This window comes from Vigna angularis, chromosome 5, assembly GCF_016808095.1.
Source record: "Vigna angularis cultivar LongXiaoDou No.4 chromosome 5, ASM1680809v1, whole genome shotgun sequence".
NCBI lineage: Eukaryota > Viridiplantae > Streptophyta > Magnoliopsida > Fabales > Fabaceae > Vigna > Vigna angularis.
Window position 1 is genome coordinate 11665563 of NC_068974.1, and position 72089 is coordinate 11737651.

At 36.7% G+C, this 72089-nt stretch overlaps 4 protein-coding genes across 4 annotated transcripts; all 4 read right to left on the bottom strand.

The window, feature by feature from the left end:
* Positions 1–12625: 12625 nt before the first annotated feature.
* Positions 12626–13591, bottom strand: LOC108340107 (MLP-like protein 28). The gene is made up of 2 exons (XM_017577333.2): positions 13305–13591; positions 12626–13104 (listed from the first exon to the last, which is right to left on the bottom strand). The coding sequence occupies exons 1-2, from the start codon at positions 13489–13491 to the stop codon at positions 12833–12835; spliced, it is 459 nt and encodes a 152-aa protein (XP_017432822.1). The 5' UTR covers positions 13492–13591; the 3' UTR covers positions 12626–12832.
* An 8557-nt stretch (positions 13592–22148) lies between these two features.
* Positions 22149–23183, bottom strand: LOC128196630 (uncharacterized). The gene has a single exon (XM_052878119.1). It carries the CDS (start codon positions 23181–23183, stop codon positions 22149–22151), a length of 1035 nt encoding a protein of 344 aa, XP_052734079.1.
* Positions 23184–55055: 31872 nt separating this feature from the next.
* On the bottom strand, positions 55056–55908 carry LOC128196631 (protein BMH2-like). Its single transcript, XM_052878120.1, has 3 exons — positions 55888–55908; positions 55165–55545; positions 55056–55094 (listed from the first exon to the last, which is right to left on the bottom strand). Exons 1-3 carry the CDS (start codon positions 55906–55908, stop codon positions 55083–55085), a joined length of 414 nt encoding a protein of 137 aa, XP_052734080.1. The 3' UTR covers positions 55056–55082.
* A 2725-nt stretch (positions 55909–58633) lies between these two features.
* LOC108340040 (MLP-like protein 43) lies at positions 58634–59616 on the bottom strand. Its single transcript, XM_017577268.2, has 2 exons — positions 59361–59616; positions 58634–59120 (listed from the first exon to the last, which is right to left on the bottom strand). The coding sequence occupies exons 1-2, from the start codon at positions 59545–59547 to the stop codon at positions 58849–58851; spliced, it is 459 nt and encodes a 152-aa protein (XP_017432757.1). The 5' UTR covers positions 59548–59616; the 3' UTR covers positions 58634–58848.
* Positions 59617–72089: the final 12473 nt, after the last annotated feature.

Genomic DNA, 72089 nt, shown 5'->3' on the forward strand with positions numbered 1-72089 from the left:
TAATCGTATAAATTAAAAATTAGTTTAAAACATTACTTATTGAAGAAACATAATTAGTGACATAATAATATCAGTTTAGCTAACATTAGGGCTGGGCAAAGTTAACTTAAAATACTTAAACTATAGTTAATCCATACTTTTTTAAACTTAAAAAACTGATAATGCAGTTAACTAAAAACTAATTAAACTAATTAATAATACAGTTTAAAAATACTAAACTATTTTATGTTCAGTGCAGTTAACTGCAGTTTAAGTTTATATTTGTTTTGCAGGTTTCATTTGCTTTTTGCCTTACATCCCGTTCATTCCACTCACTCGGTGCTACTCCCGTTCATTCCACTCACTCGGTGCTTCTGTTGAAGGTTGCCGCCGAGGTTACCTTGTTGAAGGTTCGCTGTCGTCGAGGTTACCGTTGTCGAAGGTTCGCCGTCGTCGAAGGCTCGCCGCTATCGAAGAGTCGCCGCTACCGAAGACTCGCCGCTATCGAAGGCTTTGCCGCACTCTGCCGTCACCGAACTGTCGAAAGTTCTACCTCCATCGTCGAAGATTTTGAGAACAGTTCTCCTTTAACTGGAAAAGAGAAGCAAATCTGGAACCCTAAGGTACGAATGTTTTTCCTATTTTTCAAACATTTTTTAAATGTATTCTTAGTTGTTCAAACATTTTTGAAATGTATTCTTAGTTGTTCAAACATTTTGTTAGACATCTTGTAACGATTGCTTGTACGTGGAGAGGGCATTTGGGGTTCTTCCATCATAAGTGGCCAAGGTACTTTATTATTATAATAAGGGTTTTAAATTACCATCTGGGGTTCTTCCATCATCGTTAAACACTACACCATGCTTTGCCAGTAGTTGTCCTGTTTATTGTGTATGAAGATTATTGTGTAGTTAGAAAAGTTAAAATTGTTTGCCAATCAAAGTTTCCTTAGTGGTATATTTCATCTTAGTAATTAAAATTGGTGTACTTTGTGTGGCCAATTTTTGTTGAAAAGCAGTGCCACAGTATTATGGTACTGTATTTTCATTTTATCCCAATTGTATTGTCAATGTCAACAACACTACTAAGTTCAAAGTTTTCACTAAAATCTTAGTCCTACAGTAAAGAGATGGATAAATGATTGGGCACTGCCATTGGCCTGACACTGACTAGTATCTGTAACCCTTTGAGAACCCTATGATTTTGTGTAAAAGCTTTTTGCTACAAGAGAAATGGTGCTTAAGTAAGGGTTGTGATCACCTTTTCTGATATCTTTCTTTCTCATTCTCTTTGTAGTATCAAGAGGACCCCCAATACCCTTTAACATAACACATGCACAACCAGAATCAATTGCTTAATGAAAAGAAAGAAATTATAAAAGAAAAATGAGAAGAGAAAAAGGAGCAATGATTATGTATATTAGCTACTCTTTCTGAGTTTGTTTTTCCTCCTAGCTCTGCTTCTGGATGGCTCCACTTTTGGAAGTTGTATCTCCTCTTGTTTTTCAACCATCATGCATGCTGTTGATGATGTTCCTTCTTCCTCGTTGGTTGTAACTTTTTCCATTGAAATTTCTGTGCCTTGTGCTGATAAAGAACCTCCTCTATGTTGTTCAATCACTTGTGCCTTCTCCTCTTCACTTTCTTCCCCATCATCAATACTCACTATTTCTTATTTCCAAATTTTCAATTCAAAGAGATCACGAAAGCTATACCATCAATACCAAATCTCCCAACCCTTAACCCTTAAATTCGTTCACTGGATATGATAGGAAGAAAAAGATGATTCTGTTTCTAATGCAAAATACACACACATACCCTTTTCTTAATTTTTATTTTGCAATATGTTAAAAGCAAGAAGACCAATATCTTTGACCAGAATCCTTGTTCTGGAAACTCTATAAAAGCAAGGCCTTTGTAAACTATAGTGACATAAAAAAAACAAAGGATTATAAGTCTTCGTTCGGGTGCCAATTAAATAAACCATTCATAGCATCATCTTTCACTTTCCTTTTTTGTCCATTCATTCCGTCTAGTGTCATTCCAATTTATTTACATGTTATTTTCTTCCTACCACAGCAGAAAAAAGAAAGAAAGAAGTAGCAAAAAAAGTAGCTATGTTAATTGCTTATGCTACTAGAAGAAAGTAGAAAGTAGAGTAGTAGTAGTAGAAGACAGTGTGTGCAGAAGGGTAAACAAAAATGAGAAATGAAGAAGCTTTCTCCTTGAATGCTGAATAAACTAACCCAGAAGAAAGTGTGGTGAGTGGAAAAGTAATAACAGGAATAACCATGGTTAAGGGTGTGGACCAAAGAGGTGATGGGAAAAGGGCATGTGGGGTTTTTACGAGGGGTAAGATAGCCAGATTTGGTGTGTGTGTGTGTGTGTTGTACTACTCACACACAGTGATGAGTGATGAGACTTGAATTCAGTATGGAATGTAAAAAGTTTCCTGAGAAAGCACAAAAACCAGACTTTGAAACTTTACCTTTCAGCTCTTCATTCAAGGAGAAGCTCACTTGGCTGAAAACAAAAATATTAATAATATTTATTCTTATTATGAATATGTAATAAATGTGATCCTAGCTCTTGTCCTTGCAGGTAGAAATTTTCAATCAAATAAATAAATGTCCATTTATTTGATTAATTCTTTTTGTTTACTATTTTTTTTTCGAATTTGTTGCCATTAGTTGTCTATTTTTGTTTTGAATTTTTGTTTACTATTTTAATATTTATAAACTCTGAATTTGTTTTCAGAGTTTAGCACAACACTTTCATCAATGTAGTGATGTGATTTCTGAATTTTTTTCAGACCCTATATCATCATCATCATCATTTAGATAAATTTGCCTTTTGTTTGATTGAACTCTTAATTAATGTAGTGACGTGAATGTCATATATTAAGTTTAATTGTGAAGGCTTAAAAGAAATCAAAGATTCAATTTCAAAAATCTGAAGCGTAGTTAAAAATGTGAAATCTTCTCCTGCTAGATTTGCTAGATTCAAGGCATGTGTTGAACAAGAGGGAATTTCTTACAACGGTATTGTTTGTCTTGATGTTGAAACAGGGTGGAATTCAACTTACTTAATGTTAGAGGCAAGCTTGAAGTACAAAGATGCCTTTATCTTGCTAGATATGCAAGATAAGAAATTTAGTGTTGAAATGGCCAAAAGTAATGGTGGTGTGCCATTAGAAGAGGATTGGGAATATGCGAGGTCTATTCTACCCTTTTTAAAGATGTTTTATGACTCTACCCTACGCATTTCTGGTTCTTCTTATGTCACCAGTCATATGTATATGAAGGAGGTGTTTGGAATTGGTAAAAGGATTCAACAATATTCTGAGAGTAGTGATTTGAGCATAAAATTGATGGCAATGAGGATGAAGGGCAAGTATGAAAAATATTGGGGAAATCCTAATGGAATTAATATCTTATTATTGATTGCTGTTGTGCTTGACCCTAGGAGTAAGTTGGATTTTGTTAATTACTTCATTGACTACCTCTTTGAATCTAGTATGGCCAATGAATTGAAATCAAAATTATTGTCATCTTTAAAAACACTTTATGAACAATATCAAGGTATTGAGGAGGGTTCTCAAAGTAGCCAACAAGAATCTCAACTAGATGATGATGATGATGATCCTCATGGCATGAGTTTCTACTTAAGAGCTACAGGACGTAGATTTGATTATATATCAGAGCTTGATAAATATTTGAGAGAGGATCATGAACCTTATATGAAGTCAGTTGAGCTTGATATTTTACATTGGTGGAAAGTCAACTCGATTAGATTTCCTATCCTTGCGAACATGGCTCGAGAGGTGTTAGCCATTCCTATCTCTACCGTAGCATCAGAGTGTGCATTCAGTACAGGAGGAAGAGTGGTTAGTCCTTATCGTAGTTGCCTAACGCCTAAAATAGTGGAAGTGCTTGTTTGCACACAAGATTGGTTAAAAGGAACACCTTTCTCTATACTTTTTGACGAGGATCCTAAAGAACTTGATAAATTTGAGCAAGGTGGATTATATGACAAATTTATATATTTTTTAATTTATATTTTACATGTTAAAAAATGATTAAATATTTTATTTTATTTTTGTAGAGATAACATCTCAAGATGAAGTGGGACCTTCAAGTGCTGCTATTAATTTGGATGATTGAAAATCAAGAAAGAAGCATTGATGTAAGTCCTCGACCTTAATGTAAGGCTATTGAAGATGTTATTCTTGAGCTTGAACTTAATGACTACCAAATCCTCCTTTCATTGCCACACTAATATGACTGATTCAATTTTACAGATGAGAAAAGATACTTGCACAAGTTATGTGAGATTCTTAATCTGGAACACAATATTTTTCATGTAAAAAACTTATGTGAAGTTGAACAGGATGAATCATCCAACTGATTTATGATGGCTTTACTATATTTGTTGACTGAGGCAACAAAACTCATCGGTGTTTCTAGTATTTTTTTTTTCTTTTTCCTATTCACATAGATTAATAGTTCTGCCTAAAAGTCCACCTGCTTTTTTTTTTCTTATTCTTTTGTTTCTCTTACCAGATTATAGTCATCCTAGTTCAACAAGATTACATCACTGAGCAACTCTGCCTGCTGTATTATTTCTCAAGGTGTGTAAGGAAAAATATATATATTTATAGTTCTTATTTACTACAGATTTCAAAGAATTTTACTAGCTCATTATTTATGTTTCTATAAGCCTAAAACTCTGCTTGAATTGTATAACAGGCGAATCATGTCATTAGTTAGGTCTGCTGATGTTAGACCAGGCTTGTCCTCTCAAATTTTTGGTCCTGATGAGCATAGGAGCTAATGTTCTTGAATAGGTCCTGATGGAGAATTTATAATAAACTTCAGTGGATGAAAAGAAAAAATAATGAGAAAGGAAAATCCTACTAAAAGTGATGTTAATAAAGCTAAGGTTCTTGAATAGAAATTAGTCTTTTGATAACACTCCATGTGAAGATTATGTACACATAATGTTATTCAAGAAATAGAATAAGTTTTTGAAAGGAGTAAATTATTGTTCAGTTCTTACATATTTCTCTAAGTATAGAAGTACAAGAATTAAGACCAGTCAATAGTCCTTTAGCAATTATGCAAGGTTGATATGACAGTCAATACTGAGTTATGCTTTATTCCGAAACTTCTTTTGCTGTAGATATGTATGGAAGCTTTAATGGATACAAATTTGGTGTCTCTGGTCTCCTTGTTACCATAAAAACTCTGCTTTTACACATAAAAGTGAATGGGTGGAAGGCTTTGTGATTTTATTCTCCATGACAGAATCAAATGGATGACAGTGTTTTATACTTGTTTTTCCCAAACAAGTATAACAAAGAGATAAAGTGTTTGAAGATGGAGGTGGAGACTCTGCTAATGGAGATCATACAAAGCAGAAAAGACTCTGTGGAGATAGGAAGAAAAGTGTTTTCAGTATCATTTAGCTTTAATTCTGAACTGTTTTCACAAAACAGTTTACTGAACTGTATTGCAGTTAACTGAACTAAAAAATAATTTAGTTCAGTTTTTTTGAACTATTTTTTAGTTCAGTTTTTTTGAACTATTTTTTAGTTCAGTTCAGTTTTTTTAAACTATTTTATAGTTAATTGTAATGAATTTATAGTGTAGTGCAAATAGTGCAGTTTGTCCACCCTAGCTAACATTACTTATCGTTATCTTCAATGACACTATATAAAAACCTAATGATTCTAAATTTTGTTACATAATAATCATTGTCGGCTTTTAGTCATGTTAAACGTCTATTTTGATGAGTGAAAAGTTTGGCTAAATTAATGGAAATAAAATGAGTGGAAAATTTAAATCTGGCCAAAAGATTTGCGTAATATATCGTGGATCCACTTCAGCTATAATGGAGACAATTTCATGTTAAACATGTCACAGTTAAGAAGTCCCCAATTTTGAATGGTGTTTCTTTTTTTCTTCTTCTACTACTTTTACTTCTTTTACAGCTTATTGATTTCCTTTCTTCCACTACTAGAGATTAATTAGACATATTTGGATTTTCCTATCTCAATAATTGTTTTCTGCAGAACGTACTAGCCTTTTTCTTTCAAGACAAAATTTGAAAGGTCTACGTATGGTGTTAACTAATTGAACACTAAAATCCGTCACTCCTCGTAATTATCACATCTCAAGAGTAGTGACCTTTTTAAAATTTGATTCGCGACAATGTTCGTATATGGTATCCAATGCAAATGAATATAAGGGTAAACTTTATGTACCCAATATAAAAAAAAATCATTTTAGGGAATTCTTAATTAAGGAGAAAAAATAATCTACCCAATAAACTCCTTAGTGGATTACGATTAGGATTAAAATGATTTTGACTTACAAGACAGATCGACTTAGTTCAAAGTTTAACGGGATGTTTCATATTGAAATTTGAAACGGTTTCTCTTGGATCAAAGGTTGGAAAAAGGGTCAACTCAAGTTGAAGTTTGAGACAAATTGGCCAAGGTCAAAAGTCGAGACCAATCGGCTCAGGTCGTAGCACGAGACGGGTTAGCTTTAGTCGAAAATAGAGATGGCTAACCCGGGCTAAAGGTTGAGACACTATTCAGTCTTAATATCAAGAATGACCGACTTAGACTGATGGTCAAAACGAGTTGGCCCTTAACCAATGTAGAGATGGGCTCGGCCTAATCAATCTAGCCACCCTAGCTAAAGTTCGGCTGAATTCAATCGAGTAATCTACGACCGAATTTCGGTTAAGACGACCCCTACCCAAATTTGACGTAATTCGATAGAGTCATTCCTAATTGAAATTTGGCCCAATTTGGCAATGTTGGCCTTGGGGAAATTTTGGTTGATTGTGTCGCAATTGAATTTCGGTTGGATTAAACCTTGTTAAATTTGATCAAGTTTGTTGTGGCACAAATTTGATAAAATTTGATCGAGTCTATCCTATTTGAAAATGGATAAAGTCAGCCCCGACAAACATTTGGTCGAATTTGATCGTTCCTGTCTCAACCAAAATTTGGCTAAATTATGCAGAGTTGGCCTTAACCAAAATTTAGTAGAATTTTGCAGAGGTGGCATTGACTTCGGCTGAGTCAACCTTGGCCAAAAAGTTTGCCAAATTCAACTGTGTTGACCCCGACTGAAATTCTACTAATTTTGTCCCAGCTAAATTTCGACCATGTCAGTCCTAACCAAATTTCGACCTAGATGGCGCTGACTGATTTCACTCGTGTCAACTTTAGCGGAAGTCACCAAGTCAACTCTAATTGAAATTTGGCCGAACTTCACCAAGTCTGTCTTGCTCGAAATTGGGCTAGTTTGGACAAGTCAACCTTGACCGAATTCGTGCAAGGCATCCCCGATCAAGATTTGGTCGAATTTAACTAAGTCTGTCCAAACCTAAATTTTTGAAATATTCTGTCGAGTTGGCCTCGCTAGAAATTCAACTAAGTTGTTCCTAACCCAAATTTCACCCGATCTTACCAAAGATTGAGATAGATTTGCTCAGATCAAATGTTAAGACCGAATCAATCGAATTAAAGTTCGAGACTGGTCAATTCGACTGAAAGTCAACTCAAAACAATCCGTGTTCAAGTTAGAGATAGATTGATAGACGAAACCGAATATCAATGTTGACTATGACTTATGATTGGGATAGATGACCTAAACCAAATATTTAATTATATATCTAAAAAATTAATATTTTTTATATATTTGAAAAGAGATGATCCTGGACTCATAGAATTTTTGTGAGATTTTTTATCCTATAAACTTTTTTTGAGAGCGATAAACTTTTTTTGGCCTCAACCAACTTTGGTCAAGTCTTTGGACGACGCCAAATTCACGTCTCTACAAATTACGAAGATTGAATTTAACTTGAACAATACAATTGTTAGTCACTTTAAATCTACCAACATTTCACCGTTACTATTACCATAAAGTCGAAGATTATATGGTCGCTAAATAAGTAAAATTTAACACAATGTGTGGGTAATTTTTCAATTGAAAATAACTATGATAACATATGTAAGGATGAAAAGCAATCTTTTTGTGAGTATAATTTAAATTTATGTTGATTTAATGAGAAATTTCTAAATTATCTATATATATATATATATATATATATATATATATATATGAATATAGATAATAATCGAAATTCTAAATTGGATATAACACGAGGATATGTCATTATATTTGGTTTATCACTATTCCTATATACTTTATTTATATTCATTTTAAATTACTAAATCATCTATGTTTATGTTAACTTTTATTTTATTTTTACTTTTGTAACATAATTATAAGACACACACTTGATCCATTTATCTATTTTCTATAATTATTTAATTTTTATATAATTGTTAAATTCTTATTTTGGTGCTTAAATCATTACAATTCTTTCGTGATAATTGATATTAGATAAATAAAAATGTATATCCTTTTAGATGGGATACAATTATATTTGTTATTACAATTTTTATTTTTTTAAAAGAGTTATTTAATTATTTTTTAGAATAATAAAGATACGGATATATGTATATTTGTTCTTCAACGAGAATATGAATGTGAAACGTAAGAAAATGAAAATGTATAAATTTTTACTTTGAAAATGGAGATAAAAGTATGTATGAATTTTAATTTAAGGATACGAAAGTCAAACTAATTCTTATCATTCCTAATAAAATATGATTTTTGATACACGTGATTATTTTTAGTAGGGAAATTATTTGAAGATGATATATAACAAATAATGAAGAAGTAAATTATGTTGTGAACCATATACGCCTTTCTGACTTGGTTATGGTCACAACTGTGACTACTGATTTTTTTAAAGCAAGTTTGTTTATGTAACAATCCTAAATACAGAAATAAACCTGCATATATTCAAGATAACAGAAAAGTCTAGATACATATTTTCAATGGAAATTATAATCATCACTAGTGGAAAATATACTTTTTATAGCGATTTTTATACCTATTAAAATTTAGCAACTACAGAAAGTGGTGTGGTGACAGCTTTGTAAATATGAAAAACTTGTTTACACTGGTTACAATGAAAGCAAGTATGAAAAGTTGTATGATGCCAGTATTGTAATAAAATACAATAGAAAATCTTTTTTTTGTACCTGCTAACATTAGAGAAGGTATAGATTATTGATCTATAGCGGTTAAATGTTATAATAGGTATGAATGATTTTACATATTCATTTGTTTTTCCCGCAATACTTTCTAAAAAATTCGTTCGATCGTATTGAGGTGGTTGGGAAAAGCTCCTGTTCGCGTTTGAAGTTGTTCCTCACATATTCTATCTCACATTCACTCAGTGTGCGTTTATCATCTTCTTTTTCGCGTTTGAAGTTGTTCGCGTTTGGGTAAAGCAACATTCACATCTTCTTTTTCTCTCTCGCACATCAGAGAGCATTCCTCATTGTGTGTGTCGTCTTCCTCAAGATTTTAGTGGCTCGAGAGCTTATCCTTCACCATCATAGAGCATCTTCCTCACTTTCAGGTTAGGGTTTTTCCCGCATTTCCTCATTTTCCCATCTTTGACCGATTGAAACTTCATTTAAACACAATTTCACCTTCAATATACATCTTCCACTTATTATAATCACATTCTATCGATTATAATTCATTATTGTTAAAAATTTTATATTGATTAAAAATAAGATAAATTTATAATATAAAAGCACTAGTAAAAAAAGCGGATTTTGACGCCCCATATACGCTTCAGTTATTGAGAAACTGAAGCGTACAAGGTTATATACCTCGGTCCCCATTCAACCCGAGATTCAAATGCTATATTGCTTCGGTTAACACAAAACCGGTGCCTATACACCTCTCTAAAAAGTCTGACACGTAACTACTACCTCGGTTTGCTACGAAACCGGTGCCTAAACTCCTTCCTATTGCTTCGTTTGGAATGAGACCGAAGCCTATACACCTCTGTTGGTCACTGAAAAGTCTGAACCCCTCTCTATTGACTCGGTTAAAAGTAGAACCGAGGCCTATTACCCGGTCAAATCACTCACACCACACCTGACCAGCTTTTTCATTTTTTCCTCTTCTTTCCTCTGACACTCTCATCTCACTCTTATCTCCCCTCTCTTTCCTCGTCTCACTCTCATCTCACTCTCATCTCCCCTCTGCCCTCTCGCACTCTCGCCCTATGCCCTATGCCCTCTGCCCTCTCGCCCTTTGCCCTCTCGCCCTCTTGCCTCCAATTTCTCTTCTCCACCAAACCCCAACATCAGGGCACGCCGCAAGTCGCCGTTCAACCCTTGGCGCAAGTCGCGTTCATCCCTTGCCGCAAGCCGCCGTTCAACCACGCCGTCGGCCGCTGCCGTTCCACGGTGCTCGAGAGAGGGATCTCCTCATCGCAAGCCTTTCATCGTCACGGTAAGCTTTCTATACTCACAAAATCATCTCCATTTCTTATATCCTCCATTTTCCACCGAAACATTCATAGATCTAAACCCTCCGTTAGGGTTTCTTCTCCTTTTCACCATTTCCCTTCGATTCCACAGATTAAAAGCTTGTTTTCACCGTTAGAAACTTTTTCCACCGATTAAACTTTGATTCACACCGATCAATCGGTCCATAATAAGTTTCCTTTTTCTTCTAGGGTTTCTAGGGCGGAAGAGGGCTTTAAGGGCGGCGACGGCGGCAGTGGATGGAGGTTTGCGAGTAGTGGCGAGGCTGTGGTTGTTGTTGGGGTCAACGAGGACGAGACGTTTGCAGAGGCATGTGGGACAGAAGCCAGTGAAGGCTTCGTCGGGGTGGCGGGGCAGGAGGTGGAGGGACGGCGGGCCTACGGCGGTTGGGGTTTAGAGGAGCAAAAGCTCACACGGTAAATCTCAGGCTTTTGTATTTTACAAACCTTTGGACCTCTGACCACGCCGTCGGGGGAAGAATAGAGAAACTTGGCTTTCTGTTTGACCATGTGCGAAGAGGAAGAAATTTGGCTTCTCTAGCTTTCTGTTTCATCTCTGAGTTTCTTCTGTTGTTGTAATATTGCTTCTGAGTATGTAATTTTGCTGCTTCTATAGAGAGAATTTTGACATTGGATGTTGTAATATTGTGTCTTCTAATATTGTTGTTTCATGTGAGTATGTAATATTGTTGTTTCATCTGAGTATGTAATTTGCTGTTTCATCTCTGAGTATGTAATTTTTAACGTTTTTCAGTTTGGGGTTCTGGAGTTTGAAATTAGAAACAGAAAAAACAAATCCTACTACCTCGGTTTAGGTTCTAACCGAGGCCATAGAGACAGACAAACTCGGTTTGGAACCGAGGCAAAAAGGCTACCACTTTTTGCCTCGCCTGAAAATGCTTTGGTTCAAAAACCGATGCCTATAAGTGAAATTAACCGGTGCCGTATCCTCTTCCTACACTAGTGAAGTAGTTTAAATTTTACAAATTGATTTTGTATAAGATAGAATTAAATTTGAAACTTACTTTTTTTTAAGATGGTATTGGCATTAAAATCATCTAAAACATAAATTGATGTGGTGAATATCGCAGATCAATGAGAGCTATTGATAATATAAAGCAATTGCCATATCAGTATAAATAGTCAATCTTCATCTGTAGTCCTCTTCAAACTTTATTAAAATGAAATTAATGCATCTTTTTGCATCTAATACTATTTTCCTAATGTACGGCTATAGAAAACCTGAAAATTCATAGCGAGCTAAGTGTATTGAATAAATTTTGGAAGACAGTATTGTTTAGTTGAGCAAGAAATGTAGCACAGATTAATTAATTAAAAGAAATTTAATATTGGCTTAACCGACGCTAATAATTCTACTATTTGAAATCTGATTTTATGTTTTATAAAATATTTTATCAAATGCTTTTATTATTTATGATTTTTTATTTTAATTAGTCATAATATATAATAAAGATAAATTATCACATTCAATATCATTTTCTATTTTCAAAGTTTGCACTAACTTTAACATAGCTTTTAAAAGTCTTCAAATAAATCATTCTTACAAAATCATAATCTAGTCCTGTTATAATTAACTATATATCTTTTATCTCTTTGTCCTATAACCGGACGACAAAAATGAAAAAGACCTCCATTAAAATTGAAGATAAGATATGAGATAACACTATTTCATATCCCCCCTTACTTTAAAACACAAGTCTATAATGGTTTTATAAAATAATTAAATAACTTTAATTACTAGAATCTTATTTACAACATTATTGCTTCTTCTAAGTCCAGTTAAAAAAGAGGCTGGATGTCTTAAACGGTTATGTATTTCAGAGTGAAATATATATGTTTGGATAATAAATATACGTAGTTCTTATAATTTAATTATGTTAATATTTTTTTTGTTAAATAATTTAAATAATTTATATTATTTGACACGTTTTAATTTAAATACAATTTAAAATATCGTATAATATAATAAGTAAAAAAAATTAATATTAAAATTATATCTATGTATTTTATAAATTTATAAAGTATAATATACCAAGAAAACTGAATTCTAATTTCGTATTTAAAGAAAACAAACATATAATCCTTTCTTTGTTTTATATATATCTTATTCATGTACTATTCTTACCTTTCCATCTGTTGTGAAGATTTGGTAAATCAACTTTATTTAATTCAAAAAACTATAAAAGAGAGCACAAAAATATATACATTTTATTTGAAATCATACATGTGCATTATGTGGATGACAATACGAAATTTAAAAAACTTGAAAACATCACTGATTACATGAATATAAAAATTTATTTAATACAAAGGAAGGATCTATTTGACCATCCTTCTGGTAAAATTCCAAATCCATTGTTTCCTTTTTTCTTTCATTCACAACTTTTTTGGAGCTATGCCTTCAGAAGATGAACATCAATGTCGGCAGTGCATTTATGCTGGAACTCGATGTAGCTGTATGGAGGATCAACTTCCTCACTAACCCTCTCATATTCAATGGTCCATTTTACAATAGCACCACCATTCTCCTTATCAATCGCTTGAAATATGACCTTAAACACCTTAAACTTCTGCTCGATCTCTTCCCCGAATACCTTGAAGGAGATTGTTTTGTTTGCTTCATCAACAGATTCAATACTCTCATGACATGTTGAAACCTTACCATCTGTTCTTTCACAAACAATTAACATCAGTATAAGGAATCATAGTATAGCAATTATACCGAGAAGAAGAATCTATCTATCTATCTATCTATCTATCTATCTATCTATCTATATATATATATATATATATATATATATATATACTTACCGAGAAGATTTTCACATGCATCTTTGAAAGATATTTAATCCGAAGTTTAATTACCTATGACATAAGTCCATTGCTTGATGGACTCATTGTGATGCCAGTCTTCACCATGGTGCAGCTTGGTTCCATGAACTCTGTCAGCAAGGTTTTGAACATGATGGAGTTGCGTTGCCAAGAGCTTGAACCACTTTTCAGCAGTTGCATGAACTCCAATTTCAGTGCTGATTTTACCAAAAAGTGTCATGGTGATGAAGAACGAAGCAAGTGATAGAAGCAAGAAATGGAAAGAACAAGATAAGGGATGGTGAAGTATAATGCGACCATGTCCCACTTATATAGAACATAATTTACCCACCCCTCACAACTATAATTCAATTGTGGGCTCTTTATATACCCTACAAGGGTAAGTGGCCAATATTTTCTCTTTAAGAAATAAATTCAATTTAGTTACTAAAATTTTATTTTTCTTATTTATCAACTAGCCTGAATTTTTAATATGAAATGAGTTACAATATTCTCTATTTAAAACATCGTAATTTTTGGAAGTCAGATGAGGGGATTAGCCACAAGTTCAATGTATTTGTGGATAATTTTTGTAGCTTTATGTAAAAAATACTGTCACAACCAACCACACACTTTCAATGGAATAACCACTTACTAGAGGAAGAAACAAGACCGCTTAAAATTACCACTTTGTTATTGTGCATAATACCAGTCTAACTTATCACCTAACGTGATGCACATTATCTGCTTACAGAACTATTGATATCAAAGCATTTGAAATTAAGTTCATCAATTTATTGTTGTACAAAATTAGTATAATAACTAACCACATAAAGTTTATTGTATAACCACTTAGTGAACCAATAGATTTGACCAATTGTATGGTAACCATTTTGTTGTAAAACAATCTGACCATTTCTATGTGATCCATTTTGTTTTAAAACATGAATAATAATTTAGGCATACCAATGATTTATTTCATTGTGTTATGAATATCAAGTGTTCTACAACACTCACTTTAAAGCTTTTTAAGTTATTGATTATCTGTTATGAAGCACATGATTACGTTAGATCGACATTCTGGACAAAAACAAAATAAAAAATAAATTATTCCCAAACCAAATTGATTAACCTGGAAAATGAACAACTCAATAACAATTACAAATGGATAAAATATGAACAGTTAAGATCATTCAAATTACAATTGTGTTTCCTAACACAACATATTAATTCATACATATATTCAAAGACAAACAACTTCATAAACTATTCAATGCGCCTTCGGTTTTTTCTATCCAATCTTGTCCAAGGGGTTTTCAAAGCAACATTTTTCACACGCTTCATAGGTTGTGCTTTTAAACGCGTGTACATGTCAGAATTTTGAATATCCATCTTTTCATCACCTAAAACATCACCAACTTTTTCATTGTAAATTTTCGAAACAACATCACGTATTATGTCAGAAGCCTTCTCTGAATTGGACTTCCCAACACCTTCCATGTCAAATAATACATGATCATGTGCATTCAAACCTCTTTTTCCATAACGACTCTTCCAAGTATCTGTATGCTTTGGCTGCATGTTCATAAAATAAAACAGTTAAAGTTGAAGCCATAAAAGGTTCAAATCGAAGACATATCTAGATAGATCTCTCACAACAAAATCATATTCGAAAACCAGATTTAATAATTAAATTTATCCAAAATAGTTTTAGTAGGACATCATACAAGTTTTCATTCAATCTTCCTTTGCTTCATTCCTATTATGTTCATTGGACTGACACATTATAATTTAATCTCCTTCTTAGTGTCCATAAAAATAACAATGTATATTTAATATATTAAATATATTAAATATAATTTTATAAATGTAAGTATAGTTACATGATAACGGTTGAAAATAAGGTTATTTGTGAGGTAATTTTGATACCAAATGCATCCTTTTCTACTTAAAAACTTCCTTGGAATCATATTTTTGCTTTAGTTTTGTGAATAAGAGAGTTGAGGTTATACTTAATGATTTTATCACTAAATTCCCTTGCTTTTGTAGGCTATTGGAATGATTTGAAGGAAGAGTTAAAGTACCAAATAGTTGGAATGCAGAAAAGTCCACCAGAGTGTAGAAAAGTCAACCAGAGTGCAGAAAAGTCAACTAGAGTGCAAAAAAGTCAACCTGCGAGGCTTGGGCGCCTTGTTTGGAGGCTTGAGCGCCAAAAATCGCCATCCACAGCTCGGGCACCCTAATGGAGCTCCCGAGCGTCATGCGTCGTGGAATAGGCCTAGTTTTTGCTTTGTTTTGACTCTTTTAGACCGGGCCCTGTTTCTACTCTTTTTCGACTTTATTTAAAGGACACAGGCGCTCTAGGTTTTGCATCTCTGGCTGGAGTAACACAACAACACACTCTTCTACTCTCTAAAGGCGGATCTGGAGGTAGGAGCTTCCTCTTCTAGTTTTAGAGTTTCACTATCTCATGCTTTTCCATCACTCATCTAGTTTCTCCATGTCTATGGGGAACTAAACTCTATTTGTTGTTAGAGAATTATATAACCTTGTGAACTCCCATGTATTTGAATTGATTCTTAATTTATATGCTTTTTCATTAATTATTAGTGAATTCATCTGTTTCATTGTTTGCTCTATTTAACTCATTTAATAGCATAATTTATGAATTGCATGAGTGTCGGGAGGTTCCTTAAAATTCAGGTTCTTGTTGAATTCTCCTAAGGGTAATATTTCTTAGGGATGAGGGTATGAGTACTTGATCGTCTTAAACTCTTGATCTTCATACTTTATTTTCTAGGAACGTTAGGAATTGCACGAACTAGGAATTAAGGCAGGCTTATTGTGCCGAGGGATCAGATTCTAAGAATTTAGTGAGTGACATTAATATTAATGTAAAAAGAAGAATTCTTATATACATGAGATTAAACTTGGTGAAATCAAATCCTAACAACATAATCATGTCATTTTATAAACAATCTCTGTTCATCCTTGTGTTACTCTACTATTGATCAATTTGCATTCATATTTAATTTTATGTCTTTGCATTTGAAACCAACAATCTTGTTTTATTTAAGTCTTAATTAATTGAGTTATCACACAACTATTTAGTGTCGAGAGTCCTCTGGATATGATACTTGGTCTTACAATTTTATATTACTTGTGCGATTTGGTACACTTGCCAATCACTAGTAAAAAATCGCGTACAACGTCAAATATTTTGGGCTTTTAACGACTAATTCGTATCAGAAGACGTTAAATTTACGTCATTTTTTTTTAAATTCGACGTCAAATTAACGTCGAATATTGTAAATATACGACGTTAACTTAACGTCAAATTTTGTTAATATACGACATTAATCAAGGTTTTTTTTAATTAATTGTGATCCTTTTTCGCAACTCTACGATACTTAAAAAGCAGAAAAACAACAAATTTCATTTTTTGGTATTTTATAAAGCAAGAACTATGAACGTAGTATCAACAAAAGACAACAATAATCAACAACAAACAAGTTCAATCAAATCACATGAACAAACAAGTTCAACCAAACAACAACAAACAAGTTCAACAAAAACAATTTCAACAAATAAGTTATTCAAAACGAAAACAAACACTAACCTTCAAAAGGTTTGTTTTTGTCGGAATAAAGTGTCGTTACCGGTGACAGAGAAAGAAGAATGCGCCTATGAAGAACAAAAGCACGAAAATAATCGGTCAAAACAAACGAAAATCATAAACAAAATGCATTTGTATCAAATGAAAGAAAGATTACATGTGAATGGTCATCAAACTTCGTTCAAGAAAAGTTTGAGAAGAGAGAAGAGGGTCTCGCGCGCTGAGATAAAGTGAATGAATTTTCAATCTCCCGCTCAAATTTTTATTAAATTCACAAACCTTTTGACGTCTAACGATGAGACATTCGATGTTTTATATTCTTTTACGTCGAATTACAATTCTAAACGACGTTTAATAATTGCATTTATTTACAAAAATGCTACCAATCATTTTTAACGTTGGCTATTCAGTGGTTAGACGTTAAATGCGTGACGTTATACGCTACTTTTGTACTAGTGAATCCATCAACATTACATGCATGCAATACACATATTATGATAACATAAAAAAGTTAAAAGACAAAAACTATTTTTTCTACGTTAAGACCTTATATTTTTATATAATTTATTTATTTATTTTCAATTGTGTTAGTAGAATAAGAGTAGAAATATTTTAAGATATTAAAATTACTGTTTGTTTATTTTCTTCAACTACATTTATTGGACCAAACAAATGTTGAAGTAAAAATAATTGGGGCATGTTTTCATGGTCTACTTAGAGTCGTTATTAGCATAAATAAACACACAAGATTACGATTATCAGAATTTTTAACAAAATAGCAGAGTGATGCACGAATGCACAAGGACTTGGAGACCAATCTTCATTCTAGTTCATAGAACAAAACCAAAATTTACATTTAGATCTTCCTAGAAACAAAACAAATAGAAAAAGATAGTAAATGAACACAAATATACACACTACATGTGCCCTATTCCAGGAACACAGATGCCCTTCTTCTTACTTTCAACAAACTCATAAGGTGTAAGATTTTGCAACAAGAAAATGTGTGGTATCGCATGTTAAAACAATAACTAGATAGCTAGCTTCACGGAAAAAGCCTATTAATCATACCCTGTCATAAGCATCCTTAAAATGCCGTGCAGCATCATCAATGGCACCCCAAATCGAGGACCAATTGTAAGCAAGCCTGTTAGGAACCAAGAATGCCAAATGAAAAATATTAAAGGAAATATTAGTGCAAATACACGGTTGCTTTAAAAACAAACATACTTCAGCAGTAGAAAGACTAGAGGCCAGTATTTACCCGATACAAGATAGGAGACAAGGTCTTTTCTAGCCCTTGTTGTTACTGTAGAATTATGAACACCAGAGACACAAGGACCGTCGTCAGCACACAACATGATACTTATCTGATATCACCTAAAGCATCACAAAAATATAAGCTAGAAGATGATATCAATATTTTACTCAAAAATCAATACCTTTATCAAATGCGAATAGTACAATTAATAAACTTAAAAAAGAGTATGAGCATAGACAATTTCACATGCCTAAGGAACGCATAAAAAGAAAGGGAGAACTATATTTTGGGAAAGCTCAGTAAACTGGAATGTGAATATTTACCTCAATAAATTGAGTACAGTAACGGGGAAGGCTACGTTTGAACCACAAAAGAGAGATAAAATCCCCCACACCATAACCATTTTCAATAATGGTACACTTGGGTACACCAGCATAGCAGGGCTCCTCACCTTTGGAAAATAATGGAAGAGAAGTTTGATTTACCTATAAAATATGTCCTTGGGACACCTCATTTCCATGTTACAATTGACAAACTTGATGGATCCCAACATACCTCTGTCATCAGATATGATGGAAATAATGTGAGTTGGAGAACGTACTTTTCCACTCTTAATTGCAATGTTAAGGTCCTCAGGAATTGGTGGAGGAGTAAACTCTTTAATAGGTGCGATCTTCCCTTCTCCAACCTAGCAAAAGAAAAACCAACCACGATAGTCAAGCTAATCTAGAAAACTGACAAAACTTCTTTAAAGCATTGGTCCTTATGGGAGATGGAAACAGGGAAAAAAACTGTTATTGGAGATAAATTTTCAAGATAAACTAACCAATTTGTCAAATGTTTCCTTTATAAATTTGCCAATGGACATCAGGAATTTGCCTCCCATGTTATAAATGTTAAATTCCAGATGAAGATCACAACTTTGATGACAGAATAATGAGAGAGAAAAAGAGAGAGTTTAACTGCCTTCTTATTTTGTAAATGCTGAACAATACAATATTTAAATATAAAGGAAACTTGGCTAACACTCTCCACTAACCAGGTCTAACAATCCTACGTTAGTGGTGTTAAAAATAACTTAAAAACAGAAACTCAAAATTGGTCCTAACAACTAGCCGAAAAACCAGCAACAAACTTTTTTTGACTTACGTGCACATATGAGCTTGAATTATGTTGCAACACCTCCCCTTAATTCAAACTCATACATACCAATTTTCTCCATAAGGAATTTATGTTTGGCTTGAGCTAAAGCCTTGGTAAACAGATCTGCATTTTGGACGTTTGTATTGCAGAATCTTAGAGCGATTGTTTCCTCTGACATAAGCTTCCTTATGAAGTGATGTTGTACTTCAATATGCTTGGTTCTTGCGTGAAACGCTGGGTTTCTTGTCATAGCAATTGCAGACCTGTTATCACACCGTATCTTAGTTGCTCCTTCCTGCTCACATCATAAATCTTTTAACAACTTTCTAAGGCAAACAGCTTGTCTTGCTGCTGCACCAGTAGCTACATATTCTGCTTCAGATGATGACAGAGCCACAATATCCTGCTTCTTTGAGCTCCAAGTAATAGCTCCTGAGCCCAAACTGAAAACTGACCCTGATGTACTTTTCCTGTCATCCAAACTGCGTACCCAGTCACTGTCTGTGTAGCCAACTAACTTGAACTTACTGACATGTTCATACAAGATTCCATAACGAGTTGATCCTGCAACATACTTCAGAATCCTTTTTGTTGCACCTAGTTGTTGCTTTGTTGGAGAAGGCATGTATCTTGATACCACACTTACACTTTGAGCAATGTCAGGACGTGTGTGAGTGAGATAATTCATACCTCCTACAAGACTTCTAAACAACCTTTCATCGGCTTTTCCTATGCCATCCTCCCTTTGCAGCTTCTCATTAGAATTTATAGGACTTTTGACAGTTTCACATTTTTCCATTGAAATTTTTTTTAGCAAATCCTCTGCATACTTCCTCTGGCACAAAAATATTCCATCTTCTCCTTGCTTTACTTTTAGTCCCAAGAAATACTGAAGCAGTCTCAAGTCAGTCATCTCAAATTGCTTCATCATTGATGCTTTGAACTCATTTAGCAGCTTCTAAGAGGAGCTAAAGTAGATGATGTCGTCCACATAAAGATAGACAACAATGAATCCATTCAAGCCTTCCTTTTTTACATAGAGAGTTGGCTCATTCTCACTTCTCTCAAACTAATTTTGACGAAAGAATGAGTCAATCTTGGTGTACCAGGCTCTTGGAGCCTGTTTTAGTCCATAAAGTGCCTTTTGCAGCTTTTAAACCTTGCCTTCTTCACCATCTTTGACAAAGCCGAGTGGTTGCTCAACAAAAACTTCTTCTTGTAAGTCTCCATTGAGAAATGCAGATTTTACATCCAGTTGAAACACATCCAATTTCCATTAGGCAACCAAAGCTAATATTACACTTATAGTTTCAAATCTTGCCACTGGTGAAAATGTCTCCTCAACCACCAACCTGGCTTTGTGCGTTTGAATACTCCCATATGAATTTAACTTAGTTCTGAATACCCATTTAAGTCCAATAACATTCTTCTCTTCAGGAAGATCAACCAATTTCCAAGTCTCATTCTTTTGAATGGACTTGATTTCCTCATTCATTGCATCTTTCCATTCAACATCATCTTTAGCTTCATCAAAACTGGTTGGATCTGCTGCCATTAGTGCAAAGTCGCAGTTTGCATACAAGTCAGCAAGAGTCCTGTATCTTCTTGGTGCAGAATTATTCGATGAACTTGATGATGAAGGACTTGAAGAAGATGATGAGCTGTGATTTGAAGATGATGGTGTTGTAGGAGGACTTGGAGACTAACGATCATTTGCTGGCATAATTAAGTCCATCCCTGAACTATCAGTCCCTACTGTTTTCTACTGAGTACTGTCACAACTTTCTCTTTGCTCCCAATTCCAGCCTACATTCTCATCAAACAAAATGTTCCTACTGACCATAACCTTGCTAGTAAGAGGGTTATACAGTCTATATGCTTTGGATTGAGTAGAATAGCCAATGAATACGCATTTCAAAGATTTATCATATAGTTTAGATCTCAAATCAACCAAAGCATAAGATGTACAACCGAAAACTCTTAAATGACTTACTGATGGTTTTTTTCCTCTCCATGCTTAAAATGGTGTCATATTCATGACTACCTTTGTAGGAGATATATTGGGGATGTACACTGCAGTAGCTACAACTTCACTCGATAAGTTGTTTGGTACACCTTTAGCTTTGAGCATGCTTCTTGCCATCTCTACTACTATCCTGTTCTTTCTCTCAGCTACTCCGTTTTGCTCTGGAGTATATGGTGCAGTCAATTCTCTTCTTATTCCTTGCTCCTCACAAAATGTGATGAATTCATTTGACAAAAATTCACCACCACGATCTGTTCTTAAGGCTTTCACACATAAACCCGATTGTTTCTCAACCATAGCCTTAAAAATTTTAAATTTTTCAAAGGCTTCAAACTTAGCCTTTAGAAAGTAGACCCAACTCATTCTACTGTAGTCATTAGTTATAAGCAAGAAATACTTACTTCCACCAAGAGAAACTGTTTGCATTGGTCCACAGAGATCAGCATGCAATAGCTCCAAACTTTCACTTGCTCTCCAAGCTCTGCCACTAGAAAATGGTCCTTTTGACTGCTTTCCATATAAGCATCCTTCACACAACTCAAGCTCACCAATTTTAGGCAGCCCTTGCACCATGTCTTTGGAACTCAGAAGCTTCAATCCTTGCACATTCAAATGACCATACCTCAAATGCCACAACTTTGCATCATTATCTTCTTTAACTATCAACACTTTGCTCACATTTCCAGATAAATCAAGAGGGAACATTCTATTTCTCCCCATAATAATTTTTACTACAACTTCTTTGGATTTCTTATCACAGATCAAACAAAAATCATTATCAAACAGTACTGAATATTTAGAATTGAGTAATTGACCCACACTAAGCAAATTATGAGCCAAATTGGGCACATACTACACATCATATAAGAGCTTAGTGTTTCCTTGCTCGGTTTTTATTTCAATCGTGCCTCTTCCTTCCACTTCAAGTTGTTTTCCATCTCCAAGCCTCACCTTTCTCTTTAAAGATTCATTCAGCTCTCTGAACATAGACTTGGCACTTGACATATGGTTGGAGCACCCACTGTCAACATACCACACGCCACCTCCTGCATCATTTCCAGCTGCACTTTGTGCTAAGAACAACTTTTGCTCATTCTCCACAAAATTGGATTTTTGATCACCCTTTTGTTCATCCTCCTCTTTCTTCCAATAGCTAGCTTCTTTGTGGACTGGCTTCTTGCAATAGTAACATTTAAGTGGACCCTTATATGATTGCTCTTTTCCTTCCTTATTAGGTCCTTTTCCACGGCCCCTTCCTCTTGAGCCAACTCTACCTCTACCTCTTCCACTGAATTGCCCTGTTTTTTCCTTATTTGAGGATTCTCCTTTCACATGGAATGCCTTCTCTTCCTTCTTCTCACCATTTCTATTGAGCCTCTCCTCATGAGCTTGTAAGGATCCCATGAGTTCATCAAAGGTGTAATCAGCCATGTCCTTTGACTCTTCAATAGCCGCTACAACATGATCATATTTGCTTGTAAGACTTCTTAGAACTTTTCCAACCACATGCTCATTGGTCATTGTTTCTCCATATGACCTCATTTGTTGTACCACAGTGGATACACGTGACAAGTATTCTTGGACAAATTCTTTGTCCGTCATTAGAGCTGTTTCAAACTCTCTCTTTAGTGATTGCAGCCTCATTGTAATCACCTTCTTATCACCTAAATACTCTTGCTTTAGAGTATCCCACGCCATCTTAGATGTGGTTGCTAAGGCAATTCTGGGAAAGATTTCATCATCCAAGGCCTGTTGTATCATAAACAATGCCTTGGAATCTTTCTTTCTCTTCTCTCTCAATTGCTGATCAGGTTCTGGAGGTTGAGCATCTTCAAATCCTTCTTCAACAAAACCCCACAGTTCTTGAGACTTGAATAATGTTTTCATTTTCAAGCTCAAAAACTGATAATTTATGCCTTTAAAAATAGGCAATTGTGAACTGGCTATTCCTGATCCGTTGTTCTACATTATGAACAACCTTTTCACTCTCTAAAACCCGTGTTGAGTGCTCTCTCCTCTCACCCAACAATTCCCTGGATATGAACCCGGATAATTAGTTGCTCTGAAACCAAATGTTAAATTCTAGATGAAGAAGATCACAAAACTTTGATGACAGAATAATGAGAGAGAGAAAGAGAGAGTTTAACTGTCTTCTTATTTTTTAAATGCTGAACAATACAATATTTAAATATAAAGGAAACTTGGCTAACACTCTCCACTAACCACGTCTAACAATTCTACGTTAGTGGTGTTAAAAATAACTTAAAAAGAGAAACTCAAAATTGCTCCTAACAACTAGCCGAAAAATGTACAACAGACTTCTTTTGACTTACGTGCACATATGAGCTTGAATTATGTTGCAACAATAAACAGAACTTAGAATTAATAAAAAATAATGAGCTGACATACAACATGACTAAATTGTACTTCAGATTTGAAGAGTCTAGCACATGTTCCGCTAACCCAAGCAACAATTGGCTTTGTCACTTTCCCTTGTTTTAGGGCTTCCACTAGAGAATACTCATCTCGCCCACCAAACTCACCAAGTACTACTATCATTTTAACCTAAGGTTTGATCTAAATACAGACTGATCATCCACAGGACCCATCACGGGTTAGTGGGTTAAACGGATTGGCTCACTGTCTCATTTAATTATAAGTTTGGTTTAATCCTTTTCGACATCCCTATTTGTGTACGAATGTCTGAGATAGGTCCTCGTATTCTAAAGTGTATCAAAATGGTCCTTAATTTTGAAAATTGATATCAATTGAGTCCTTCCCGTTAAGTTGGCTGGACGACGTTAAATTTATTGAGTCGTGGCACGCTGACGAAGCAAATTTTAATGACGTGGATCAAATTCATTTGCACGTGGACCTACAGCACCGTCGAGTACTCTCCTTCTCTCCCCTCCTCTTCTCTCCCTCCCCCTCCCCCCGCCTTCGTCTTTCTCATCGATCTTTCCTCTCCCGACGACCAACTGCTCTGCCTCAAGAAGGACCTCCTCCTCCTCCACCACCACTTCCCCGATCACGCCCTCGTCGCTCTCCTCACCTTCGATGTTGTTTGCGATGGTGCTGTGGCGAAGATGATGGTGGTTCGAGATTGCCAAACTCGCGAAGAGAGACGCGATGAGGATCGCGATTCTGGGTGGCTGTTCTCGTGGTTTTGACGGAGGCTGGTGGCACTGTTTGAAGGTTGACGGTGGTCCGGGGTTGTGCGACGATCAGGCAAGGGCTCGCGTGAAGGAGATGGTGGCGAAATAAATTGAAATTCTGGCTTGGAGTTTGATTTCGGCGTTTAGGGTTCGAAGGATTTTTCAGATCGGATTGGGTTTTTGGATATGCAGGTCTGAGATGATGATTGGGAAAATGAATGGTGGCACGGTGATGATGACTTGTGGCTGGCGGTGCGGTGGCACGATGTTGTTTGCGGTGGTGCTGTGGCGAAGATGATGGTAGTGAGAAGACCGATCGTCCTAGAGAGGAGACGATCGGTAGTGAGAAGACAATTGAATCTATCGAGCGGTAAGACCGATCGTCCAAGAGTAGATGTCGAGCGGTACGAGCGACAGAGCAGATAACGAGCGTACCTGTCGAGCGACAGGCTCGATGACGAGCGTACCTGTCGAGCGGTACGAGCGACAGGCGTTAAGGATGAGCGGCAACAATAAGATCTCAATCATCCGAGCGTTAAGGACGAGCAGCAACAATAAGATCTCTGTCAGAAGACATCCATTCCACATTCTACTCCACCTCCGCCACTCGCCCTCCAAGGTGCACCGGCACTGCCATTTCCGTCGCCCTCGGACTTCTAGAGTCTTGCCTTGTCACCACAGGCTCCAGGATCATGCTCTTCACCTCCGGACCTGCCACTATCGGACCTGGAATCGTTGTTGATTCTTATCTCCGCCAACCCATCAGAACCCACCATCATGCTCTTCACTCCCATTCATTCTTTGCTTCCTGCAATTCCTTCTTTTCTCTCTCAAAAACCCTAATTCCCAATTTCCCCAATCGCTTCTTCCTTCTCGCCCCGTCGCTAGGGTTTGTCTCCTTTCCTCTCTTGATTTCTCCAATTCCCCTTTCTCCGTCTCTTCTCTCTTTGAATTGAACTTTGCGCGTAGTGCTTTAGGGTTCCGATTCGCCGGGGAAGATGAGCACGCAGAAGAAGCGCGCGTTCCAGATAAAGGCATTTCGTCAATTAAGCCAGGTCAATGCCACGTCAGTAACATTTCGTCATCTCAGCATCCCACTCATCAATTTATTTAACGTCGTCCAGCCAACTTAACGGGAAGGACTCAGATGATATCAATTTTCAAAATTAAGGACCATTTTGATACACTTTAGAAAACGAGGACCTATCTCAGACATTCGTACACAAATAGGGATGTCGAAAAGGATTAAACCTATAAGTTTTTTTACAATAAAAAATTACAATTTTCTCTTAATTCAAATCTAAATAAACCTCACTATAAAATGATGTTAAACTTCAAAGACAATTCAAAATAAAATAAAAAATATCATACAATCCCACGTAATCCAAAAACATGTATAAAAGACGAACAAATAAGTTTTTAATATTGATAAATTTTGTTTCACTTGCCCAAATGATAGGTTGTCGTTGAAGCTATCAAATTAATACTACTTTTCAAGGCAACTTTAGTATTACCAAGTAGTATCTAAGAAAGTAGATAGGGCTAAAGTAACCCTGATCTAACAAAATTTAAATATTTAAGAAAGATATAATATTTTATAGAGGATTTGGCCTCGGTTGGGCGGTGAGCTGAGGAAAAAAGGTTGAAAAAAATTTCAAAATTGTCATTTCAAATTAATTTTGAATTTTCTTTTTGAGAGAACATGTCTCGGTTGTGTGGGAAACTAAGGCCATATCTCCCTTATTCCATCAATTTTATGTGGAACCGGGGTAATAACCTTTTGTAGGTTAGAAAAAAAGAAAACAAAAGAGGAACAATGTCGTCTTCCTCGCGATTTCATAGTTTCTGCATTCCCTCTCGAGAGAAGATTGTATCGTGCGCCTTCTTTGCCATTTTCTTGCATTTTCCCCTTTTAATCTTTATTTTGCTTATTGTCATGGCCATTGTCAATGTTTAGGAAACTTTTTAACCGATCAAAATCGTTTCAAACGTCTTTTTGATTTGCTTTTTTTATTCTCTTCTTTAAAGGTAAATTTTTGATTTTTTTTTGCATTTTGATGTTTTTTTTCTTACTAAAACTAATATTGTTTGTATGTTTGTGTAGGTTTAAATTTTTCAAAGTTGAAATTTCTACCGTTTTGATCGTGTGTTGTCCGGTTTTATTGCTTTGACATTATCAGGTTCTTATATTCATGTTTAAAGTTTACTTTTTAATAAGATCATATAATTTTGTATGATTGTATGATTGAATATGTGATTGGATGATCATATAATATAATATATGTATAATTTGGTGGAATTGAAAACTTTTGTATGATTGTATAATTTTAGTATGATGTTATGATTTTAATGTTTAACTTTTGAATTTTACAATGTTATTTTTTAAAAACATTTAAGTTGAAAGTGTGATTACTTCAATGCTTATTAATTTTATGATTGTATTATTGAATTGAATTAACCTTAATTTGTCGTTAAATGATCAATACTAAATTATTTTTTGTATTATAATTTTGTAAAATATTTCAGAATATCTACGTATGGACCGTATGGATCAAAATGAGATTAATTTACCACACATTAGTGCTGAGTACGAGAGAGAGGTAGAGGAATTTATACAATTTGCACAACATAATGAGGGTAGAAGTGATGATGAAATGAAGTTTAGATGTCCTTGTGTGAACTGTTTGAATGAGATAAAGTTGAACGCAACTCAAATTAGGGAACATCTTATCTATGATGATTTCGTACGATGTTATACAACATGGATATGGCAAAACAAAGAAATAAACTTTCTAAATGTCTCCTAAACTCAGAATGTTATTTATTCCACCATGGAAGAAGATCGACCAAATGAAGACAAATTAGAGGACATCATCCGCGATGTTGGTACTGAAAAATTTGCCAAAGCTCATGTGTTTGAGACAATGTCGACTGATGCAGAAACAACTGTGTATATCAGTTCAACTAAGCTCACACGGTTGTCAGCGGTTTTAAGGCTCATGAATTTAAAGGTGAACAATGGATGGACTGATAAGAGTTTCACATAATTGTTGACGTTGTTGAATGAAATGTTGCTAGATGGAAATACACTACTGATACGCTGTCGTTGAGGCTATTAAATTAATACTACTTTTCAAGGCAACTTCAGTATTGCCAAGTAGTATTTAAGAAAGTAGATAGGGTTAACGTAACCCTGAGTCGTCTCCCAACGAACTCGAAATTGCTTTCGAATATCTGACTCTTATGAATGTTATGCAATGCTTAAAAGTAATGGTTGAAGAATGTTTAAAGAACAAATAAGAAACTTAAAAACAGTTACGATGAAATAGGCTAATTCCACTTCTTTTCCAAGATAGATTCATCATCGATTATTCACGGATAATTGTTCAATTGATTATTATTTAAGTTTCAAATTAATTAAAGTACATTCTTAATTAATTTGAGGGCGATCATGCACTTAACCAAAGTAAATTCTCAATCAAATACAAAACCTTACTACATTATTCACAATAAATTCAACCAAAGTACATTCTCAATCAAATTTATTGTGTTTAATCATGTCTATTCTTAAATCTCCTAACCAAATTAAAAGCTAATCAATCAAAGTAAATTCTCAATTGATTATAGTTGAAATTATTACTAATCAATCAAAGTACATTCTCAATTGATAGTAAAAACCATTTAATCATATAAAAGTTCCTAAATTAAATCAAAGTAGATTCTCAATTAAACCTAGAAATCCTAGAACTCATATAATCAATATGCATGTAGATTCAAACACATTAGGATGCAAAAATCTTTGTTTTTAATTTGATAGAGAGATGAAAGACATAGAGAGAGAACAACTTAAATCAATAATCAAAATAAACAATTGCATAAACTCAATCTAACCTGAAAATCCATAATGGAATTACAGCACAATAGCCCTAGATGCTTAGCTCTCCATGAATGGAGTTGAATACAAGATGAAATAAGAGAGAGAGAAGTGGTGAATGAATGAAGTGAAGTCCTCCCTGGGTCTCTTTATGTACGGCTTGATTGGGCTTGGACTTTGAATATTCATTTGACAAAATCTTTTATCTTATATCTTCCAAATAACTAAAAGATTTAGATACTTATAACATTATTTGGAAGATATTTTCTATTGATATTCCCAAATTACATTAATTCAACAACTGAATTTTATCTTTTAGCTTTTCTGACTTTCCAAAATTGCACAAATGCCCTGAAATTTCTTCTATTTGCATTTTAGCCCCTTCTGAATTTTCCAAATAAAATCTGATTTTGGGCCTTGAATTGCCATTTGGACCAATAAAACTTATATTCTCAGCTGTACAAATAAACATTAGAACATCCAAGAATAATTTATGCGTTAAAACTCACGTTTTACGTCTCTTTATTTCCTAAACCCAACAATTTCAATCATCACAAATTCACCTAAAATCAACCATTTAAGCACAATTATCCCATCAAAAATTTGAATTTTAATGCATAAATGTGGGCATAAATATGCACTCATCAACTACCCACTCATAATTATGATGCGAAGAAGATTCTTTGTCCGATGGTTATGGAGTATAAAAGGATACATGTTTGTCCCAATGACTGCATTTTATATAGGAAAGAATTTGAATTTTTGAAAAAGTGTCCGAAATGTGGGTTATCGCGATACAAGTCAAAAAATAAAAGTGAAGATAATGGTAAGATAGAAAAAAATGGATCCACTTTGAAAGTAATTTTGTACCTTCCAATTTTCCCAGACTTAAGTGTTTGTTTCCAAATCCAAAAGATGCGAAAAACCTTACATGGCATGCAGATGAGAGAAAAATTGATGGGTTGCTTTGTCATCCAGCTGATTCAAAGCAATGGAAAAATATAGATCAACAATTCCCCCAATTTAGTCAAGAATGTAGAAATCTAAGGCTTGGTTTAGCCACTGATGGAATGAACCCATTTGATAATCTAAGTACCAATCATAGTTGTTGGGCAGTTGTATTGATAATTTACAACTTATCTCCTACATTATGTATGAAGAGGAAGTACATGATGTTGTTTATGATGATATCTGGTCCAAAGCTTTCTTGAAATGACATAGATGTTTATCTAAGCCCACTAGTTGAAGACTTGAAGTTGTTGTGGGTTGATGGGATTGAAATATTTGATGCATTCGCTTCTAAAACTTTTGTGATGCGTGCAATGTTATTTTGCACCATTAATGAATTCCTAGCTTACGGTAATTTGTCAGGATACAGTGTCAAGGATCATAAAGCATGTCTTATATGTGAAGAAAACACTGCAACTCATCAATTGAAACACAGAAGAAAGACGATGTATTTGCCTCATCGGAGATTTCTAAAATGTAATCATTCATATCGAAGGTTAAAAAAAGCATTCAATGGATATCAAGAGAGGGAGGGACAAAGCACCAAATTCACTTACTGGCCTTCAAATTCTTGAAAAAGTTAATAAAATACATCATGTATTTGGGAAAACATCCGAGAAGTCATCTGTAAAGACCCCTTGGAAGAAGAAATCAATATTCTTTGATCTTCCATACTGATCAAAGTTAGATGTTAGACATTGTATATATATAATGCATGTAGAGAAGAATGTGTGTGATAGCTTGATTGGTACACTACTCAACATTCAGGGAAAGTCAAAAGATGGAGTGAACACTCGTTTGGATTTGGTTGACATGAAGATCTAAGAAGAGTTGGCACCTGAGGAGATTGGTAAACGTGCTTATTTGCCTCCTGCATGTTACACAATGTCCAAATAAAAGAAGATAAGTTTAGTATCGATGCAGGATGTAAAGCTTGTTGGCATGAAGTCTCACGATTGTCACGTCTTAATGCAACAATTGTTACCGGTAGCTATTCGTGAAACTTTTCCCAAAAATGTTAGGCAAGCCATAAATAGGTTGTGTTCATTTTTCTCGTCAATTTGTAGTAAAGCCATCGATCCTACAAAGTTAGATGAACTTCAAGGCGAGATTGTTATCATTTTGTGTCAACTAGAGATGTTTTTCCCTCCATCTTTTTTTTACATCATGGTACATTTACTTGTTCATTTGGTTAGAGAAATCAAGTTGTGCAGACCGGTATACTTAAGATTGATGTATCCTGTTGAGCGTTATATGAAGATTTTGAAAGGGTAGGTTAAAAATCCATATCGTCCCGAAGGTTCAATGATTGAATGGTATATTACTGAAGAAGTATCAAGTTTTGTTCAGATTACATGACATCAACAAATCCAATAGGAGTTCCTCGCACATCATGGTTGAATAAATTTTCTACAAGTAAAAGCATCCAAGGTGTAAATGTGGTGACGAAAGATCGCGAAGAATTGTTACAAGCACATCTTTATATATTAAACAACATAGATGAGGTGATCCCTTTTTTGCAAGCACATAAAGCCATTGTGAAGAATAAAATCTAACACATTCAGAGAAATGGTAGTTGATGGAGCATGACAGAACATTTATGTCTTAATTCAAATATGAAATTGATAAAGAGCCATATTCTTCTCAAACTTTGTTGTGGCTTGCAAATGGTTTAAAGTTTGATGTCGTATGTTGTACATGTTATGAAATCAATAATTGCACATTCTATACGAAGACTTTGGATGATAAAAGCACAATACAAAATAGTGGAGTTAGTGTAGAAGCTGAGTCTTTCCACATCAAAAGATAAAAATCCTACACTTGGATCAATGAAATATTATGGTATAATAGAAGAGATATGGGAGGTTCATTATACCAAGTTTTCTGTTTCATTGTTCAAATGCAAGTGGTTTGACATTATGAGTGGTGTGAAAATAGATGAATCGGGTATGACACTAGTTGATTTATGCAAAATGGGTTATCGAGATGAACCATTTATCATGGTACATCAAGCATCTCAGACTTTTTATGTCAAAGATCTTGCATCTGATCATTGGTATGTCGCTCTTCAAGGCAAAAAACAAATTGAAGTTAACGAAGAAAATTTAATTAATATTCATATTGCTGACAACCACTCATTTAAAACAACGACAATTTTGGATGACCACCCTCTAGTTGATGATGTACATGCAATTTGGTCATATCATAATAAGGGAATATACATATGACCAATCCATATCTTTATGTATGAATTTCAAATTTGTGTATAAGTTTTTTATTAATATTATATAAGTCTTTTATTAATATTTCATATCACTACTACATGTTTTGTTAAATTATATGATATTACATAAGCCTTTTATTAATAGTTCGTGTTGTTATTTATTTTTATAGATACATGGCTGACCACCCACATTCATCAGGGTATGAGGCTCCCTCATTTAGACGTACTAGAGGAGCCACCAGGTTGAGACAACTTATGGTGAGAAGAAATAGTGCTGAAAGAACACTTGTGGATGTTAATGTGATCACGAGTGTGACATATGGCCCAAATGCAAATGTCTTTCGATCATACCTTGGAGTATTGGTGCGTGATAAGATTAATATTCTTACTCTATCTTTTGACCATGTGTCCAAGGTTGATCGAAACATTATATGGAACGATTTATTGTTAACTTAATTAATATCATTTGAATTACAATTTGTTTATATTGATAATTTTGTACTGATACAACTTAATTATGTTTATTGAAGACCACATTTGACATTCCAAATGTTGCAACACTTAGAAATAAGTGTTTATCATCCATTGCTGAGAAATTTCGGGGTTTTAAGACTAAGTTGACCTCGAGATATATATTCGAATGGAAAAAATGAGTCTCCATGTGCAAAATTCAAGACCATTGATCTGAAGACTTGGCGCCTCTTTGTAGAGAGTTTCACATCAGACGAAGGGCAGGTTAGTATAGTTGATATTATTCAATTCCTCATTAACAAATTTATATCATATGAACTAATTCAATATATGTGACAACCAATAAAAAGCAAAGCACAAGGAATAAGTGCTTAAAATAAAAATTCCCACCTATTATCTCGTGGTAAGTATAGGAAGCTTGAGGAGAAAATCCTCAAGCAAAAGGCAGAAGGTAGACCCTCATATGAGGGTGCTAGCCCCTAGCCTCCTTCTCCACCCTTTCGACATGAGAAGTGGAAGTTGGCTCGTTTAACATCATTGGGCACCTACTCTTCTGAGACTACACGGGAAATTTATGAAAGAATTGTAAGTTATCATTATTCCTAAAATAATAATAGTTTCATTATACATACTACATTGAACATTTTAAATAATAATGGTGTTTTTTTTTTGTTACAGGACTCCTTGGTTGAGTAGAGCTCCCAAGGTCAATTCACTCTAGAGGGTTGTCAGGATATTCTTACCACTACAATTGGATGACCTTGAGCACCCTGGACGAGTGTGTGCTGCTAGTACTGAAGTAGGCATTAAAGATTATTTTGGGAGTTCTTTGCGTCAGACTTCATTTGCATACAACGAAGCACAAGAACAAAGGTTGACACAAGAGATCTCAAAAAATCATAGGGTGAAGCTTAGGGCGGAGCTTAGGAAGGATCTTAGGGAGGAGCTTAGGACATAATTGTATGACGAAGTCACTACAGAAGTGACTGACAGAGTTATGTGCCAATTCCAGTAGCAATTTGAGAGTTATGGGATGCGTCCGCAGCCATCTCTTGTAGAAGAACATGTTGTGCCCCCCACAAGTAAAATTAATAAACATTTATGTTCAATAATTTATTATTTGTATAATCTAACATTTACTCTGACAGGGAGAAGCGGGAAAGGAAGTTGTTCAGCACCAGCCATCCTAGGGGATGACATGGACGATGCTAGTCCATGTCTGCTATACGTTTTAGATGGTATCGGGACGATGCTGGTAGCGCATGGAATAGTATTTCAGGTAGCGATTGTTGTTCATGGTATGAAGCTATCAGAGGATAGGGTGAAGGTCTCAGTAGACGACATTATCATACAAGATACCTCAGTTTCTCTGCCCACATATGAGATTTTCACTGTGGCACAGACATTCTAGTCTTTTATCGCTTAGCCTAAACACTTGGTTGGTTCGATTTTTGACCCCCAAGTATGGATTTCTACTTTACACTTCTCAATTTTAAACTTTACATGTTATTGATGTCAAAACTTATATTATTTTTCCATGTAACAACATATGCATGCACAGGAGAAGATTTTTTTATCAGAGGACGATCCTCTTGGTGCATTGCAACAACTTTATGACATCATTGCAAATGAGCCTTTGAAGGTTGAATATGATGCTAATGTATTTGGCAGAGAGTCTTAGGTCCCAATATACCCGCATAACCAAGATGTTAGGGAGCTTACGTCGGGAAGAGAAAAGTTGAATATAACATTAATTCAACTATGGATGATGTAAGTCTATAAGGAATTATTAATATAAATTTATTTACATATCAAGTATACTTATATCAAAGGTAATTTTTGATTTCAGGTATATGTTTGGTGTCAATAACAACTTGTGGTACAATGATGTATATGGGTTCATTGATCCCCAAATCATTCACGAAGCAAATGATTTTGATGACATCACAACATATTTCCCCAGCATATTTGCAAGCGGGAAGGACATATATTTTATTTCGTATATATCTGGGCAAGTAAAGTTTGTTAACTATAAAGTTCCTTATATATCTGACAATGACATAGATGTTTATCTAAGCCTACTAGTTGAAGACTTGAAATTGTTGTGGGTTGATGGGTGTCGTAACCAGGATCGCGATGGGAATGACTGGTGAGACTCTTAAAAGATTAATTAAGAGTTTTGGAAAATCAGGAGTTTGGAGTCGCTACCATAGTTTATTCTGGATTCTGGATTCGGGAGTCGGTTACGCATAGGGAAGGTATTAGAACCTTACATCGTCTGCCCTAAGGCAGTACCTTTAATCAAATGTGCAAAGTTGATGTGGTTTTCAAAATGGTTAGTTTTTCCCGAAATAAAAGTAGCAATACAAGACAACACAAATGAAACAAAATGTTTTTTATTTTTAGGAAGCCCGACAAGGATTAACCTTGCTCCTATGTATTCTCATGTGAGAAATCAAGGGTACGTAGTTCTTTTGAAAAATATGTTTGGAAAGTTTAAGAAGGAAAGTTTGAAAATTTGTTTGTAAAATTGTTTGGAAATTGAGTTCGGATAATTTTGGAATTTTAGGGAAAATGAAACACACAAGGATGATTTGAAAGAGATTGATATTTTTCATTTTTGAAAATTTTATGATTTTTTACATTTAATTGCAAGAAAATTATTTTTTAAATTTTTTATGTAATTATGAAGCAAATCCGAGACTTGACATAATAATCAAAATAATTGTGAAAAACATAATTATCAAGCAAGTCCGAGACTTGACATGACAATCAAAATTATTATTATAAAAAACATGTAATTATCAAGCAAGTCAGAGACTTGACATGACAATCGAAATTATTATTATGAAAAATTTAATTATCAAGCAAAACCGAGACTTGACATGATAATCAATATATTTTTAAGATTTTTATAGAAAACAAAAGGAATTATGAATGAAAATGTATAATAAAAAATAGTAAAATAATTATGAAAATGTAAAACTTAAACAAAAAAACAAACTTTAACGAAATAATTCAAACTAAAGAAAAAAGGTGAATGAATAAGAACCTGGATGGAAAAGACAAAGATAGTCCAATCAAGATGGAAGCTTTAGGAGATGAAGAAGTTGATATGGAGGAGAACAAATGTTGAAGTGTTGGATGATGGTGGAGTATGGAGAAGAGATGTATTGTGTAAAAGAAGAATGAAGTAGAGTTTTGAGATGGAAATGAAGAGATTTAGTGTTAGAGAGAAGAAATGGATATTATGTAATTATGTGTGTGTCTAAAATGAAGTGAAGAGAATGGGGGTATTTATAGAGTTATGGATGGAGAGAGTTGATGAATAAAAATAATATAATAAGTGGGTGGAAAAATTACATGAAATAAAATATAATAAAAAAAGTAAATAGTAAAAGTTAGTGTGGAAAATAAGTGAAAGAAATGTTGGTATCGGAGGGGGTATTTTTCGAAGAGTATAGCGCAGCGGGATTAAAACTCAGAGAGTAGAAAGCGTGTTCGATCACAATTAAAATTAATTTGGGCCTTTTAGTAAAAATAATTTTCTTTCAGAAAATTAATCAAACAGTTGATATACGTAAAATAAAATGAGTGTAGGGAATAAGAAGATCAACACAGAATTTTCACATTAAGTTCATCAGTATCAAAAGTCTTACCCAACCCTGTTAAATGATTCACAATATGAGTGAATCATTTTTGAACGTCAGAGATCGTTTCTCCAGGTTGCATTCTAAACATCTCATATTCCTGAATGAGAGTGTTCTTCCTAGCGCGCTTCACGTCCTCTGTTCCTTCATGAGTGACTCTGAGGACTTCCCACATCACCTGTGCTGTCTTACACACTGAAATTCTATAAAATTCATCAAGTACAACAGCAGATGAAATTATATTGCGAGCTTTAATATCAAACTGAGCTCGTCTATTTTCTTCAGCAGTCCAATTAAAATAAGGTTTTTCAGTCTCTACACCATCAACAATATTCATAGGAATATAAGGGCCATTTTGTACAGCTTCCCAGATACCTCTATCAACAGACCCCATAAAAATCTCCATTCTCACTTTCCAAAAAGCATAGTTATCACCAGTAAACAATGGAGGTCTGTTAATGGAAGCACCCTCAGCATATACATGGTTTTGATTGTGACCGGCCATTTTCGCAAATTTTGAAAAACTATCAAAGCAAGCTCTGATACCAATTGTCGGAACAATCGGTACCGTTACAGAGTCGCGCAGCGGAATAAAATATAGATAGCGGAAAGCGTGTCACGATCACAACACAAGTTAAAATAGTCGGTTTCAAAAATTGATTTTCTTAGCAAACTTTTATCGAACAATTGATGTGCTAAGAGTTTAGGGATCAAGAAAATCAACACAAAATTTTTATCCTGGTTCGAATCAAAAGATTCTACGTCCAGTCGTTAATCACTATAAATAGTGATTAACCTTTTTCACTAAAAATATAGTTGTACAGATTACAAGATAAATGAAATGAGCAAAGAATAGAAAACACCTTCCTTCGACAAACGAACCGGAAGAGCTTCCTTCGACGCACGAACCGGAAGCAACAGCTCTGTCAACTTGAAGAGAACTGCTCCGACCTTTGACACACAAAGCGCGAGCTTCTCCTATTCACAAGACCAGACAAGAGCACTCTATCACTTTGAGAACTTCCTCAGACAAACTGTATTCTCAAAATGGCATAGATCCTTTTCACTCACAGAGAGCTTCCCTTAGGCACAATGCTCTAATACTCTCAATTGAAAAGTTCTTTCTAAGAGCTGTGAAGACCTCTATTTATAAGCCTAGTTTCGTGCAAGGTCAAAAATTGAAAAGACATCTCCCAACTGCCACTGATAATCGATTATCAAAAGTGATAATCGATTATTTGTGTCAGTTATGGGGTTTATAAAAAAGTGATAATCGATTATATGATGTGATAATCGATTATTCGTGTATGACTCTATGATAATCGATTATTGCCATTCCATAATCGATTATTGCAGTTAAAAATGCAAGTTTACAAAGTTTACAAGAATTTCCTACTACATTTAATCTCTACAAATTGCTTTTAACTAATTATAATATCTTCTTCAACTAAAACTTCTTGCAGCATCATCAAAACAAATTTCTTCAAGATTTACCAATACTCCTTATTGGTAACAAGAAATAATATAAAAAGTGGGTGGAGAAATTAGGTGAAGAAAGTAGATGGAGGAAATAATAAAAAATGTTCATGAGGAATTTATGTGGAGAAAGTTGGTAATGAAAAATAATATAAAATATGAGTGGAGAGAGTAGGGGAAGAAAATAGATGAAAGAAATAATAAAATAAAGTTAGTGGAGAAGGTGGTGGATAAAATATAATTTAGAAAAGTGATGGAATAAATAAAAGTTAGTAAGAGACATATGCACATGAGAAGATTTGTTTATCTGAGGACGATCCTCTTGGTGCATTGCAGCAACTTTGTGACATCAATGCAAATGAGCCTTTGAAGGTTGGATATGATGTTAATGTATTTGGCAGAGAGTCTTAGGTCACAATATACCCGCATAGCCAAGATTTCAAGGAGTTTACGTCGGAAAGAGAAGAGTTGAATATTACATTAATTCAGCTATGGATGATGTAAGAGTATGAGGAATTATTAACGTAAAATTTATTTACATATCCAGTGTACTTATATCAGAGGTAATTTTTTATTTCAAGTATATGTTTGGTGTCAGTAACAATTTGGGGTACAATGATGTTTATGAGTTCATTGATCCCCAAGTCATTCACGATATAAATGATTTTGATGACATCACAACATATCTCACCAGTAGATTTGCAAGCTGGAAGGACATATGTTTTATTCTTTACATATCTGGGTAAGTAAAGTTTGTTAACTTCATAAAGTTCCATATGTGATTTTAATATATAACAATTAAGTTATTAACAATTTCAGGCACCATTGGCAACTACTTGTTATTTTCGTACCAGAGAGCTATGCTTTGTGGTTCTGCCCATTGCACAAGTCTCCTCCCAAACATCTCAGACAAGCAGTTGATTGTAAGAACCTCAATGTTTGGACTTTCTTTGTTATATAAATGAATGCTAAAACCTTTTTTTTATATAGTTCTATTGCAGCACATATGATTTTGGTTGGGAGATCAATAGCTAACGATAGAAAGCTTGCATGGGTTACTCTCAAGGTTTGACATATGCTAAAGCCATACTTTCTTATAGTTGTTTTTTTTAATGATTTTCACTAACTATTTACAACAGTGATGATATATTGTAGTGTAACAGATAGAGTGAGTTATATGAGTGCGGATACTATGTAATGTATTGGATGACCCACTGTGCCCATATCACAAGAGGCTTGGAAACATTAATATTTAAATTTAATAAATTTTGATTTTCTCCAACATTTGGAATTCATATATCAGTTGTCTTGTGCAGAGATTCAAGACTACTACTACACTTCTTGAGAAGCCACTTACATTCTTGAGGAAGGCACTTGTAAAACATTTAGTTAGATTATATAATAGTTCATAGTTATTAGATTTAAAATACATTAAAACATGTTGATTTATAGTTATTAGACTTTGTACATTATGTTTTAAACATTATGTGATGTAAATATTGAATATTGTGTTGAATTTGTGTTGTTATTATACTGATTGATATGGAGGTATGTTTTTTGGTAGTGGATATCACAAAAACAGACCTGCTATTAAAAAAAATTGCAGGAGAATAAGCCTCGGTTGTAGCCAAAACTGAGGTAGAAAGCCTGTCCATGGCTTCGGTTCAGCCACAACAGCAGTCGTTTCCCTTCACAACACTAGTGCCATTTATAATATTAGAGTCTTGAATAGATAAATCTATAATAGTTTTCTATCTTGAAACTTCTTCCTCTTTATCACCATCTACAATATAATAAAAAAATATGTTACCTAATAATATTAAAACACAAAATAATAAATAATTAAATTAAATTATGTGTGTTGATGAGACAACCCGGCTCACCACGGGTTTAATCCGGTGAGACGGGTTAAAAACCAACCCGCATAAAAAAATTACATTTTTTTCAAACCTAACCTGACTCAAATCCGTGGTGAACCGAATTGACCCACGTATTACAATCCTTTTTTACATCACTAAAGAAAACTCTATCCAAATACCTAAAATAAATTAGTCATCTTCTATTTCATGTTTTTCTCCTTTAGATAACATTTAAAATATATATAATTTGATGAAAAAAAGTGTTTAGAATGTTTATCCTTTTAGAAAAATTTATATTAATGATTTTAATAGGATTCTTTTTCTAGTAATATTAAGCTTTATATTAGTGAATAACAATACAAAAAGTTTTGATTTTTGATACATTTAACAAAAATAAATTTCTAAACGAATTTATGATTTATTAAAAAGAGTTGTTAACTCATTAAATATCCTTTTTGATACAAATAAATATTGTCAGGTATTAATAATATTTTAATTAAATTTTATTGTCATACATAATTTCACAATTAATTTAAGAAAACTATATTTATACTGAAGTTGTTTTGAGATTTGCTTTAAAGGGTCTAAATGAAGATTTTTTTTGAGATTTCTCAAACATCTCACACCTATATATACAGGTATATGCATTACTCATCACCTTTCTATTTTTCTTTTTTTTTCCTTTCTCTGATCACTACGTTATCTTTCTTTCTTTTTTTCTTCTTTTCTGCTTGTTTCTTCAATAATCTGGACCAATCTCTGAATTTTTTATATAACATTTGCGTCATCGGTTTTTAATTTTGAAACACATAACGGGGTTATATGACAGGGCACCCTAGTTTCTTCACTGATTTGGAACGGTTGTTGGAGTATAAATTGTAGTTATTTACTTTTTGTTTGGTTGTTGGCAGTACACTTTTTTTCTCAAATTGATGCATTGAAGAAAACAATATCATGGTTAAAAATAATATAAAAAAAGTTTGTAATCGCAGATATTGTAAGAAATGGTTTATAAAATAATTAACGTTTCAAGTTTATGTAAGGAAATACCATCGGGATTTCTGTAACGTTAAATTTTTTAATAAATGATGAATCAAAAAGGTTGTTGGAAACGTAAACATGATTGCTATATATATCTTGTGTATTTATAAAATATTGTTCTTTTTCTTTTCTTTCTAATCATATATTTTATAAAACTATCTTTATTTAACTATAATGATTATTTTAGGTGTTTATAAAAATGGAAAGAAAATATAGCATCACCACCTATAGTGTATTGTGGTACTTAGAGTGAGTTTTTATATAATCTACTACTAAGGTTTCAATAAATACATGACTATGATAATGGGTTTACTTATATTCTTTACTTGTTACACAGTGCATGTTTTGAAAATGATGTATTCTCCAAATGGTAAAAGAGGATCAAGAGGAGGAAGTAACAAAGATTATTTTGTTCTTTTCCTATATGTAAACCAATATTTTGTATGAAACCAATATATGTATGATTAAGAATTGTTAGTTAAGACACATTTCTCATCATTGTAAATTTTTTTTACTTCCTTCTTTGTATTATTTTTTTGAGTTTACAACCCTTTGGCTTCTTTTAAAAAAAAAATTATGGAGGGGCATATAAATAATCGTATAAATTAAAAATTAGTGACATAATAATATCAGTTTAGCTAACATTACTTATCGTTATCTTCAATGACGCTATATAAAAACCTAATGATTCTAAATTTTGGTACATAATAATAATTGTCGGCTTTTAGTCATGTTAAACGTCTATTTTGATGAGTGAAAAGTTTGGCTACATTAATGGAAATAAAATGAGTGGCAAATTTAAATCTGGCCAAAAGATTTGCGTAATATATCGTGGATCCACTACAGCTATAATGGAGACAATTTCATGTTAAGCATGTCACCGTTTGCATATAAGAAGTCCCCAATTTTGAATGGTGTTTATTGCTTTCTTCTTCTACTACTTTTGTTTTGATTACAGCTTATTGCATTTCCTTCTTCTGTTACTAGAGATTAATTAGACATATTTGGATTTTCCTATCTCAATAATTGTTTTCTCCAGAACGTACAGGACTTTTTCTTAGTGCCGTCAAAATGGGTTGAAACCCTTTAGCCAATCCGGCTCACCACGGGTTTGAGCCGGGTTGGGTTGGAAAAAAATGTAAATTTTTTTATGCGAGCTAATTTTGACCTGACTCACTAAGAACCTGGCTCACACGGGTTGAACCCGTGGTGGGTCGGGTTGGCTCACCAACCCACCTATTTTTTTAATTAAATCAAATTAATTAAATTAATTATTCAAATTCTATTTTGTTTATTGAAATCAAATTAATTAAATTAATTATTCAAAATGCACAACCTTTACTTAGCAACAAAGAATCTTTCCAAAAGTTTTACTTAGATCTTTATTTAGATGAAGGGAATCTTGATACAAAGTTTTTTTATAAGTTGGATGTATTAAGTTATTGGAGGGATCGTCAAGATCGTTATCCAAACTTGTCTAAGATGGCTTGTGATGTTCTTAACATTCCAATCACTACAGTTGCTAGTGAGTCTGCCTTTAGTCTTAGTTCTCGTGTGCTAACCAAATATCGTCCATCCATTCTTCCAAAGAATGTTGAGGCACTTATTTTAACTCAAAACTGGTTGCATGGTTTTGAACTAACAGGTAACATTGTTGTTATTCTCATATGTCTTTAATTATTTATTACTTTGTGTTTCAATATTATTAGTTAACACTACTTTTTATTGTATTGTAGATGAAGATAAAGAAGAAGATGCTTCAACAGAGCATAATACTATGAATTTATTCATTCACGACTCCAATTTAATAGATGGATAATATTATAGATTGGATAATTCAGGAATATATCATTTGTTTTATCTTGTTTTTAGACCTATCTACAAGCATGACAATTTTATCTTGTGCTATATATTTTTGTTAACGACTATATGTAGTTTATTGGTCAAACGGTTATGTATGTCTCATTAAACTAAATTGGCAAAATTTTATGCTTCATAGCTTAGAATATATATAACAATATTTTTCTTTTGTTTTATTTTCTTTTATATCAATTGATCCAATTATTATTATTTCAATTTTATTGATCAAAGTAACATGTTATAAGAATCTCAGAAGAAGAGAGTGAAAAACAAGTTAATTAAGTGAGCCAATGAGCCAACCCGTTTAACCCACCAACCCGTGGTGGGTCGGGTCGGGTTTGAATTTTTTCGGCTCGCTAATAAATGAGCCGGGTTGGGTTGGCTCACTAAGTGGCCAACCCGTGGTGGGACGGGTTGGGTCGGGTCGGGTTACCCATTTTGATAGCTCTACTTTTTCTGTAAAGACAAAATTTGAAAGGTCCAAATGGTATAAAATTTTAAAGCTTTACTTATGGTGTTAACCAATTGAACACTAAAATTCATCACTCTGTAAGCAATTCTTTAATTTTCAATTGAATGAAAAACACACAGGATCTTGAATTTCCATGATATAGAAACTGCCAAGGATGCTTTCTTGATGATATAGAAACTGCCAAGGATGTTTTTCTGTGTCAAAGTCACAGTTTCCTTTTTGTCTTTGCTGGAACGTTTCATAATCCCTATAACTATAATACCTTATATTCTACTAATCATAATCTTTAAATTACATGAACCAATTCTTAAATTAATATAATTTAACACACTCCTCCTAATTATCACATCTCAAGGATAATGAGTAATAGCTTTTTAAAATTTGATTCCCGATATGGTATCCAATGCAAATGAATATAAGGGTCAACTTTATCCAATGTCATTGATCAATTCTAATAAATAAAAAAATAATTTTAGAGGTTCTCAGTTGAGGAGAAAAAAAAGAGTTTATGACAACAAAACACCTTTTCAATTGGATTAAGATTAAAGTATATTTGAATCTAGTACAAGATAGATTGATCTATGTCAAAGGTCAACGTAGTGTTATAATATATTATAATTATTGCAAAGAACGTATGTTTGTAATGTTCTCTGCAACGTTCATAATTTATTTATTGGTTACAACATCCAAAAATGTTTATAGAGAAATGATAAAAAATGTTAATGCTCCAACGTTGAAATCATTTATTAGTTTTAATTTCTGTTATTTATTTTCTTCTTTCCTAGGTCTATAAATAGAGGACTATTCCCCGATTCCAAAACACACAAAATTCAGTTTTCTCATTCTTCCCTCTTCTGAGTTTCATTCTTTAGTTGTTTTCTTGTTCTAAAAATATTATGGGTTATTTTATACTCTTTTTAGAGATCCTTGCTAGTTCTGAGATCCTCAGAAATTTTGAGAAGTTCCTGTTGTATCATTGGGAGCTTTTGCGCAGTACACCGCGGATAAGTCCTTAAGGACAATGACTTTACACGCGTAAGGAAATACTGTTTTGTTAACTTTTCTACAACAATCTTAAGGATACAGAGGTACGACCTTACTTGAACAGTCAAAGGTTTTAGAGCCTATTTTCCTTTTCTTAGGATCAGGTAACATCACCTTAGCTAAGCACCCCCACACTCTTAGATATTTAAGGTTAGGTTGGTAACCTTTCCACAACTCATAAGGAGTTTTACCGATTTTCTTTTGGGGAATTCTATTTTGTAAAAAACATGCAGTAAGCCAAGATTCTCCCCAAAGGTTATCAGGTGCACCAGAACTAAAAAGCATAACATTCATCATTTCCTTAAGAGTTCTATTTTTCTCTTAGCTACTCCATTAGACTCAACCTAAAGGGTATGTTGTACCTGGTCAAGAGGATAAAGTATGTAAACTCTTAAAATCCTTGTATGGGTTGAAACATTCATCATTTCCTTAAGAATTCTATTTTTCTCTTAGCTACTCCATTAGACTCAACCTAAAGGGTATGTTGTACCTGGTCAAGAGGATAAAGTATGTAAACTCTTAAAATCCTTGTATGGGTTGAAACAAGCACCAAAATAATGGCATGAAAAACTTGATAATGTGTTGCTTTGTGATGGTTTTTCACCTAATGATGTTGATAAATGTGTGTACTCTAAATTTGAAAATGGTGATTGTGTCATTATATGCTTGTATGTGGATGACATGTTAATCTTTGGTACATGCAATGAGATTGTCGCTAGAACTAAATTGTTTCTAGGATTAAAATTTGAAATGAAAGACATGGGTGAAGCGAATGTGATTTTAAGTATTATAATCATAAGGAATGGAGATAGTATATTACTATCTCAAGAACAATACATTGAGAAACTTCTTAAGAAGTTTGGGTTTTATGACCTGAAACCAGTGAGTATCCCGTATGATGCTAATTCTAAATTAATGAAAAATAGAGGAGAATCATTATCTCAACCTTAGTATGCCCAGATAATTGGGAGCTTACTACACTTAATGAGTTTTTCTAGACCTGATATTGCTTATGCAGTAGTCGGTACACTCAATGTCCAAATCAGAAACATTGGGATGCACTTGTTAGGCTTATGAGATACTTAAGAGGTTCAATGGATTATGCCATTGAATACAGTGGATTTCCCGCTATATTAGAAGGGTACAGTGATGCTCACTAGATCTCTGATTCAGATGAAACAAAATTCACTAGTGGTTACGTATTCACACTTGGGGGTGGTGCGATTACATAGAGATCAGCCAGACAAACAATTATTGCAAGATCAACAATGGAATTTGAGTTTGTCGCTCTTGAGATGGCTGGTAGTGAGGCTGAGTGGTTGAAAAACTTCTTAGCAAACATTCCACTAGCAGATCCTCTAACAAAACCCCGAGGAAGAAAACTAATATTAGAAACATCGAGGGGAATGAGACTTAAGCCACTTGCAAACAAACAAGTGATGGTAACCGAACCTTTGTGATTGGAGATCCCATGAATAAGGTTCATATGGGTAAAAACAAGTCACTTGTTAGTTTTGATAGAACTAAATTGATTTTAATCAATTATGTCCATTCCTATGTTGTGTGTGAAAGTGCTAGAGACTACATTATTGAGAGGCTAAACTTTGTTATTAAAATTCTATGTGGTGAAAGAATTTTAGTTTAAACAAAATTTTTAATGATTTTCATATCTCTTATGGGTGGTGTATGATTTGCAGCGTAGACTTGATGAAATCACCTATATGAGTGTCAAGTGGGAACGCTTGCATGAGATCTTGGCATGATCACTAGAACACTCATGAATACCAGGCACGCGCATGGCCTAGTAAGCGCAACACAATGATAACAACAAGGATTGTGGGAGTGTGTTGTGATTGATAAACCTCTAACACGCGTCAAGTGTTTTTGGTTCATATAGATTGCTATACCAACTACACTGTGTGTTAAGTATCTCAATCTAAGACTGATTCATATAGCTTACTATACCAGCTCTGATGCATTACATCCTATGAGACCCAAAATAAAAGTTTCTTATCTTTCTTTTAGTGTTTGAACTATTTAAGTCAAAGACCTTTCCTTTCAACTTCTTTTGCAATATGTGGGGGATTGTTATAATATATTATAATTATTGCAAAAGAACATAGGTTTGTAACGTTCTCTACAACGTTCAGAAATCATTTAATGGTTGCAACGTTCAAAAACGATAAAAAATGTTAAAATCATTTATTAGTTTTAATTTATGTTATTTATTTTATTCTTTTCTAGCTCTATAAATAGAGGGCTATTCCCCCATTCCAAAATACACCAAATTCAGTTTTCTCATTCTTCTCTCTTCTGGGTTTCATTCTTTAGCTCTTTTCTTCTAAAAATTCTGAGATTCTTTTTAGAGATCCTTGCTAGTTCTGAGATCCTCAAAAATTCTGCGAAGTTCTTGTTGTATCTTGGGGGGCTTGCGCAGTACACCGCGGATAAGTCCTTAAGGACAGTGACTCTACACGCCTTAGGAAATATTATTTTGTCAGCTTTTCTAGAACACATAGGACATTTTAGACTGAAATTTGAAATGGTCTGTCTCGTAGTCAAGCTGGTTGGAAAGGGTCAACTTGGGTCGAATTTTAGGATAGATTGGCTGAGGTCAAAGGTTGAAACGAATCAGTTCAAGTCGTAGCACAAGACGAGTTAGCTTGCGTCGAACACAAGTCTATTCGGTCTCAAGATTAAGACCGACTGACTCAGATTGATGGTCGAAACGGGCCACTCCAATTGAAATTTGACCAAATTCAACCGAGTCAACCACAACCGAATTTCGGTTAAGACGACCTGTACCGAGATTCGACCTATTTCGACTCAGTATGAAAATTTGGCCAAATTTTGTTGGGCTGGCCTTGGGGAAATTTTTGTTGAGTGTGTCACAATACAATTTCTATTATATTCGGTGAATTAAACCTAGTAGAATTCGGTCAAGTTCTTTATGGTCTAAATTTGATAGAATTTGACTAAGTATGCACTAGTTGAAATTTGACAAAGTCTTCCCTGACAAACATTTGGTTGAATTTGGTTATGTATCTTGACCAAATTTCTACTAAGCCGATTAGGTCGAAATTTGGTCGAATTCAACCAAGTCGACCCAGACTGAAAAGTCACTAACATAATTTGGCAGAGCATAGGCTGAGAAATCACTAACATAATTTTACCAAATTTAGTTGGATTCAGTCTCGACTGAATTCCACTAACTACGCTTGTGCTAAATTCCATTAACTCTTACCCGACTGAATTTCAACCATGTTGGTTCTAACCAAATTTTGGCCTAGATGGCCGCGACCAATTTCAGTCAAGTCAACCTTAGCGAAAGTCACCCAAGTCAATTCTGACCGAAATTTGGTCAAATTTGACCAAGTATAAGTTAGCCCCAATCAATATTTGGTCAATTCAACCGAGTCTGCCCAAACTCAAATTTTGGAAAAATTATGTCAACGTTGGCTTTGGTAGAAATTTAACTAAGTTGGTCTTAACCCAAATTTGGCTCAACCTAACTGAAGATCCAGACAAATTTTCTCGAGTCAAATGTCAAGACTGATTGAATCGAATTGAAGGTCGAAACTGGTCAACTCGACTCAGACCTCTCATGACAATAAAAAAAAAATCGATCTAGGTCGAAGGTCGAGATGGAATAAGCAGGAGTGAAGATCTTGACTAATTTGACTTTATGATGACATAAACCAAATGTTTAATTATATATTTAAAAAGATTAATGCTTTTTTTCATATTTAAAAAGAAAACTTAGGAATGAACTTGGACTCATAAAACTTTTGTGAGATTTTTTACCCTTAGTTGAGAACTTTTTAGCTGTATAAGTTTTTTTTTTGGCTTCAACCATGGTCAAGACCAAACCTTGTGGGTAGGCAAAATTCATATATCTAAAGATTGAATTTAACTTGAAAAATGCAATATAGTTAGTCACTTTAAATGTACCAGAATTTCACCGTTACTATTACCATGAAGTCGTAATTTTTATCACTAGTGCAGAAAGGGCTTTAGACGTTTGTTCTTTTGGCTTTTTGACGTCCGACATGTACCCGACGTCTTTATAGGTGACGTTAGTCAGACGTCTGTTGTGTCAGGCCCGACGTCTATATAGACGTCCGTTGTGTCAAGCCTGACGTCTATATAGACGTCCGAGGTACACTCCCCGATGTCTAACTAGACGTTCGAGGCACGCCCCCCGACGTCTATAGAGACGTCCGATGAAGCCATCCCCGGACGTCTATATGCCTGAACGGGTTGTTTAGGGATTAGGGATTTGGACGTCGGTTTGTGCACTGCCAGACGTCTATAGACGTCCGTCAGTGCACTAACCGACATCTACTGGGCGTTTTTTTTTTTAAAAATCAATTTATTTTTGCATTAAAACCACACCTGAAAAGGAGAAAATTGTCCCAGAACAATATAGTATAGTACATCTGCGTTTCATATAAAGAAAGTTCCACTTAATATAAAAAATAATCCAATACCAAAACTATCAAGATATAAACATAAACTAAAACTAAGCAATGTTCAACAACAAATAAAATTGTTCCTAACTCCATCTTTGCAGAAGTTAAGTTGTTCACTCCTACCTTATCTGCCTAATTGTGTCCTCTGGTATAGGAGATGTACTCTTGAAGCGCTGCAAAGTTGAAGAAAGATTCATTATGGTTTCATATATGTTTAAAGATGAATTTGTTTTGTAATGCATTCAAGGTATGCATCAGTACCTCATTCCAGTCATCTGTAATGACAGCTCGAATGATGGTCTTAATCCAACACATGACATAGAAGCCATATTCCCATGAATCCTGCTGCTGGTTACACTAAAATGAAAAACTAAATAGTCAAGAATTTAGATCATTCAATAACATAGAAAATGAATTACAACTATAAATGACTTACAACCTTTGGATATAAAATTTGAACTAGTTGACCTCGAGATTTACCAATAACTCTGTACAGATTAAAAACACAAAGTAAAATTATCATAACTATATTTATCATAAAAGTTTAATGTGAACATCAAATTCAAAGTCATTTTTGGAGAAACACTTACCCTTGAAGCATGGTTCTCAAGTCATTTTTCATCTTCCTGTGGAACGAACAAAACCATATAATTTTACATTGTTTGGGAATGATGACCATCATCTGCCAGTGCGACCTATCACGAAGGACAAATAGTTATTTAACTAAGTAATTAGGAAAACTTTAATAATGAACTTTTACATATAACAACACCTACCCATCAATGTATGGCACAAGATATACGTCTCTTTTTGACTCATCCATCCATGTTTGCAAATAATGTTGTCTATTTTCAAGTGTGTTACTAGAAGGTTGAATGGTCTGAGGTTCAACAAATTTGTACATGGAAGACCGACCTTGGTCTACAACGATTGTGTCCATGTACCTAAAACAACAAAGTTAAGTTGTTAGAAACTATAGGAATCAAACAAAAAGAAATATGGAAGACAAAATTAACTATCTTACATGCACCACAGTTGAATGATGGAAATATTCAACATCTTGTCTCCCCCAATCACCTTCAATGCATCAGGCAATGTGATATATACTGGCACATGTGGAGGTAGACCAAATACTCTCAAATCCCAGTATAGTTCTAATGATGCTCTCTTCAACCTGGGTAATCTTGTCATTAGCTTTGATAGAGGATCATCCTCTGCTTCATCCATGTCATCATCTTTATGTATGACTTTATCATGAATCAACTGCTTTTGAGGACGTGTGAACTAAAGATAAGAATTTCATCAAAGAGTTATCAACAAATATTTTTAAACTTAACATAGAAATACTAATAACAAACACATTATACTTGTGGAGTAGCAATGTGTGACATGATCAATGCTCTAGGCCAGGCTATAAATTATCCTATGCCCCCCCGCCCCCCCTACAAAATTAATTTATGCAGTGGGTACAGGCACCTGAGCCTGGGGATCCCGAATCTCTTCAATCGTCACACGCACGTGGTGGGCTAATATGGGAACACCATGAATAGTCTCCCCTCCCTCAATCACTCGTTTGACAGCCACAATGCGTGGGGTATCCCCATCAACCAACATCTCATATTGACTGCTATACTAAGTAGGTTCTACAGCAGAGCATGATCCTCTAGTGCTGACACGAGGTGGTGTGGGAGTTTTAGAGGGCCCCGTGTTGCCTTGCATCATGGAATGCAGCTTCTCTTCAAGCGCTCTTTGTATTTCTTTTTGTTCTTGTAGTTGCTCGATGAATCGTTGCTCCATTGATCTCATGCTTTGGTTGAGTCTTTCCTCCCACTGAAGATCCATCTGCCTCCTGACTCATTGATGCGGTGGTTTTCTGTGTAGCGCCAAAGTAGTCACGAAGACCAATCGCCCCAAGAACTCCACGTACACGTCCTGGGTGCTCAGGCTTTCCAATGGCCATTGTTAGAATGTCGTTCCAACCTTGGCCAACAAATGTTCCCTGAGTTTGCTGCTCAACCAACTCATCCTACACATAAAAAAACCAAGTTACTTAGAAGACATGCTGTGATAGATACACAATCAAACAATGTTTAGAATTTGAACTTACAATTCTTTGTGAGATCAAGGCAACTGAGGAAGATGTCATGTTTCCATCAGATTTAGTCCGAGCAGCCTTCCACAGCTCGTACCTAGCAGGTGCAGGTGCTAGGTCCGGCGACTCAAGTCCCAAGGCATCTGCTCTAGACTTTCTAATTTTTTTTCTAGTTTTGCATAACCACCTCGTGATAACAAGTGTGGTTCATCGTTTAGCCATTGTCTTTCTTGGGTGGCTAACCTTTTACCCTGTGGAACCATGTATATAAATAAGTGTAAAATCAAAAGAACTCAATGAAAGACTTTTCAGATGTTAAGGAACAAACCTTCCATTCCTTAGACTCTCTAGATGCACGAAACTGTATCCACTCCTCCTGTGTGAAGGTATACTGCTAACATGGATTTTCATGTTGTCTGTCTCCAAAGACATATAGTCGTGTCAGCCTTGTCTTGAAATCCCTCCATCTTATCACTATATGCGATAACACTTTCTTTCTAATTTGTATTGTGTTTGGAATATCATAATGTTGCTGTTTAAAACAAAACACATGTTATTGATTTGAAACAATGAAAGAAATAAGTATATCAACAGTGTTGTAAGTAAACATTGTTAGCAAAATGATGAAGATGAAGTTTTGATGATGTCCAAATCAAGTCAAGAACAACCAAGACTCATGAAGAATGATTTTTGAAGACTTGTAACTTTTGTAATAACTGTATGAACATAGGAAAATAGTGGTTTTATGTTTGCATTCAAAAGTGATGTAAAAATGTACCAAGAAGCAAAAACTGTGCAGTGCTAATTGATTAACAGAGGCCAGTAATCGATTATTCCAAAGACGAATGGAGAAGCACATCAATGCATGTTAATCGATTAACAAGGGCTGTTAATCGATTAGCGTTAATCGATTAACATGGGCTGTTAATCGATTAGCAAAGTGTCCGTTTGAAAAACTAGCCGTTTTTAGAGCCGTTGGACTATCCGTTGGAGCGTTAATCGATTAACCACTTAAGTTAATCGATTAACACAGTGAGAAAGGCTGAAAACGAAAAATGGAAGAGCCTTTGGATGAGTCTATAAATAGAATCTCATTTCCTCTCAAGTTAGAGAATACAGAAACTCTTCCCTTGTGCTCAAATACTCAGAAATTCTTGAGACTTGTGTGTTCTTGTTCGGCTTGTGAAACTCTTGTCTGTGGAGCTGGTGAAGTGCTGCTACGGTGACAGAGGAAATAGCCGATTCATCCTTGGTGTGTCTAAGGAGGTGTTCGGAAGACAATCATCCCTCGTGAAGTATTTGGAGGAGGTGTTCATCCTTTGTGAAGACTCAAAGGAGGTGTAGGTTCATCTCTTGTGGTATCAAGAGAGGTGGTTTCTAAACTCTTACAAATTGTTTCTTTGTGATTGTAATTTGTAATTGTTTTGTGATTAGTGAATTGTTTATCTTGTTTTGAGATAAGCGACTGGAAGTAGGATTGGTAAGATCCGAACCAGGATAAAATCATCTGTGCAAATTTCTCTCAACCTTACTCTATTTAATTATTATTATTAATTGCCAAGTAAGTTTAATTGAGTAGAAATTAAAAGGCACACGTTCATATTAAAAACCCTCTTGGTTTGTTATTCCACGCTAACCATTCCGCTGCAGCCGATTCTGACAAACATACTTGAATATCTTGCCATAAGAGGTTCTTGTCGACCTCTGGGACGTCATCCCAAGTTGCATGAAGAATAGAGACATGGCTTTTTACTAACTTACCCAGATAACTCCTAAACCTATCAACATTTGGCCCTGATACCTGACCTGATATGGGGTCAATGTCAACATGTCTCCTTTGCCCATCAACGCGTCCGAATGTCACATCTGCCAATCATGTGACGCCTCGACCATGTTTGCTCGGTCCTGATCCTGAGTTTGAGGCCGACATACCTGAAAAATTATACAAGGTTAGTAATAATTCAATTATGATGAACATAAATATAAAGTCAATACAAAAAATATCACAACCTATTAAGATATTGTTTTCTCCCAAATCCCTTCATTGTGATCACTACGAATTGCCTGGATGACATCGGCAACGTCATCAACTGGGTCTTCAATGGGTCTAGATGCAATAGATGTTGTCTCAAGTATATCAAGAGAATCGTCATCATCATGTCCATGCATGTTTTTTCCTTCTAAAACCACTGACCATTTTTTATTCGTTAGATCATTTACGTAAAATATTTGTCTTGCTTGACTAGCCATGATAAATGGTTCATCAGTGTAATTCATCTTGTTCAAGTCTACCAATGTGAAACCAAAGTCATCTGTCATGACACCAGAATTTATATCAACCCATTTACACTTGAAAACTGGGACTCTAAAAGTGACATAATCAACTTCCCATATTTCTTGTATTATTCCAAAATAACTCATGGATGCTGTGATTGGATTTTTGTCTTTAGAACTAGCAAAGTGGACAGCCTCAGCTTGTAGTGTGACGCCACTATTTTGAACTCTACTTTTGTCATCTTCTACCTTTGTCTGAAAAGAAATATTGTTTATATAGTACCCACCATATGTAATGACATCTGCGTTTGGTCCATGATATAACCTTAATAAACTTTCAGAAACATGTGGAGTCGCATAAATATTTTTCTTAAACCATTGTAAGAAGGTTTTCACATGTTCACTAAGATGCCATTTTTCACTCATTCTTGGGTTTGCTGCCTATTTCATTAACGTGGTCAGAAATGTAAGCAATCACATCAACAATGTTGTTTAAGATGTACAAATGAGCTTGGTCAGCTTCTTTTCTGCTAACACTTTGAATTCTCACACCTCAAACACCCTTACCTTCACATTTTCCTTCATGTCTGCTCTTGGGAAGACCCACTGGTTCACAAGATGGCATATAACTTGAACAAAATTCAATGGCTTCCTCTGCAACATATCACTCTATAATTGAAGCTTCTGGTCTATACTGATTCTTGACATATCCCTTTAAGATCTTTATGTATCTTTCAACTGGGTACATCCACACTAGTACAGTCAAGGGAAACGACAGCGGTTATTTTCGCTCATAGGCAGCGGTTCTGGAACCTAGGCATATCCAGGCGAGGCAAAAAGTCTATCCTTTTTACCTCGATTGTGGACTGAGGCAAAAAGGATAAGATTTTGCCTCGGTTCAAAAGTTACCGAGGTAGTAGGATTTTGCCTTTTTTTTTTAAATGACTTTTCGCCTCGGTTCTCTTTTGAACCGAGGCAGTAGGTTGGAAAATTCAACAAAAAAAAATCTAGCCAATTTCTTAACATTATTTGGAGCAGAATTATTAAAACATAAAAAATCTTGTAAAATTAGTAATTTCTTAACATTATTTGCACCTGTATACTTATTTCATCATAACATCAAATAATATATATATATATATATATATATATATATATATATATATATATATATATATATATATATATATATATATATATATATATATATATATATATATACACATCAAATTTCTAAGAATTTATATAAGCAACTATAAAATGTATTACAATCAGTAGAAAACTGTAATCACTTCACAACATTTTGAATAGATGAAGTCCAATTTCTCTGTCCAGTGCATGGATCTACGTTGAAATCCCAATCCTTCCTCCCAAGTCTCTTACCTATCTCTTTCACTACTTCCACTATGTATCAAAGCCAAACAAGAAATTAGTTTTAACTTTATAAACATAAATTCTCTATAAAACTTTCTACTAGATAAAAATATGAAAAAAAAAATTAAACATGACATCTTTATATAGTTAAAAAATTAGGTTGGATACTAAAAAGAAAATCCAACAATTTTTATAAATTAATTTTAATTTGTAATGAAGTCAATTTCATTTTTTTTTTCTTTTCATTTTCTTTAAAAGTTTTATCCAAAATATATTCCTATATAATGAATGAGTTGTGTACCTTCATCTTGAGGTAGAGTAGCTCCCCAAGCCGAAGAAGAGATCAAACAAAAGGCAAGAAACCAAAGAAAAAAAAGTAGATAAAAACTCATGTTGATGATGATGGCAGGAAAGCTCTAGTTTGAAAGCTCAAAGAAAAGCTTATGAAATGAAGCAGCTAGATATTCCCACAGAAAGAGAAAACTTTAAGGATTATATATAGAGTTGACAGTGTTGAAAATAATATATTCCCACAGAAAGAGAAAAATTCGGGCCCAGCTTACTGCTAGGTTTATATGACAGTCAGAATTTTGTTTCAATTTATGATAATTTTTTCAGCAAGTTGCTAGTTATGATAATTTGATACCAGTTACGGTGTTTCTAGTTATAAAAGTCTTGTTTGTTGGTTAACAAAGTCAATGAAGTGAGAAATAAAACAAATGAACCTTGATGAAGCAGAACAATCCAATCAATAACTTGATGCAAAAGGGTAAAGCAGATAGCAATGTGAAGCACAAATGGCAAGAGCAATGTCACAAAGATCTCCATCAGCTAACCAGAACAAGAGCTAACCAGAACAAGAGCTAACCAGAAAAAGAGCTAACCAGAACAAAGACTTTCTCAATACTATATTCAATGTTTCAAACAAGAGCTAACTAACTATCCAACAAAGTGAAAAAAATCTGCTTACCATCATCTTCCAAGCAAGATACCCGGTTGACCCTCCTTTATGCCCTTCTTTATCCTCCGAAGCATAAGGGATTCCGCGCCTCAAAACCTCTTCCACAAACAAGACAGCTCCTTCCTTCTCCCCCATTCATCTTCCCCAACCCCACTCCCATTGACGCAAACCCCTCTTCCTTTCTCATCCCATTCATCCGCAACATAACTTCAATCCCCGCCAACCTTCCTCCTCTAAGGATATCCAACAGCGCCCCTGTCACCCCTCTAATCACAAGGCTGACTTCGATTCCCACTCCAACGCTTCCTTCCGCCACTCTGTTTTCGCCACCTCCGCCCCCTCCAGTCCCTCGCGCCGCCACCACGTTGCGACTTCAACCATCCCCAAGTCCGACGCTTCCATCGTCGACTCTGCCTCCGGCCGTTGGGTTAGTTTTCACTGTCAGACCCCCACCGGTCCCCCTTCCCCTACTTTCAACCTCATGAATAGATCTGAATCAAGAAATCAGTAAAAAAAAAAGAAATGGAAAGGCAAAAGAAGGCTGAACCTGATGTTGGAGACCTGATGTTGGAACCTGTGGTAATCGCCCTTCATCTTGAGGTAGAAGACCTTAGAATCGCCGGAGGAAGCCAAGGGAATAAGGCGAGAGTTGAGGAGCTTGAGAATACCGTCGCAGATGTTGGAGAGCTCGGACTCGATCTTGGATCGGTAGTCGCGGATGACGGTGACGTGATCCTCGTTGTCGCGGCTCTTCCTTCTGCTCGATCGAGGAGATGATGCGCCACGAGGGAGGAGGCGGCGGAGGGAGGAGGCGGCGTAGGGAGCAGAAACGCAGAAACGTTTGAAGTGGTTGGAGGCAGCAAAGGAGGAAGCGGCGTAGTTGTGGAGGCAGAAACGTAGGGAAACACGCGAAGGAAAACAATGGCATATGTTTTTACTGCCCTAGACCAGGCCTGCTAACTCGGTTCCCAAAAACCTGAGGCAATATCCAGACTACTGCCTCGGTTGTGCTGCCACCCGATGCCTAATCCTTTAAAAAAATTTATTAAAAAGGCATACACCTCGGTTAGGGAAACCGAGGCAGTATTGGGAATATCGTAGAGTTATATGCTTCGGTTCACTTAAAGACCGAGGTAGTTACTGCTTTAGACACCAGTTAGTGAAGAACCGAGGCGTATACCTTGGCTTTTATTACAAAACTACCACCGCCTTTTTATACGCTTCGGTTTTTATGAAACCGAAGCATATATGGCGCGTTAGAAACTCTTTTTTTACTAGTGCCACCTTAAGAAGACTAGCCCACATATTCGAATTTCTCTGACTAGATGAACAATCAAATGTACCATGATATCAAAAAAAGGTGGAAAATACATCTCCAATTGACATAGTAGTCTTATTCCTTCATTTTCCAATTCATCTAAATCTCGAGTATAATATTCTAGACGTCGGGGCCCCTTCACAACGGACGTCTATAGTCAAACTTATTACGAAAATGCCACCGATCAATTATATACGTTGGTGTTTTCGTGGACGAACGTCTACTAGATGACGTGAAAGACAAATTTTGCACTAGTGTATCGTCGTTAAATATGAATAAAATTTAACACAGCTCTCTAAATTCTATGTGTGGGTAATTTTTCAATTGAAAGTAAATATGATATAACATATGCAAGGATGAAAAGCAATCTTTTAGTAAGTATTATTTAAATTTATCTTGATTTTAGTGACAAATTTATGAATTGTGTAAATATAAATATATAAATATAGATAATAATCGAAATTCTAAATTGGGTATAAGAAGAGGATACGTCATTACATATTTATTTTCTCAATTACAATTCTTTCGTGGTAATTGATATTAGATAAATAAAAATGTGTATTCTTTTAACATTGAATACAATAATTTCATTGCTTATTATAATTTTTAATTTTTTAAGATTTATTTAATTATTATTTAGAATAGTAAAGACACGGACGGATACATGTATATTTGTTGAAGATATGATGTAAAACAATTAGGTATGAAAATGAATATGGTTATAAATTTTTACTTTGAAAACAGAGATGAAAATATGTATGAATTTTTATTTTAAGGATGAGGAGGAAATAGTCCAACCCACTATTGTCATCCTAATAATATATAACATATGATTTTAGATACCAAAACAATATTGTTATGTGATATTTCTATCAGGAAATTATTTGAAGATGAAATATAATGAAAAATAATGAAGAAGTAAATTGTGTTGTCTTTTTATCCGGGGCAATAATTACACATTTTTATTCTAGGAACATTTAAGGTAAAGGATTTTAAAGTTTAAAGTGAATTTAACCTTACAAAAATTTATGAAATTACTTACATATCGACATATTTATTTTAGTCAATAAATTTATTTCATCAATAGATTTTATCAATAGATTTTAAAATTTTAATTACTATTAAATTTTATTGACAAACAACATTCATCGATAAGTTATTTTGTAATTACTAACAGATAATGAATTATATCCATCAATAAATTTGTTGGCACAAAAACTAGCAAAATTTTGCTCATTTTTTTCTCTCTCTGCTGAACCACACTATTTTTCTCTCTTTCGCGAACTATTGTGTTCATTTTCTTTTCTCTCATCTCAAGAAGTAAATTGTGTAGACATAGCATGGGTATGGGCTGGTTAAGTGATTAACTTATTTAGGATATTGTTTTCTCCCAACTTCTTTCATATACTACTACACTGGCATAAAAGTGTGTTGACTGTCCCACCTATATGTAGCATTAAAATCAAAGTTATCTATTTTACGAAAAATGAAACACGTTTCAGAAGTGATTTTATAAAATAGTAAGTAAAATTTAAAGTGTTAACTTATATTATTGTATAAATAAATTAAACATTTAAATCATTCTAAATTATTGAACTATATTATAATCTTAGAAGCTATAAAAGTTTCAATCCACATAATTAAAATTAATAAATAATTATGATGACAAAAATATAAAAATATTAAAAGAATTGTTTGTTGAGTTATAAAGCAATTCACCTCTAATCTACAAGTCAAATAAACAAATTCAATTTACTTTATATTAAAAAAATATTGTTTTATCCCGTCCTAACTCTACTTCGGGAATTTACATCCATTTTAAACCCTTAATCAAGTTCATCAGATTTCATGAATTCACATCCATTTAAAACCTTTAATCAAGTTCATTTTATTATGTTGAAGATTTTATATGGATTAGAAATAAAATGAATTTATAGTAATATGTAAATTTTATAAAAGTGCTTTTATGCCTCGAATCCTGTTGAACTGAAGCCTATAAGTTTGTTGAAATTGTAAAACTGCGGTGTATTAGCTGTTGGAAGTCTCATATTGACTAGAGATAAGACAAAATTATAATATATAAGTGGGGCGCAAACCTCACTATACAAGCCGATTTTGCGGGATTGAGTTAGGCTTAAAAATCACTTTCTAATATGGTATCAGAGCCAAGGTTAGAGTCTATCCTAGCGAGATCTATGTCGGCATTCTTCTGTTCCACCCGTTGTCGGGCCATTCTTGGATCAGCCATTAATTTCTACTCTCACGTTCGAGATGTCTATATACCTCGACGTGAAGAGGGTGTGTTGGAAGTCCCACGTCGACTAGAGATAAGACCAAATTATAATATATAAGTGGGGTGCAAACCTCACCATACAAGCCTTAGACTTAAAAACCACTTTCTAATATTAGCCACAATCCCTCATAAACAGCCAAAAGAAAACTAAAACATATATGTAAAAGAAATATTAAAATTATATATAATCTTAACATTTATAAATTAAAACAAATATCAAAGTTTTAGAAAGATAAATTCTAATATCGTATTTAGAAACAACAAACATATAATCCTTCGTTTTATATATCTTTTTCATGTGCTATGCTTAGCTTTTTAATTGGAAGCAAGGTACAATAAAAATCCATAACTTATCGTTAACGCCTTTTCCATCTGTTGTGACGATTTGGTAAATCAACTTTAGTTAATTGAAAAACCTATAAAAGAGAGCACAAAAATATATACATTTTATTTGAAATCATACATATGCATTATGTGGATGACAATACGAAATTTAAATAACTTGAAAACATCACTGATTACATGAATAGAAACATTTATTCAATACAAAGGAAGGATCTATATAAGAATCCTTCTGCTCAAACACATTCCTTATTTCTTTTCTTTTCTTTTCTTTTATTCATAAGTTTTGGAGCTATGCCTTGAGAAGATGACCATCAATGTCTGCAGTGCATTTGTGCATGTACTCGATGTAGCCGTATGGAGGTTCAACGTCTTCACCAACCCTCTCATATTCAATGGTCCATTTGATGATAGCAACATCATTCTCCTTATCAATTGCTTGAAATATGAGCCTAAACACCTTGAACTTGTGCTCGATCTCTTCACCAAAGAGTTTGTAGTTGATTGTTTTGTTTGCTTCATCAACGGATTCAATACTCTCATAACATGTTGTAACCTTACCATCTGTTCTTTCACAAACAATTAAGATCACTATAAGGAATCATAGTATATAGCAATTAGATCGAGAAGAAGAATCTATCTATATTTTATATATTTATATGTATAATTTTAAAAATATAAGAAGTAAAACTCGGAGGGAATTACAGATAGTATAGAAGTATATTAAAATTCAGGGAGAAAATAATTTCTATAGAGTTATTAGAAGTTTAAAGATCACAGATATTTAATCAAAAGTTTAATTACCTATAACATAAGTCCATTTCTTGATGGACTCATTGTGATGCCAATCTTCACCATGGTGCAGACTGGTTCCATGAACTCTCTCAGCAAGGTTTTGAACTTGATGGAGTTGCGTTGCCTGGAGGTTGAACCACTTTTCAGAAGTTGCATGAACTCCAATTTCAGTGCTGATTTTACCAAAAAGTGTCATGGTGATGAAGAACGAAGCAAGTGATAGAAGCAAGAAATGGAAAGAACAAGATAAGGGATGGTGAAGTATAATGCGACCATGTCCCACTTATATAGAACATAATTTACCTACCCCTCACAACTATAATTCAATTGTGGGCTCTCTATATATACCCTACAAGGGTAAGTGACCAATATTTTCTCTTTAAGAAATAAATTTAATTTATGTTTCGGATGTGTAAGGCTGCGCTATTCCAAATCTCCCAATTCTCCTGCTACCGAGTTCCGATGGCTGATCTTCTCTTCAAGTCTTAGTTTCCTTCTTGATCCTGAGGGGTGGAGACCTGCAGAAGATTCTCCGATACCAAAGTCAGTTTCAGAGCAATGGCTTTTCTTAGGGATAGTAATAAATGTGCATTCAATTTAACCTCTCTACCACTCACCCTGGACTTGTATTTATAGTTTTCGCTATGGGCTTGGGATTAGTGAGAAGTTAATCACGGCCCATGACAGCCCAATAGCTTCTAAACTCTACTTACCTTAAACCAAGACGATTCTCATTAAGCCAAGATGATTAGCAGCATGGTCGGCCATTGTCACGGATCTATCGTACTCAACCGTCCCTATTAGTCATTGGTGATGTAATCCCAGCATGGCCGGCCATTGTCACAGATCTTGTCATTGGGCGGCCGGCCTTGGGATGTGGATGATGAAATGGGCGGACGGTAATATACCGCTTTGATGGTAATTGTTGAAATGGGCGTCCTTCCTTAGGGCGCCCGCCCCTCGCTGGTACACAAGCCCCCCAAGTCCTAGTTCCCGTAGTGGACTTAGGATTTCAAGTGTGGCGTGGATTTGGGCCAGTAGTCCGCGTTTGGGCCGTGTCCTGTGGGCTTTTGTAGTTGGACTTTTGGTGGGAAGCATACGTGGTGCCCGCCTACTGGCGGAAGGGGAAGCGTCTTCAAATCTGGAGCGTTGGTCGTGCCAAATCTGGACGGCGAGGATGCGTCCAACGGTTACTAAACTTCTCCTATAAATAGGGGATGGGACGTTGTCATTTTCACTTCCCTCCATCATTCAAGATTTCAAATTTCTTTTCCCTCAGGTAATAAATGGCCGTTATTTCTATCGAGTCAGGTTCTGAGTCTTCGGGCAGAGTCCAGGGAGGGGCGGCAAGGAGTGGCGACGATTCTCCAAGCTCGGTTTCTTCTCATTTTTTGGAGGAGGCTGTTGGGTCTTCTGGGGCGGATCCAGAGGTGCCGGTCATTATGGGCGATCGGATATTTCATGGCGTGCCCATGTTCTTGCTTAAGGGCGGCATCCGTGTAGACGGCTCTCCTTTCGAGCCGGACGGTCAAGGGGTAGTGGTAAACGAAGGGGCTCCCTACGTTCCTAGCCTGTTTGCTTCCGCATATCCTTTTCGTCAAGATTTGGAGCGGAGGGTCGGCCGGACCCACATTGTCCGGGACGTAGAAGATTCCCGATTGATTCGGGCGGGAGTTAGTTTGAGAAATGAAAGGGTTTATTATGGAAAGAGAGCAAGTCCGAATGACTTCTTCTATGTGTACTTGACCTTCTTCACCCATCTCCATCTCCGGGTGCCTTTTACCAAGTTCCAGATGGCCGTCCTTCGAGAGGTCAATGTGGCTCCCACCCAGCTGCATCCTAACTCTTGGGCGGCCGTGCAAGCATTTTTGGCCATGTGTTTAGCAGTGGGGGTTACTCCCACTATCCCAGTGTTTTTCCACTTTTTTGAAGTTCGGCCGGCCCCCAGCGGTGGATGGGTCTCCTTTACCTCAGTTAGGGAGAGGGCGTTGTTCCGTCCGTTCTCTGATTCTTTCAAGAACTTCAAGCAGTACTATTTCAAAATAATAATTGACGCAACCGGCCGCCATGAATTCCATGATGCTGATGGGAAACCGTTGTTCCCCTTTTACTGGACGAGAAATCCTCGGCGAATAAAGGCGATTTCTGTAGGGGCCTTAACAGCATCCGACTTAGAGGCCGTGCGTACCATCAATGCCCTCCCCCGCCGGATTTTCGCTCGATACTTGGTCGAATGCCTTAGTCTCGAGGATTGTGGACAAAAGGCGTTCGATATGGTATTATTATATTGGGCCTTGTTTACCTTTAGTATACTAACGTTAACTTTTCTGAATTGTTTTGTTTCTTCTCAGAGCTCATGACGACTCCTATCCCCCGCCAATCCAACTTTATGGCCTCCCGGAAGAAAACTGGGGCGAGCTCGTCGACAGCCCGGCCGACGAGTGTTCCTACCATGGCGCGTCCGCCTCCTGCAGGACGTCCTTCGTCGGGCGGTCGCCTCCCGCCGGTGCGCCTAGCTCAGAAGGCAGGAGTCCCTCCAGTTGATCAGACCGGAGGTTCGGGCGTCAAGGCGTCGGGTCCCGACCCCCAGCCAGATTTGGCGGCCATCCACGTGGATCCGTCGTCTGAGGCTGCCACCGCCTCTGTTGCTCCCTTGATCCGTAAAAGAAAGGATCCTGCTGCTGAGGGACGCAAAGACAAGGAGGGCTCCTCGTCTCGATCCGCATCAAAGAAGGCCCGCAAGGGCAAAGATAAAGAGAAAGATCGGGAGAGGGTCCCGGCCGTTCCCTTGCCGGGCGGCATCTTCAGTCCGGCGTTCAGCATGAGCGACCGAGCTAAGTTCCATATGAGCTCCTCCCAACGGGCGCTCATTGAGCCTCTCACTGAATTGGAGCTGACGAATGCCATGTTGGAGATGTCCACCCGGACGTCCGCCTTGGCGTGGTATTTGAAGGAGTTTGCCGATCGTCCGGGATTGGCGGAGGTTCAGGCCGCACTGGACGCGGAGAAGAAGAATTCGGCCTCCCTCCAGCTGACAATGGAGCAGATGCTCCTAACTCAGGATGATTATGACCAAAAGATTGAGCAGCTGGAGGCCGATCTTGAGAAGTCCAAGAGGGAGGCCGCTGAAGGTCTGGCAGCCGCCCGGGAAGAGCAAGAACGTCTGGCCGAGGAAGGACGCCAGCTGAAGGCGGAGGTTACCCGCCTGAGGGATGCCGAGGCCGAGCGCGTTAAAGCAAATGAGGCCCTCACCCTGGATGTTGCCAAAGCCAAAGAGAAGATTACTGAGTTGGAGTCAACGATCGTGTTTGAACACAAGGAAGGCTTCAACAAAGCCCTTCGCCAGGTGTCTCTTTTGGCGGGTGTCCAAGATCCATACTCTCTTGGCGTGGATATCGAGAAGGACGTTTTTTATGGCGTCCTAGTAGACCTGAATGCCGCCGAGGGAGACGAGCCTAGCGTGGAGGCCGGGGCTGGGGGAAATAGTTAGGATTTTCTGTTGTTTTTTGATGTGTATTCTGTGGCCGTCCGCCCAACGTCTTGGATTACCCAGAGGTTGGTCGGACGGTCCTTTTGTAAATCTGGGCGCGTTTTAGTGTAAACGATTAATACACAGCTTCTGTTTTCTTTCAATTTCGCATGCTTCCTTGTTTGTGCTTTTAATCTTCTAGAGGGGACGTCCCCTTATAAAATTAATTGAACACTTAATCATGGTCCGGCCTCGCTGAGTTGTCCTTGGATGGATCGTTTATTTGCGATTTGACCATTGTTTATTGCCCGGCCAAGTTGAGAGTGATTCTTGGTGGATCACTTTTTTGCCAACTTTGTCTTTTTGGGCGGTCGACTCCTTGTTCATGGCCCAGACAAGTTGAGAGTTGTTCTTGTCGGAACACTCTTTTTCACCAACTTGATGTTATGGGCGGACGCCTCTTTTGTTCATGGCCCAACCAAGTCGAGAGTTATTCTTGGTAGAATACTCTTTTTCACCAACTTGGTTTTATGGGCGGACGCCTCTTTTGTTCATGGCCCAACCAAGTCGAGAGTTGTTCTTGGTAGAACACTCTTTTTCACCAACTTGGTTTTATGGGCGGACGCCTCTTTTGTTCATGGCCCAACCAAGTCGAGAGTTATTCTTGGTAGAATACTCTTTTTCACCAACTTGGTCTTTATGGGGCGGACGGTAGTTATATGGCCAAGTTGAGAGTGGTTCCCGGTGGAAGACTCTTCGCCAACTTGGTCTTGATGGGATGAAGCTACATTTGTGTGAGAAAAGAAGCATCCAATCATTTATTCATTGGAAATAACAGTACATGACATCAAATCATGGAAATTAACTAAAATAAAATTTTAGATGCGTGGCGTTCCACGTATTAGGGATGGGACGTCCGTCCGGTCGTTGTAGTCTGTACGCCCCGTTTCCTAGCGCTTCCATTATTCGGAACGGCCCCTCCCATTTGGCAGCCAATTTTCCATGTGCTGGGATTCGGCGGGCGTCACCAGCTTTTCTCCATACCAGATCCCCCTCCTGGAAGCTCCTTGGCCGGACTTTGGAGTTGTATTTTCTTTCAACCATGCGCTTACATGCTTCGGCCCTCAAAGCCGCTCGGTCTCGCCGTTCGTCCAGGGAATCTAACTCGATCCTCAGCTCTTGCTCGTTTAGTTGTAGGTCTTCAACCTGTCGCCTCAATGACGGTTCTCCCAGTTCGACTGGTAACATGGCATCAGTACCATAGGCTAAGTTGAAGGGAGTTTCCCCGGTGGTTCTGTGAGGCGTGCACCGATATGCCCATAGGACTTGGGGTAGCTCGTCAACCCACGCCCCCTTCCTTTCTCCTAACCGTCGCTTCAACTCCGCGACCACGGTCTTATTCATTGCTTCTGCTTGCCCATTCGTCTGAGGGTGTTCGACCGAGCTGGTGACATGCTTGATCCCTAGCCTTTTAAAAAATTCAGCGAGTTTTTTGTCAATGAACTGCCGGCCGTTATCCATGATGACAGAGCGAGGGAGGCCGAAGCGGCATATCAACTTCCAGCAAAACTTCTGGACTTGGGCGGCCGTGATGGTTGCCAGGGGCTCGGCTTCTACCCACTTGGTGAAATAATCCACCGCCACCAGGAGGAACTTCTTCTAGGCTCGCCCCACGGGGAACGGTCCTACGATGTCCATACCCCATTGGGCGAACGGCCAGGGGGATGTGATTGAATGCAGGGCGGGCGGGGGTAAGTGGGTGTTGTTAGCGTGCGCTTGACAACTGATGCATTTTTGGACGAACGCCTTTGTATCTGCCTCCATGGTTGGCCAATAATATCCGGCTCTGAGTAACCGGGCTTTTAACGTCCGCCAACCTGTATGGAGACAACAAATGCCATTGTGAAGCTCGTCCATAACGTAATGCGCCTCCGCCTCCCCCAAGCACTTGAGGAGGGGGGAGGAAAATCCTCTCCGGTATAAGTCGTCCCCCACCATGAGGTAACGAGCGACCTTCTTGGCATCGCTTGGTCCTACCGTCCGTCCCTTGTCCTGGCGGGTCATGATTTCTTTAATTTCTGTCCGCCAATCTTTCCCCCCGTCGGACACTGCCGAACACTCCACTAAAGGTTGGAGTAGAACTTGCCGCACGACAGTGGTCAACTGTCCTTTTTCTCTTCCCGAACTAAGCTTGGATAGTAGGTCGGCCCTTGTGTTTTGTTCCCTGGGGATGTGCTGTATGGCGACCTTATCGAACGTTCTTGTTAGCTCCGTTGCTCGCTGGAAGTATCGTAGCAGTCGCGCCTCCCGGACTTGGAAGGTGCCATTCATTTGGCCGACCACCAGTTCCGAATCCATGCGGCAGGTAATCCTTTTTGCCCCCATGTCCTTTGCAAGTTCAAGGCCGGCCACCAGGGCTTCATACTCGGCCTGATTGTTAGAGACTTTGAATTTGAAGATTAGGGAGTGTTCCAGTAAGAATCCGTTGGGGCCTTCCAGGACGATGTCGGCCCCGCTGACCGTCCTGTCGGACGCTCCATCAACGTATAGGCTCCACTCGTCTTGGCCGGAGGAGGGTAGCTCGGCCGCAAAATCTGCTAAGTGTTGGCCTTTGACCGACCCTCTAGGCTCGTAACGCAAGCCGAACTCTGACAACTCCACCGCCCACGCCACCATTCGTCCGGCTAAGTCCGCTTTCTTAGGATTTTGGATATAGGGAAGTTGGTTCTGACGACCACTTGATGGCTTTGGAAGTAAGGGTGGAGTCTTCGGGACGCGTTCAACAAGGCCAACGCCACCTTCTCTACCCGTTGGTATCGGGTTTCTGCGTCCAGGAGCGTGCGACTCACAAAATAAATTAGACTCGGCTGAGGCCGTTCTTGCATCAACATGGCGCTAATGGCCGTCTCTGATACCCCCAGGAAAATGTGCAAATCCCTTCCCGGTACCGGGTGATTCATGACTGGCGGGTTGACGAGGATGGTTTTGACATCTTGAAACGCTCGCTCACACTCGTCGTCCCACACCGGGCCGGCCCCTTTCTTCAGTTTGCGCAAGATCGGTCTTACCCTTTCGGCCAGCCTTGGAATAAATCGCGACAGGGCGGTAAGGCGCCCGATAAGTCTTTGGACCTCCTTAAGGCTGGCTCCCACCCAGCTGCATCCTAACTCCTGGGCGGCCGTGCAAGCATTTTTGGCCATGTGTTTAGCAGTGGGGGTTACTCCCACTATCCCGGTGTTTTTCCACTTTTTTGAAGTTCGGCTGGCCCCTAGCGGTGGATGGGTCTCCTTTACCTCAATTAGGGAGAGGGCGTTGTTCCGTCCGTTCTCTGATTCTTTCAAGAACTTCAAGCAGTACTATTTCAAAATAATAATTGACGCAACCGGCCGCCATGAATTCCATGATGCTGATGGGAAACCGTTGTTCCCCTTTTACTGGACGAGAAATCCCCGGCGATTTCCGGCGGCGACCCCAAATGTGCACTTGGCGGGGTTTAAACGCATGCCGAACTTCCTCACTTGGCGAAACACCTGTTCCAGGTCCCTGATGTGCGCCTCTTGATCCAAGGACCGGACGACCATGTCGTCCACATATACCTCCATACACCGGCCTATCTGCTCCCGGAAGATCCTGTCCATTAGGCGCTGGTATGTCGCCCCTGCGTTCTTCAGGCCGAACGACATTACCTCATAACAGAAGTTAGCCTTCTCTGTGATGAACGCCGTCTTTTCGACGTCCGGCCCGTACATGGGTATCTGGTTATACCCGGAGTATGCATCCAAGAAGCTTAATACTCGATGCCCAGAGGCGCCGTCCACCAGGGCGTCTATGCTGGGTAGGGGGTGGGAGTCTTTTGGGCAGGCTTTGTTCAAGTCGGTGTAGTCGGTGCACATGCGCCATTTTCCGCTGGCTTTCTTCACCATAACCACATTGGCTAACCACATGGTATAAGTGACTTCCCGAACAAAGCCAGCTTCTCTTAATTTCCCCACCTCCTCCTCCACGGCCCTTCGCTTTTCTTCGCCCACCCTGCGCTTTTTCTGGGCAACCGGACGGGCGTCTTTAAAGAGCGAGAGCTTATGACACATTACCGCGGGATGAATCCCCGGCATATCGGCCGCCGTCCATGCAAATAGGTCCCGGTTCTTCCATAGGAGCGCCCTTAACTCCTTTTCCATCCAAGGGTTGAGCTCCCTGGCGATGAGGGTAGTCTGAGTGGGTTCCCTCCCTATTAAGATAGGTTGGGTTTCTCCCATAGGTTCTAGGCGGTCCTTAGTATTCGTTCTTGGGTCGAGGTCAGCCATGGCCACCTCAGAGCCGACCGCCCGCCTCTTCATCGGCCGGGTATGCAACTTCAAACCCGCCGCATAACACTCCCGAGCCGTCTTCTGGTCCGCCTGGACCGTGCATATGGTTCCTTTCTCGGAGGGGTATTTCATGGTGAGGTGGGGTGTAGATACGATCGCTCCGAAAGCGTTCAAGCACGGCCGTCCGAGCAAAGCATTGTATGAGGTGTTAGCCTCGACCAGCAGATACCGAACCCTCTTCTCCTCACTAGAACGTCCGGTTCCCAGCCTCGTCCTTAACTCCACGTATCCCCGAGTATCGACCCTCTCCCCTGTAAATCCCACGATCTGCCCATCATAGGGGACCACAAGATCTTCTGAAATGTCCATCTGCAGGAAGGTCTTCCAATAGAGGATGTTGACCGAACTTCCTTGGTCCACCAAAACTTTGCTGACTCCGTATCGCGCTATTTCGACGGTTATGACCATCGGGTCGTCCTGGTCAGGGTCGGGCGCATGGAAATCTTTGTCCGAGAAAGTGATGTCCGGCATGGTGCGACGTGGTTGGTCAACCAAGTGTACCGACTGGAGGGCTCGTACGTGCCGCTTACGAGCGGAGGAGGACGACCCTCCTCCCGCAAATCCTCCAGAAATAGTGTTGATGTGCCCCCGCAGGGGGCGTTCTCGACTTCGGCTGCGGCTTTGGCTAGGTCGTCGCTCTGAGCGAGGTCGCTCAATCCTTGAATTCCTCGGCGTATCTGAACGGTAAGCCGATCGCTGGGCAGGCCGATCGACTGGTTTTGGTGGGCGCTCTCCGCGGACGTATTTCTTGAGCTTTCCCGCCCGGATGAGCTCTTCTATCTTATCCTTGAGGGTCACGCACTCCTCGGTGGTGTGACCCATATTTTTGTGGTAAGCGTAGTGCTTGCTCCCGTCGGCATCTTTCGGAGTTGGGCGACCCGCGGGCTCTGGGATCAAATCTGCACTTAATGCCTCCCGGAGGATTTTCTCTCGTGGTGCGTTCAGGGGGGTGTACTACTGGCAGCGGGGTCCTCTTCGCTGCTCTTTATGTTTAGGACCGGACGGTTTTCCTACTGAGGAACTGGGCTTGCCACCGTCCGCCCTTTCTCCCCTTACCTCCTGGCTCTCCCTTTTGTACGAGAGCTTCATCTCCTCCACCCTTATTTCATCTGTCGCCCTCTCTCTCAGCTCTTCCATCGTCTTGGGTGCTCGTCTGCTGACGCTATCCTTGAACGGCCCCGGCTTGAGGGCCGGTAGGATGTAGTGGAGGGCGAGCTCTGGCGTCAGGCTCTTCACGCGCTGGACGGTCTTCTGATACCTATCCATGAACGCCCACAGCATTTCTTCCTTTCCCTGCTTGAGGGTAACCAATTCGAAAACGGTCAAGTCTTGGGTACTATTGGCCGCGAATTGTTTAATGAACAACTGTTTTAGTCCAGCGAAATTCTCTATGGAATTAGGAAGGAGGGTGTTGAACCATTCCAATGCCTCGTCCTCCAATGAGAGCGAGAACGCTCGGCACCAAATGGCATCATTGCCCGTTCGGAATGCCATTGCATTCGAGAACGTTTTGATATGGGCCTCGGGGTCGGTCGTCCCATTATACATTTTGAATTGCGGAGCCACAAATTGTTCCGAGATTTGGACATCCATTATGTTTTGGGTGAAGGGAAGTAGCAAAGTGGACGACGCCTCCGATTTCACTATCATTCGTCCATCTTCAGCAACGCTCTCCGCATGCATCAATTTAGCTTTGCTTCCCTCCGCCTCTGACCCGGTAGGCCTCCAAGTTTTATCACACTCGGTATCTTGAGGCGTACGTTCTTCCGCCGTCGCCTTTCCTTTATCCTTCACTCGCTCCTCTCCTCCATCTACCCTTCCAACCTCCCGGGCTATCCGGGCTTCACAATCGGCCTTTACCGCCGCCAACTCGCCCTCGTGACGTTGCTGCATCTCATCCATTTTTTGATGTAGGACTCTGATCATCTCCATAGGGTCGTCCATGCTCATGTTTCTCGTGGTCACCATTGGGTCTTTAAAATCACACGGCCCCACGGTGGGCGCCAAATGTTTCGGATGTGTAAGGCTGTGCTATTCCAAATCTCCCAATTCTCCTGCTACCGAGCTCCGATGGCTGATCTTCTCTTCAAGTCTTAGTTTCCTTCTTGATCCTGAGGGGTGGAGACCTGCAGAAGATTCTTCGATGCCAAAGTCAGTTTCAGAGCAATGGCTTTTCTTAGGGATAGTAATAAATGTGCATTCAATTTAACCTCTCTACCACTCACCCTGGACTTGTATTTATAGTTTTCGCTATGGGCTTGGGATTAGTGAGAAGTTAATCACGGCCCATGACAGCCCAATAGCTTCTAAACTCTACTTACCTTAAACCAAGACGATTCTCATTAAGCCAAGATGATTAGCAGCATGGCCGGCCATTGTCACGGATCTAGTCATTGGGCGGCCGGCCTTGGGATGTGTTCATACCGTGCGACATGGGCGCCCGCCTCTATCGTACTCAACCGTCCCTATTAGTCATTGGTGATGTAATCCCAGCATGGCCGGCCATTGTCACGGATCTAATCATTGGGCGGCCGGCCTTGGGATGTGGATGATGAAATGGGCGGACGGTAATATACCGCTTTGATGGTAATTGTTGAAATGGGCGTCCTTCCTTAGGGCGCCCGCCCCTCCTGGTACAATTTAGTTACTAAAATTTTATTTTTTTTATTTATCAATTAGCCTGAAGTTTTAATATGAAATGAGTTACAATATTCTCTATTTAAAACATCGTAATTTTTGGAAGTCAGATGAGGGGATTAGCCACAAGTTCAATGTATTTGTGGATAATTTTTGTAGCTTTATGTAAATGGGTTGAGTATATTTAGTGTCTCCTATAATATATGAACATTTTTGCTGATAAAAATATAGAATTAAGCACCATTCATTGGTTCGGCTCACTCTATTAGTATGACAAGTCACCTCGTTCATCTTTCTCAAAACGTTGGCATCAGTTATGTTGATGCTCAAGTCACTACTACATCCATGAGAATTAAATAATATATTTAAACATAGAATATACTACCTTCGTCAATATACCTTATCATTTGTTTATTAGAAACAAATAACTTATTTGTTAAAATCAATAAAAAATAGTTGAATTAATTATTTTTAATTAACGATAGCATATAGTAGAACTACTAAAAATATCATAGATAATTTTTTTTTTATCATAGATAACGCTTTTTATCTATTGGCGTCTGATAAATAGAATTTATCTAAAAAAACGTTATCTATTGTCAAACACCAATAGATAACACTTATTTAAATAAGCATTATCTATTGATATTTGACAATAGATAGCGCTTTTTTAAATAAACGTTATCTATTGGTCTAATTTTTTTTAAGAAAATAATAATAACTTTTAATAAAATATTTCAAAATATATAAAATATTTTTCAAAAGAAAATATAAAATATTGGTTCTATTATGTACAAACCTGCACTATTTATTGATTCTAAAAAAATATAAAATATTAAGAAAAATATGACAAAGACAAAGGTCTTAAAAAGAATGTTCATTACTTTAATGTATGAATAAAAACTAATAGTACAATAGTATTTCAAAATATAATCGTTGAGTTGTCTAGTACGTGGCATGACATGACATTGCTTTATAACACTATATATAATCATAACATATATATCCTATAGGTACCTATAAACATGTACATCACCATAACATAACCTATTAACATGTATTAATTACATGTAAACACCAATCTTCCCTAACTTTAATAATTTGATTGTCACAATATTGTTGACATTTACAACTAGAAAAATACTGCAAGAAAGAAAAAAAATATAAAATTAGTCAATTAATTTTTTACTACAAATTAATTATCACAATGAAGATAACTTACATCAGTTGCAATTGTCCCTCTGTTGAAACCTCGGCAAGCGTACCAAATTGTTCAAGTAATAAACCGGTAAGTCCGAATATCGTTTCCCAAGAGATTTGTTTGGTTCACTAATTGTGAATGTTTACTAATTTAGCGTCAAATATGATTATTAAAAGTATTTTTCTACACAATACGGATTAAAATTCAGATATACAAAGTGGTAAAAAATAGTCGAGTTTAGGTTCATTGGGATTGAATTTCATGTTCAAAACTCTATGTTCTTTACTATCAGATATGTCAGAGTGGCTATAGCGGAATGATTGGCGTGGAATAACAAACCAAGAGGGTTTTTAATACGAACTTGTGCCTTTTAATTTCTACTGAATTAAACTTACCAAAGAAATAATAATAACAAATAAAGAGAGTAAGGTTGAGAGAAATTTGCACAGATGATTTTATCCTGGTACGGATCTTACCAATCTTACATCCAGTTGCTTATCTCAAATCAAGATAAACAGTTCACTACTCACAAAACAATTACAAATTACAATCACAAAGAAACAATTTGTAAAAGTTTAGAAACCACCTCTCTTGTTACCCCAAGAGATGAAAGTCACTTCCCCTATAACCCACAAGGGATTAACACCTCCTCTGAATCTTCACAAAGGATGATAGGCTTTTAACTCAACAATAGCAACAACACTCAATCACACTCCCAGCGAAAGTTCTCGCTCTATGACAACACGCCAAGTTCTCAAAGCAACAACACAAGGGTTCAGCAAACCCTATAACACTTATCACCGCACACTACAGATAAGATTTTTCAAAATACACTTATTTCGTATTTTGTATTTCGTGTTTTTGAATGAGAGTCCCAATATAATTTATAGAGATCTCACTCAAGGATACCTCCAAAAATCCGTTGTCAACTAATTAACGTGTGATAAGCAATTATCCAATTATGGTAATTAATTATGCATTTAATGAATGAACAATGCTAAAAACGCTAGCTTAAAAATTCTCATAATTGATTACTGATAATCGATTATTATAAATTGATAATC

Coding starts and splice junctions, on each gene's coding strand:
- LOC108340040 (XM_017577268.2), bottom strand. CDS start 59,547: ATGACACTTTTTGGTAAAATCAGCACTGAAATTGGAGTTCATGCAACT. Junction 59,121..59,360: donor GAAATGGACTTATGTTATAG/GTAATTAAACTT, acceptor GTGAAAGAACAG/ATGGTAAGGTTACAACATGT.
- LOC128196630 (XM_052878119.1), bottom strand. CDS start 23,183: ATGAAAACATTATTCAAGTCTCAAGAACTGTGGGGTTTTGTTGAAGAA.
- LOC108340107 (XM_017577333.2), bottom strand. CDS start 13,491: ATGACACTTTTTGGTAAAATCAGCACTGAAATTGGAGTTCATGCAACT. Junction 13,105..13,304: donor GCAATGGACTTATGTCATAG/GTAATTAAACTT, acceptor GTGAAAGAACAG/ATGGTAAGGTTTCAACATGT.
- LOC128196631 (XM_052878120.1), bottom strand. CDS start 55,908: ATGTGGGCTAGTCTTCTTAAG. Junction 55,546..55,887: donor TGTGGGCTAGTCTTCTTAAG/GTGGCACTAGTA, acceptor GGCCTGGTCTAG/GGCAGTAAAAACATATGCCA.